Raw genomic sequence first — 72,089 nt, forward strand, 5'->3', positions numbered from 1 at the left:
TCTTTTGCTCTCTCTCCCCCTCTCTTTTGCTCTCTCTCTTTTTCTCTCTCTACCCTCTCTTTTGCTCTTTCTCTTTCCCCTCTTTTTTTGCTCTCTCTCCCTCTCTTTTGCTCTCTCTCCCTATCTCTTTTGCTGTCTGTCTCCCTCTCTTTTGCACTATCTCCCCCTCTATTTTACTTTCTCTCTCCTCTCTCTCCCCCCTCTCTTTTGCTCTCCCTCTCCCCTCTCTTTTGTTCTCTCTCTCCCCCCTTTTTTGCTCTTGCTCTCCCCCTCTCTTTTGCTCTCACTCTTCCCCCTTTCTTTTGCTCTCTCCCCCCTCTCTTTTGCTCTCTCTCTCTCCCTCCCTTTATCCCCCTCTTCTACTCTCTCTATCCCCCCTCTTTAGAGCTCTCTCATGGCCAGTCGACCACGGCATCCGACTCTGCCTGCGTTACGCATGCCCGGTCCCGCCCGCGCCATGCCGGGCCCCACCCACGCCCGCCGAGCCCCATCACACCTACCATTCCTGCAGCAGATCAGATGCCAGGTCAGTTGGATTAAAGCCAGGTGTGTTTGTTCTTGCGCGCAATCTCTACTGCGCATGACAGCTTCGGACAAACACACTTGGCCTTTATATTATAGGATATGTGTCAACTGCGCTAGTTGCCATACATTGAAAAATATTAAATGAGGTGAAATGGGAAAATAATTACATAAAATAATAAAAACATGGGTCTTAACATAAGATCTATTAATCTAAATCTTTACTGTGGAGTAGTAGGCTTAAAATTTATTAGCCAAAAGGTATATAGATAACTCAAAGGAAATATGTGGTTATATACAGAGGGAGGGGGACTTAATCATACATGAAAGGGGTGACATCTAATTCTGAGTTTAGACCTAATAGATGGAAGGTTTTCATTCTGTATATCAGTTCTGCCTCTTTCTTTAGTATTTTGTTCTCGAAATTACCACCCCTCCAGTGTGCTTTAACTTTGACTATTCCCCAGAAAGTTAGATCTTTTAGTCTGTTGTTGTGTACATCTTTAAAGTGTCGATATAGGTGGGTATCTTTATTGCCTGTTTCTATGAGCCATAGGTGCTCTCTTATTCTTTCTCTACGGGTCCTTGTCCTTTCTCCTAGGTACTGTTTCTGACAACTGCATTGGATAAAGTAGATTACCCCCTTATAATTACATCTAATCGTGTCCCTAATTGTTAATTTCTCCTTAGTATTACTAGATGAAAACTCTTTAGTTTTAGAGCTATAGTGGCAAGATCTGCAACAGTGTCAGGGGAAGAAGCCATTTACTTCATTTCCCAATAGGTCTTTTTGTACAGTGTGTGAATTTTAACTTTTGAACTCGATAGGGGCTAAGATCATTTTCAAATTGCTGGATCGTCTATAAATAAACTTGGGTCTTATAGATAATTTGTCACCTATGATAGGATCCTCTCTCATGAGATTCCAATGTTTATTTATTATCTTCTCTATTTTCCTATATTCCCCATTATAATTTGTAATGAATGGCACTATTAGATCCCCATCTTCTGAGTCTAGTACGTGGTTTCTAGATGGTTTTTCTTTGTATTGTAAAAAGCTGTCTCTCTCCTCTTGTCTAACTTGTTCAATATCTCTGGTGATAGCTATTTCATTGTAACCCCTATCAGAGAATATTTTGCTTAGAATTCTCACTTGTTCTTCATACTCAATCAACTTTATATTTTCCTTCCATTTTCCTTCCATTTCCATACTTGCATGGATGAAATTGTTCGAGTCTACTTTTTTAAAGAAAGTTTTGGTGTTAAAATTGTTAGATTCAATTTCTATATCTAAGTCCAGAAATGATATTCTTTTTTTGCTAATTTCATAGATAAATTTTAGCCCCTTGCTGTTCTGATTCATTTCACTAAAGAATTCCAACAGATTACCTTCACTGCCTTTCCAGATGATAAGTATGTCATCTACGTACCAACTATAGGTCACCAGGTGTTGCACCAAACCACACGTGCCTAGGAAATCAGACTCCCAATTTCCCATAAATAGGTTTGCGTAGATTGGTGCAAACCTGGTGCCTATAGTGGTCCCTTTAGTCTGAACATACATCTTACCATTGAATGAGAAGGTATTATTGTCGAGTATGAATCGAATACTATCCAGAATAAAAATCTTTCTGTTCTGTACTGATATCTTTATCTTGTTCAAAAGTGCTCTCTCTCTCCCTCTCTCTTTTGCTTTCTGTCTCCCTCCCCCCCTCTCTTTTGCTCTTGCTCTCCCCCCTTTCTTTTACTCTCCCCCCCTCTCTTTTGCTCTCTCTCTCCCTCTCTTTATCTCCCCTCTTCTACTCTCTCTATCCCCCCCTCTTTAGAGCTCTGTCTCTCACGGCCAGTCGGCCACTGCATCCGACCCTGCCCGCGTCATGCCCGACCGGCCCCGCCCACGCCATGCCAGGCCCCACCCACGCCACGCCCGCCCAGCCCCATCACACCTACCATTCCTGTGGCGGATCAGATGCCAGGTCAGTTAGATTAAGGCCAGGTGTGTTGGTCCTTGCACGCAGTCTCTACTGCGCATGACAGCTTCGGACAAACACACTTGGCCTTTATATTATAGGATATATAAAATAATAAAATCATAGGTCTTAACATAAGATCTATTAATCTAAATCTTTACTGTGGAGTAGTAGGCTTAAAATTTATTAGCCAAAAGGTATATAGATAACTCAAAGGAAATGAAATATGTGGTTATATACAGAGGTCTAGTACGTGGTTACTGAGTCTAGTACGTGGTTTCTAGATGGTTTCTCTTTGTATTGTAATAAGCTGTCTCTGTCCACTTGTCTAACTTGTTCAATATATTATTTCATGTGCTTTCTCTAGAAAATTACGTAGTAAAATGGTATCTACTCTAGTTGGATCTCTTTTTAATTCTTTATATGTCGTGTTATCACTGAGAAGTCTATCCGCTTTTCTGGAAAGTCATTGCATAAAGAGGCAGTAAACTGGAATGTAATTAAAATATATTTATTAATTAACAAAATCATATCTCCCAAAAGGGCACCCACCATTTGTGTATTGAGGAAGAAACATTTCTGCATGGTTTTAAATATATAATTTCTACAACATTGTCAAATAATCATAAATACACTGCTACATATTGCTAAAAAAAGTTTGTTTTTATGGGCCCCCTGACCCCACAATACAACTAGCACACTGAAGTTACAATCTGAAATTGCACATAGAAATAAAAAAACATTTACTAAGTAAGTCCTACCTCCTCTGCAAATGAAAGTAGTCTGCCGTCTGAGGGCTTGTTTCCATTGAGGTGGTAAATTGTGGAAATTGGTGAAAAAATTATTTATCTCTATCTAATGTCTATGGAGAGTTTTCAAGTTACTACCAGTTTCCTCACTTTACCACCTCAATGGAAACGAGCCCTGACTCAGGCAAACACTGTACAAACTGAAGTGCCAAGTCTGTCTCACACTGTGCATAGTGGTTTAGTGCACACTCAGAAAATCCTCTCAAATGCTAATGCTTTACTCCTTGTAATGACATTTCCCACGCTCAATAGTACTCTGCTGTAGTGCCCTCTGGTGGCTGCCAAAATTTAAGGAGTCACCCCTTTCACCCCCTGATGATGGCCCTGCTTAGTTTACAAATGATACTGGTCTGCTTATGAAATAGGAAAGTAAGTGGGTGTCGGGAGAATTTGCAGGATATGGCTTTTTCCATTTCGGTAAGTACAGCGCACCAGAAGTTGTAATACCTGTACTCAACCAATATGTATATGTTCATTCATGTCCCACTTTGCCACATGATCTGCAACAAGCACTATCGACCTCTGAAAAAAATTAACTCTACTGGTTTTCGAATACCACCTGAGTAGAAGTATTGTGCCTAAATAAAAAGAGAGAAGCACTCAACCTGAGAACAAACAATAGCATAATAGCTTGTTCTATGGCTAGTTACCACCCAAGAAGCAGCCTCTTTTTGCTCAACGTACGTTTCGGCCTATTGTGGGCCTCGTCAGTGAGGTGCAGCCATATCCCTCTAAGCACACTGAGCAACGGGTCCACGTCTGGCTTCCCGCATCACACTTAGGGAGGCCCACAATAGGCCGAAACGTACGTCTGGGGTTTTGCTATTTCTCTCGTTCAGAGAAGGATTGCCTGGTATTTCGGGGCTGGACTGTACTGTGAAGTACTTCTCTCTTTTTATTTATGCAAATTATGACACTTAGGGAAGTCTCCCTAAGTGTGATGCGGGAATCCAGACGTGGACCCGTTGCTCAGTGTGCCTAGAGGGATATGGCTGCACCTCACTGACGAGGCCCACAGAAGGCCGAAATGTTCAGCTGAGGTCGCTTCTCGGGCCTTTGGCTTGGATCAAGTGCAGTTTTCTGTGCTTGGTCTTGGTTGAAAGATTTGCTGCCTGGAGACCTGCTCCTTCGGCCTGGGGTCCTTTCCCTTTGGGGTTTGGGCTCCTGCTGCTATTGGGGGGGGGTGGCTACTCCTTAGGCGTAGAGCAACTGGGTAGTAGGGCCGTCCCCTTGGCCTTGTGGCATCGTCCCTGGAATTCAGCCACATGCTGCTTTTGGGGGGGTGCTCTGAAATCCAGTCTAAAGAGGCAAAAGAGCAAATATGGCTACCAATGTGCCAAATGTTCCCCATACACTTTGGTTGTTGATTTCTGAGGACTTTCGAAAGAAGATTGGTTTGGCTCATGTCCAGCAGGTGGTTTTGGAGGGTGTTTTGAAGATGCCAAGAGCAAGTTTGCATTGTGTTCAGTCATTCCCTTCAAGAGGGATTTTTGATGTGGCTTTCACCGATGAGCATTATTTACAGACCTGCTATCAACGGACTATTGATATGGCTGCTGCTCCAGAGTTGGTTGGCATGAAATTTGTTGCCTGTGTGCAGAGGGAGAGAAGAATCCCGGTGACAGTACATATGTACAACCCTTGGGTCACTGATGTGGAAATTCGTCTGTTTCTTTGTCGCTACTTTGATGATGCTCAAGGAGGTAGCAAGCTGAAGAATCAGTTTGGGACTTTCAATGGAAAGCGCAGGTTCTGGGTTCGGTTTGTGCCAGATGAATTAGGTATTGGTGGAAAGAAACACCCTCCACAGACTTTCGCCTTTGGTGGAAATAGAGGTTTCCTATACTTTGATGACATGCCTCTTTTTTGCCGTAGTTGCAACCTGTTTGGTCACATTGCTGAAAATTGCCCAGGTGCCAGATGTCCAAATTGCGGTGAGGAGGATCATCTTGTTGCCCACTGTAGTAAACGCCGGACCTGGGACCTGTGTGGTTCTTCAAGTCATCTGTGCAGGATGTGTCCTTTGATAATGTTGCAGGGGTTTGATAGAGTGAAGCCTTCCTATGCTGATGTTGCAAAAAAAACATCTTCAGTTGTAGTTTAGCCATCTGTGAATGAGGAGGAGGTCTCTGATGAGGCATTGATCTCTATATTACCTCTTTTGTGTAAGAAATCTGCAGTTGGGGTCCCTGCCGGGGAGGTGTCTGATGCTCCTGTGGTGGTTCCTGTGGCTGAGAAAGTGGAGGAAGCCCAATCTCATCTTCAGGAGGTGGATCTTGCTACATCTAATGTGATAGCTGCTTCAGATATTCTTGAAGCCCTGTTGCCCAATTCTGTGGATGATACTGTTGCTGTTCCTGGGACAGAGAATTTTTCCTTCACTGAGTCATCTTGTGATCCTGCTCCTGATGCTGTTCTTGGTGAAGGGGAGAACATTGATTGGTCTGCTGTTTTGTCCTCTAGTTCTGAGGAGGATATGGACACTGAAGGGAAAAAATCTGCCTCCAAGTGAAAAAAAGAATCGGATTCTGATGGATGGGAGAGTCCTGATTTGGATCTTCCAGTAGTTAAGGATGCAGATCCAGATACTACAAGTGATGCTGACTCTTTAATTTCAGAGTTTCCTTCTGTCTCTACTAAAGACGTTCCTTCTGACTCAAGCCAGTGTATAGGTGACTTTTCTGATGCCTCTTCTGTTGGTTATCTAGATAAAAGAGATGTGAACCAACCTGCTGAAGTTACTGGTTATGAGGCTGGCAAGGGGGAGCCTAGGCGGTCTGAACGTCACAGAGGCAGATTTAAAGGATCTCCTTTGAGTCCTAAGAAAAAGAAAGGAAAGAAGAAGTCCTGATGTTATTTCTTTTTTTGTTTTTCTTTAATTTATTTTTGTGATATTTCTGACCATTTCTTCCCTTAATGTCAGGTGTATGAAAACTATAGCAAGGAGAGCTGCAATTTTTAAGTTATTATCTGTATGTTCTGCTAATATTTTTTATTTGCAGGAATGTGGTCTCTCTGAACATCCTAAATGTGCTGACTGGGAATATGGTCCTAAAGTATGGTCTTGTTCTTCTGATAGGAATGGGGGGGTGGGAGTTTTGTTTAAGGGGTTTTGTTTTTCTATCCTTAATGTAGTTCATATTGTCCCAGGTCGGGTACTTTTGGTTAGTTTTAGTTTTTGTGGGACTGTTTTTTTCGTTTGTTTAATGTATATGCTTCTCCAAATAGGGTAGAACGTTTGCTTAATTTTGAAACTTTAAAGTTTTTTCTGCCAGGTCGAGAACCAACTTTTTTGGTTGGGGATTTTAATTGTATTATTAAGAATGGGGACAGAGGGGGTGGGAGTGATTGTAGGGTGGATAGCTCAGGGAAGTTTTTACTTGATTTGCTTAAATCTTTCGGTTTGAAGGATGCCTTCGGGTCTGTTTCTTTTTCAGGGGAGGGTTATACTTTCTTTAGTGATAGTGGTGGGATAAAATCTCGAATTGATTTTTGTTTTTTATATAAATTTTTATGTGTTGATGATTTTTCTTTAAGGCGGATGCCCTTTACGGATCATGCCCTTTTGATGTGTAAGGTGAATTGTGATTTGAAGGTCAAGTATGGTAAGGGTGTTTGGAAACTGAATGTGGATTTGTTAGAAGATGAGAAGACTAAGCGTCAGTTTGTTTGGATGTATGAAAGGTGGCGTGAAAGAAAATGTGATTTTAGTAATGTGCTTATGTGGTGGGAATGGTTGAAGGAGGAAATAAAGAGGTTTTTTTATTAAGAAAGGCTGTGAGAAAGCTAGAATGGAAAGGGAGTTGTATGATAAATGGTATCTGAGGTTGTTGAATTTGTATGAATTTAGAAATTGTGGTATTGATGTGCATGAGGAAATTGCTGAAGCAAGAAAGATAATTAAAAAGTGTATGTATGAAAAAGGAAAGAAAATTGTTTTTATGGCAAGATTGGAGAAAATGGAAAAGGATGAGTCTTGTAGTAAATATTTTTTTAAGAAAGCTTTTGAAGGAAAGACTGGTTTTGTTAGTGTTCTTGATAAGGTTGATTGTGAAATTAATGGTACGGATGGTGTTTTGCGTGAAGTTCATGAGTTTTACAGTGAGCTGTATAAAGAAAAGACAAGAGATGTTTTATTGGAAAAGGAGTTGTTGGAAGACATTCAGTTTAAGTTGGAAAAATATGATAATGTTTGTTAGAAAGGGATCTAAGTTTGGATGAGATTGCAGAGGTTGTTAGAAGTTTTAAGAATGGGAAGGTACCTGGTTGTGATGGTTTGCCTGTTGAATTTTATACTTGTTTTTGGAATTTAATTGGGGTGGATATGTTATATATTTGTAAGTTTGTTTTGAGAATGAATGTTTTGTCTGTTTCAATTAGGAAAGGTTTGATTGTTTTGTTATTTAAAAGGGTGATAAGAGAGATTTGAGGAATTGGAGGCCGATTACGTTGTTGAATGTTGACTATAAGGTTATTGCAAAGGTGCTGGCAAATAGAATACGTGGAGTGATTGGTAAGGTTGTGGGTGAAGAGCAAGTGTGTGCTGTTCCTGGGCGTCAGATTTCTGAAAGTTTGTTATTACTACATGATGTACTGTGGTATGTGAGGGAGAGGATGAGGTCTGTTGCTATTGTGGATTTTTAAAAAGCATATGATAGGGTAGTGCATGATTTTATGTTTCATGTTTTAGAACGTTTAGGTTTTTCTGGTAAGATTATTGGATGGTTTAAATGTTTGTATTGTGATATTGTGAGTCAAGTTCAGGTTAATGGTTTTTTGACTGAGGAATTTTGTGTTAAATCTGGAGTGCGTCAAGGATGTCCTTTGTCTCCTGTGTTATTTGTGTGTGTCATTGAGCCATTGTTAACTAGTTTGAGGAAGGATAAATTAGTTAGAGGTGTGAGTTTTCCTGGCAGTAATGGAAGGTGTTTAAAAGGGATTGGGTATATGGATGATGTGAGTGTGGTATGTGAGACGCAGGCTGGTTTGATGAGGGTGAAAACTTTGGTTGAATATTTTTGTATGGCAAGTGGTTTCAGAGTTAATTGGAATAAGTGTAAAGTTAAAGTTTTTGGTAATGATAGGGAGATTGATTCCTGTGAATAGCCTGTGACTGACGGTGCAATTGAGGTGCTGGGTGTGAAGTTTGATGTGGATTTGAAAGGCTTGGAAAGTTGGGAGAATGTTTTTGATAAAGTGAGTAGAAAACTTCAGTTTTGGTCTTTAATGACTTTATCTTTGGAAGGAAAAATGTTAGTTATTAAATCGGTTTTGATCCCTATTATGTTATATTTGGCTTTAGTTTTTCCGCCTCCTGAGAGGATTTTTCGGAGAATTTTGAGAGTGTTGTTTTCTTTTTTCTGGAGTTCTGGTATGGAGCGTTTGAAAAGAGATGTTGTTGCTAAGAGTAAGAATGTTGGTGGTAAGGGTTTTCCAAATGTGGAGAGATTTTTGGCTGTGAAATATGTTAGTAGATGTGTGGTTCTGAGTGGTAAGGATAGCTTGGCTGGTTGTATGGTAAAGTATGCTTGTGGAAATGTTTTAAGACGATATGGTTTGTTTGAAATTGATAGAAAGAAACCAGTATGTTTTGCTGTTCCGTGGTTTTATGTAAGGATGGAATGTTGGATTAAAAAATATGGTTTGGAGAATGTTAGTAGGGAGATGTGGTGTGCAAACAGAATGGTGTTGAAAATGTTGGAGAAGAAGGAAGGTCTTGAGTTGATTGGGGGTTTGAATGAGAATGAATGTGTGTTGGTATGGAAATAAGTATTTGATGAATAGGCAGAAAGATATTAGTTGGATGAGTGTGCATAAGTGTTTGCCGACAAGGGCTTTTCAGAGAGTGCGTTGTTTAGTGGCTTCAGAAGTGTGTCCTAGGGATTGTTGTTGTCAAAGTGAGAGTGTTATTCATTTGTTTTGGAATTGTGAGTATGCTAGGGATGTTTGGAGAAGTTTGAAAATGATGATTAAGGGTCTGACTGGAGTGCAGTTTTTTACTTTTAATATGATGATGTATGGTTTGTGTGGAAGTGGTGTGGAAAAGGAGAAAGCAAGATTGATATGGTTGTTGGCATGTTGTGTGAAGGAGGTGTTGTGGGATGTGCGTAATATTTTAATTTTTAAGAAAGAGGTAGTTACTGTAGGTAATTGTGTGGGTAGGATTCGTGGGAAGTTGTTTTTGTATTTTTCTTTTGATAGGAGGCGATATTGGGAATTAGATTCTGAAGGCATCTGGAAGACAAAGAAGTGGAAGGATTGGATTATTTTTTTTAATTTTTTTATTCTGTGTGACTATTTAAGTTTTATGTTTGCATTTTGTTTGTTTTTTCTGATGACAAATGTTTGGGTCAATATTTCAGTTGTTTTGTAACAAGAGATATTTTGTTTGCATTTGTTATTATGATTTTATTTTGTATATATAAATATTTGATTATTTTTCTAATAAAAGAATTACGAAACGTATGTCTGGGGTTTTGCTGTTTCTCTCGTTCGGAGAGGGATTGCCTGGTATTTCGGGGCTGGACTGTACTGTGAAGTCAGGATCAGACTGATATGCTTCAGGAAAGTTCTTCTCTGTGAAAGGCACATGTTGAGCAAAAAGAGGCTGCTTCTTGGGTGGTAACTAGCCATAGAACAAGCTATTATGCTATTGTTCGTTCCCAGGTTAAGCGCTTCTCTCTTTTTATTTATGCAAATTATGACACTTAGGGAAGTCTCCCTAAGTGTGATGCAGGAATCCAGACGTGGACCCGTTGCTCAGTGTGCCTAGAGGGATATGGCTGCACCTCACTGACGAGGCTCACAATAGGCCGAAACGTACGTCTGGGGTTTTGCTGTTTCTCTTGTTCGGAAAGGGATTGCCTGGTATTTCGGGGCTGGACTTCTAGCAGTAATTATGTGCAGCTGTGATTAAAAATCCAGGATAGAGAAGCCACTTCAGACTCTCAGCCTTTGTACTTACATTTTACAACATTCTTTTACACTTTTCCAAACCTCTTTTGCTCATTTACCATACACTTTTTTTTCCTGTGTCATCACTCACTCTCAGTTTACACTGCCTTATTTCAAACTTTTTTCTCTTCTCCCCTACCTTCTGTGCCAATTCCCTCTCCTTTAGATTGTAAGCTTGAGAGCTATATCTAACATCAGACTCCAGATTTGCAAAACAGTTTACAAGCCTCGCATCTAACATCAGACTCCAGATTTGCAAAACAGTTTACAAGCCTTGCATCTAACATCAGACTCCAGATTTGCAAAACAGTTTACAAGCCTTGCATCTAACATCAGACTCCATAAATTCAAAACCGTTTACAAGTCTCGCATCTATCATCTGACTCAAGATTTGCAAAACAGTTTTACAAGCCTCACATCCAGCATCCGACTTCAGATTTGCAAAACAGTTTACAAGCCTCACTTCTAGCATCCGACTCCAGATTTGCAAAACAGTTACAAGCCTTGCATCTAGCATCCGACTCCAGATTTGCAAAACAGTTTACAAGCCTTGCATCTAACATCAGACTCCAGATATGCAAAACAGTTTACAAGTCTTGCATCTAACATCCGACTCCAGAAATGCAAAACTGTTTACAAGCCTTGCATCTAACATCCGACTCCAGATTTACATAACAGTTTTACAAGCCTCACATACAGCATCTGACTCCAGATTTGCAAGCACTAGCCCTCCAATCCTCCCACTACCACCCACCCTAGTGTTTACCTTAATATTAACATACCTTCTAGCAGTAATTATGTGCAGCTGTGATTAATAATCCAGGATAGAGAAGCCACTTCAGACTCTCAGCCTTTGTACTTACATTTTACCACATTCTTTTACACTTTTCCAAACCTCTTTTGCTCAGTCACCATACACTTTTTTTTCCCTGTGTCATCACTCACTCTCAGTTTACACTGCCTTATTTCAGACGTATTTCTCTTCTCCCCTACCTTCTGTGCCAATTCCCTCTCCTTTAGATTGTAAGCTTGAGAGCTATATCTAACATCAGACTCCATATTTGCAAAACAGTTTACAAGCCTCACATCTAACATCAGACTCCAGATTTGCAAAACAGTTTACAAGCCTCGCATCTAACATCAGACTCCAGATTTGCAAAACAGTTTACAAGCCTTGCATCTAACATCAGACTCCAGATTTGCAAAAACAGTTTACAAGCCTTGCATCTAACATCAGACTCCAGATTTGCAAAACAGTTTACAAGCCTTGCATCTAACATCAGACTCCAGAAATTCAAAACCGTTTACAAGTCTCGCATCTATCATCTGACTCGAGATTTGCAAAACAGTTTTACAAGCCTCACATCCAGCATCCGACTTCAGATTTGCAAAACAGTTTACAAGCCTCACTTCTAGCCTTCTAGCATCCGACTCCAGATTTGCAAAACAGTTTTACAAGCCTCACATCCAGCATCCGACTTCAGATTTGCAAAACAGTTTACAAGCCTCACTTCTAGCATCCGACTCCAGATTTGCAAAACAGTTACAAGCCTTGCATCTAGCATCCGACTCCAGATTTGCAAAACAGTTTACAAGTCTTGCATCTAACATCCGACTCCAGAAATGCAAAACTGTTTACAAGCCTTGCATCTAACATCCGACTCCAGATTTACATAACAGTTTTACAAGCCTCACATACAGCATCTGACTCCAGATTTGCAAGCACTAGCCCTCCAATCCTCCCACTACCACCCACCCTAGTGTTTACCTTAATATTAACATACCTTCTAGCAGTAATTATGTGCAGCTGTGATTAATAATCCAGGATAGAGAAGCCACTTCAGACTCTCAGCCTTTGTACTTACATTTTACCACATTCTTTTACACTTTTCCAAACCTCTTTTGCTCAGTCACCATACACTTTTTTTTCCCTGTGTCATCACTCACTCTCAGTTTACACTGCCTTATTTCAGACGTATTTCTCTTCTCCCCTACCTTCTGTGCCAATTCCCTCTCCTTTAGATTGTAAGCTTGAGAGCTATATCTAACATCAGACTCCATATTTGCAAAACAGTTTACAAGCCTCACATCTAACATCAGACTCCAGATTTGCAAAACAGTTTACAAGCCTCGCATCTAACATCAGACTCCAGATTTGCAAAACAGTTTACAAGCCTTGCATCTAACATCAGACTCCAGATTTGCAAAAACAGTTTACAAGCCTTGCATCTAACATCAGACTCCAGATTTGCAAAACAGTTTACAAGCCTTGCATCTAACATCAGACTCCAGAAATTCAAAACCGTTTACAAGTCTCGTATCTATCATCTGACTCGAGATTTGCAAAACAGTTTTACAAGCCTCACATCCAGCATCCGACTTCAGATTTGCAAAACAGTTTACAAGCCTCACTTCTAGCCTTCTAGCATCCGACTCCAGATTTGCAAAACAGTTTTACAAGCCTCACATCTAGCATCCGACTCCAGATTTGCAAAACAGTTTACAAGCCTTGCATCTAGCATCCGACTCCAGATTTGCAAAACAGTTTACAAGCCTTGCATCTAACATCAGACTCCAGATATGCAAAACAGTTTACAACTCTTGCATCTAACATCCGACTCCAGAAATGCAAAACTGTTTACAAGCCTCGCATCTAACATCTGACTCCAGATTTACAAAACAGTTTTACAAGCCTCACATACAGCATCTGACTCCAGATTTGCAAGCACTAGCCCTCCAATCCTCCCACTACCACGCACCCTAGTGTTTACCTTAATATAAACATACCTTCTAGCAGTAATTATGTGCAGCTGTGATTAATAATCCAGGATAGAGAAGCCACTTCAGACTCTCAGCCTTTGTACTTACATTTTACCACATTCTTTTACACTTTTCCAAACCTCTTTTGCTCAGTCACCATACACTTTTTTTTCCTGTGTCATCACTCACTCTCAGTTTACACTGCCTTATTTCAGACGTATTTCTCTTCTCCCCTACCTTCTGTGCCAATTCCCTCTCCTTTAGATTGTAAGCTTGAGAGCTATATCTAACATCAGACTCCATATTTGCAAAACAGTTTACAAGCCTCACATCTAACATCAGACTCCAGATTTGCAAAACAGTTTACAAGCCTCGCATCTAACATCAGACTCCAGATTTGCAAAAACAGTTTACAAGCCTTGCATCTAACATCAGACTCCAGATTTGCAAAACAGTTTACAAGCCTTGCATCTAACATCAGACTCCAGAAATTCAAAACCGTTTACAAGTCTCGCATCTATCATCTGACTTGAGATTTGCAAAACAGTTTTACAAGCCTCACATCCAGCATCCGACTTCAGATTTGCAAAACAGTTTACAAGCCTCACTTCTAGCATCCAACTCCAGATTTGCAAAACAGTTTACAAGCCTCACATCTAGCATCCGACTCCAGATTTGCAAAACAGTTTACAAGCCTTGCATCTAGCATCCGACTCCAGATTTGCAAAACAGTTTACAAGCCTTGCATCTAACATCAGACTCCAGATATGCAAAACAGTTTACAAGTCTCGCATCTAACATCCGACTCCAGAAATGCAAAACTGTTTACAAGCCTCGCATCTAACATCTGACTCCAGATTTACAAAACAGTTTTACAAGCCTCACATCCAGCATCTGACTCCAGATTTGCAAGCACTAGCCCTCCAATCCTCCCACTACCACCCACCCTAGTGTTTACCTTAATATAAACATACCTTCTAGCAGTAATTATGTGCAGCTGTGATTAATAATCCAGGATAGAGAAGCCACTTCAGACTCTCAGCCTTTGTACTTACATTTTACCACTTTCTTTTACACTTTTCCAAACCTCTTTTGCTCAGTCACCATACACTTTTTTTTTCCTATGTCATCACTCACTCTCAGTTTACACTGCCTTATTTCAGACGTATTTCTCTTCTCCCCTACCTTCTGTGCCAATTCCTTCTCCTTTAGATTGTAAGCTTGAGAGCTACTCTACCTGTAGGCCACTTTGTGTTTAAAGTTAACTACTACTGATTGTGCTCAAAGGCAGGGCATTCCTCTGCTTTTGTATAACTTGATTATTGCACCTAAAACTGTTATTTACCCCTACTGTACTTGTTTGTGTATTACTGTATCCCTGTAATGTTTATATTCTTTGTATAGCGCTGCGTAATCTGCTGGTGCTTTATAAATAAATGATTATAAGAAATATAAGAAAATGTTACAGTACAATGTTGCTATAAAGATTTATGTGAGTTGAGGGAGCATCTTGTGGTTATACTTTATGGTGGTAAAATAGCTGAAATATGACATGTTAGACAAATAAACAAATAAAGATGTTGCAGGATTTTAAGGGACATGAAACCCAACATTTTTCTTTCATGCTTTAGCTAGAACATACAATTTTAAACAACTTTCCAGTTTACTTCTAGTATCAAATTTGCTTCATTATCTTGGTATCATTTGTGGAAGGAGCAGCAATGCACTACTGGTTTCTAACTGAACACATGGGTGAGCCAATGACATTCAGTATATATATATATATATATATATATGCAGCCACCAATCAATGGCTAGAACCTAGGTTCTTTGCTGCTCCTGAGCTTTCCTAGATAAACCTTTCGGCAAAGGATAACAAGAGAAAGAAGCAAATTAAAAAATAGAAGCAAATTGGAAAGTTGTTTAAAATTGTATTATCTGTCTAAATCCTGATTGTCTAATTATGACTTTACTGTCCCTTTAAATAATAGTCCTGGAGCAATAGAATACAATGCTTCTAACTTGTGATTATTATCTCCCCACTTGGTGTCACTGTTGAGCTACCCAACAAGGAAAGGGATATAAAAAACACACAAGTGTAATTTTAGATGTACTAAAAGTAAAAAAATAAACACCTTGTAATTACCATACATTTCTGTGGTGTTGCTATAGAATATACGGCAATAGGATTACCTAAAGGGGAGCGCCCACCAAATCCCATATGTTAACTAAAATGGTTTAAATAGTAAAATAATTATAATTATTTTATTTATAAAATATTTTATAAAAGAAATTATTAAATTGTCTTTGCCTATTTTATTTTAGCGCTGTCTTAGCTCTTCTCTATGTATGTAAGGGTATTATTTAATATTTGCTATAGAATAACATACCAGCAAATGTTTTTAAAAAAATAATATTCTTTTTACTGTAATTATTTTTCAATAGCCAAACTCCACCTACCATTTGCCTTATTTGGAGGATCCAACCCGCACTATAGTCTGCAGACAACAAGGTAAACAACCATTGTAAAGTTAGTATAAAATGCTTTGTTTTGCAGTTGTTAGAAGTTAAAGCCATTTAGTGATATATATGTAGCAGGGTTAGCCTTGAGAAGTCAGCAGAATTACTTTCATGACCTTGAAAACTAGAAATGGATAAAAAAATGTTTTTATTATGATTATACTCAGTAGAGTAAATCACTTTTTACTTTCATTTCAACTTGAATCTAGAATAGTAAAGCAAATCTAAAAAGGTTTTTTTAAAGTTAGAAATTGTACCAGGGGGGGCGGAGCTAACTGCAGTGCTGGTCGGACGTGTCTTGGTGCAGCTCCCGGTTCCAGGATCCTAATTTAGGGGTCTTTTCGCACACTACAGTAACCTTTTTGTGACTAGCATCTACTTGAATGGACCCATGAACTGTTAACTTGTCGTTATTAACTCTAAAGGATCCGGAGACACTGCACCAATCTACCACTACTGTCCTATACTATAGAGTCGAGAGGGCCGGCCGCCATATTAAGGAAGCTAAATTTTCCTTGCAGATCTCTAGTCATCTACCTAGCATCAAGGCAGCTGAAACTATATTCTTCCTTAAATTCTACTATCAAGCTAGTAATATGGAGATCTGGTCCTGCTTTCTAGAGGAACTGAGGCAATTGCTTGAAAACCATCATGCTACCCTGGCTGACAAGCTGTACGCAGCACCTTACAGTAATGACGTCTGTCAATCCTGGCAGCCCGATCTAGAGGAGCCCATCTTGCCTGAACGGGACGGGGGTGGTGCTATGGGGCCCCGGTGCTTACCCCCTGCCTGTAGCGTACTAACGGAAGATCGGGTTGTCACTATAACAAAGGACTCAGCTCACCTTGTTTATGCGACAGATGGAAGATTAGAGAATGCCGCCAAACTGTCAGAAGTCATGCCCCACGCTTGTACAATCGCATCAACAGCGCTCAAATCAGCCCTAGTGAGTGACCACAATGGCAGAACCCTAAAGCTACGCAGCGCATATCTACCTGCAACAATAACGAACCCACATGTTCTCCTGTACTCCTCAGAGCATGCCTCACCGACCCCATTACAAGCTTGTGCAGCTTTCTACACATTCTCTTCCCCTCTGAGAAGTTGGGATCCCGGTGGTATGTTGCGATCTCTGAACCGTTCTGGGCACGTCCCCGCTGTGATCAGAACAGGCGTAGGTTAGTTTGGTCATCGCTCCAGCGCACATATTAAGTGAAATTTTTATGGGGACAGAGACATCCTATGTGCTCGTTATATACAGTGTATTATTTCTCTATGACTGAGCAGCGAGCCTTTCCCTGCTACGGTGCTTGTACACAGCATGGCACAGTATGTGCCTATTCATTTTTACAAACATCATATATATAGCAGTATAATTAATGTTATGCTTATATGACTGCTCCTGCCTGCAGGTTTGAGGATCTTGTTTGTCAAAGTTCTCTGAATATTCATCTACATTTTATTACAGTATACTATGCTCACAAATTGCTATTTAAAGCGGGGTATATCTGTTTTCTTACATGTTATTTGTTATTAATAGTGAATAAGCTACGATAATTTGGGCTAGTAGCAATGTATGTCTAGTCATTGCTTTAAAATTTGGTTCTTCACACTTGCTAAAGTACAGCTAAACTTTCATCTCCCTATTTATCTCTGAGCTTCAGAGTTGAGTATTGACCCTTACATATGTCCCTGGGGCTTCAGTATAACTATTAGACATGGCGTGTGACTGCCTGCGGCCGGGGCGGCATGACGCCCATACTCCACAAATGTACAGCTCAGGGGAAATATTGCAGTTATAGCCTTGTACCGCAGCGCTCACCAAATTGTGCATGCAATGTTTATAATGTACTTTGCGGCAAGGCTCTAGATAAGCTATCTATGCTACATTCCGTACATATTTAATCTCACAAGCTTAAATCTGCTATGAGGCCCTTTTGTCTCCTTAACATGCTAAAAAGAAAGGGTATGTTTAATTTTGCCTTCAAATCTTTAGTTGCCAACATATAGCATACACCCTTGAGGGTTGCCCTATTTATCTACAGCTGATACCCTACAATTCAACGGTTTCCTGCACTATATATTTACTAATAGTATTCAACCCACCACCTCCCCCCCCCACTATATATAATATGCCTCCTAATTAAGGGGGATTAACTATGTGGCTTATCTTGCCCATGCCTCGCCATAAATACCTCCCTAACACTCTTCTTTACATATTACCACAGAGATGGCTCTAACCACTACATATTCTTCAGCAGGTCTGATTATCATAACTTTTCAGAAGAGTCTCTTATTCTTTGCTTCAACATGCTATTTCCATTTGGGAATAATACCTTTGTTGTGGTTATCACTTGGTATGTTAATTATCACCCTAAACTATGCTAATAGGTCTAAACATATTCATTCAATCTAATCATTTTCCTCCCTCAGAGTCTGTTGCCGTTTTGTGCGGCTCAAGTGCTGCCTACAATGTCAAGTGAGGAAATATGCTTTTTTTTTAGGCCATGTTCAAAAAAAAAAAAGTGAAAAAGGTTCCAGTCCTCGGTATTGTATTATCTATACTGTAAATTGTTTTTTGCTTGACTTATGTTATTTTACATAATTTGTATTACTCTGCACAACCTCAATAAAAGATTTTCAAAATAAAAAAAAGAAATTGTACCAGAACAATTATTTGTAAAATGGTTATGGATTTAAAAAACAAATCTATGTAGTCAGGGCCGGCTCAAGCATGGGACCAAGTGGGACCAATGGACTGCAGGCAGCACTTGACAAGCACTTCAGTGTTTGGGTCAGTTACAGTGAGACACAGACCACTCCTGTCCTCTGTCTCCATGGGGGAAGTCGCAGGCTCCCAGCAGGATAACCTCTTCATGCACAGGCACAGAACCGGTCAGGGGCAACATTTAAGGTGGGGCAAGTGCATCTCTTCCCTATTTTCCTTCCCACTTATTTCATAGTTGTAAATAAGCATTGGTTGCATGCAGGTAGGCAGGATTAGTAAGATCAGAAGCCATACTAGTAGGTTTATATGCTAATTAGTATTGTTACTATTACGGGCGTTATTTCATTCTCTGACCCAGGCAGTACAATATCTTGAGCCAGCCTTGTATGGAGTTAATTAAAGGGGTTCTAAACTCAAATTTGTTCTTTCATGATTCAGATAGAGCATCCAATTTTAAGCAACTTTGTAATTTACTCCTATTATCACGTTTTCTTCAGGAATGAAAGCTTAGGAGCCGGCCCATTTCTCTTGTAAGGTGTATCCAGTCCACGGATCATCCATTACTTGTGGGATATTCTCCTTCCCAACAGGAAGCTGCAAGAGGAACACCCACAGCAGAGCTGTCTATATAGCTCCTCCCCTAACTGCCACTACCAGTCATTCTCTTGCAGCTCTCGACAAGATAGGAAGTAGCTAGAGAGATGTGGTGAATTTATGTAGTTTATCTTCAATCAAAAGTTTATTATTTTCAAATGATACCGGAGTTGTACTGTTTTAGCCTCAGGCAGAAAGTTGAAGAAGAGTCTGCCTGTGGTTTTTGATGATCTTAGCAGGTTGTAACTAAGATCCATTGCTGTTCTCACACATAACTGAAGAGATGAGGTAACTTCAGCTGGGGGAATGGCGTGCAGGGTCTCCTGCTATGAGGTATGTGCAGTAAATGTTTTTCTAAAGAAATGAATATGCTAGAAAATGCTGTTAATACCGGATTTATTTAAGGTAAGCCTGATTACAGTGATTTAATAACGACTAGTATCATGCTTGCTGTAAAAGGTAATATTCTTATTACTTTCTCACATTACTGAAAATAAGATAACGTTTGCTGGAAGTGTTTAAACGTTTTTTTTTTCTACATATTGGTGATAAAACTTTATTGGGGCCCAGTTTTTTCCACATGGCTGGCTAGATTTTGCCTAGGGATAGTTTTTTATAGCCCTCTCACTGTGAGTACAGGTTGCGAGGGGCCTAATTTCAAGACCTCCTAGTTATGGGAGTGATCCACCCAGTTCCAAACGAGGAACAGGGGCAAGGCTTCTATTCAAATCTCTTTGTGGTTCCCAAGAAAGAGGGAACCTTCAGACCAATCTTAGATTTCAAGATCCTAAACAAATTTCTCAGGGTCCCATCTTTCAAGATGGAGACTATTCGAACCATCCTACCTATGATCCAGGAGGGTCAATACATGACTACCGTGGACTTATGCTTATCTTCACATTCCGATACACAAAGATCATCATCGGTTTCTCAGGTTCGCCTTCCTAGACAGGCATTACCAGTTTGTGGCTCTTCCCTTTGGATTAGCTATGGCACCAAGAATCTTTACGAAGGTTCTGGGGTCACTTCTGGCAGTCCTAAGGCCGCGGGGCATAGCAGTAGCCCCTTACTTAGAGGATTTACCTGACAGAGGACAGGTTGTCAAAACTTCTAAATTCCTGCCGTGTTCTTTATTATACTTCTCGCCCTACGGTGGCTCAGTGTATGGAAGTAATCTGCTTAATGGTAGCGGCAATGGACATAGTTCCGTTTGCCCGCCTACATCTCAGACCACTGCAACTCTACATGCTCAGTCAGTGGAATGGGGATTACACAGATTTGTCCCCTCTACTAAATATGGATCAAGAGACCAGGGATTCTCTTCTCTGGTGGCTATCTCGGGTCCATCTGTCCAAAGGTATGACCTTCCGCAGGCCAGATTGGACAATAGTAACAACAGATACCAGCCTTCTGGGCTGGGGTGCAGTCTGGAACTCTCTGAAGGCTCAGGGGTCGTGGACTCAGGAGGAGGCACTCCTTCCAATAAACATTCTGGAACTAAGAGCGATATTCAATGCTCTTCAGGCTTGGCCTCAGCTAGCGGCAGTGAGGTTCATCAGATTTCAGTCGGACAACATCACGACTGTAGCTTACATCAACCATCAAGGGGGAACAAGGAGTTCCCTAGCGATGTTGGAGGTTTCAAAGATAATTCAATGGGCAGAGATTCACTCTTGCCATCTATCAGCTATCCATATCCCAGGAGTAGAGAACTGGGAGGCAGATTTTCTAAGTCGTCAGACTTTTCATCCGGGGGAGTGGGAGCTCCATCCGGAGGTGTTTGCACAGTTGATTCAACGTTGGGGCAAACCAGAACTGGATCTCATGGCGTCTCGCCAGAACGCCAAGCTTCCTTGTTACGGATCCAGGGATCCCAAGGCAGTGCTGATAGATGCTCTAGCAGCGCCTTGGTCCTTCAACCTGGCTTATGTGTTTCCACCGTTTCCTCTGCTCCCTCGTCTGATTGCCAAGATCAAACAGGAGAGAGCATCGGTAATTTTGATAGCACCTGCGTGGCCACGCAGGACTTGGTATGCAGATCTGGTGGACATGTCATCCTTTCCACCATGGACTCTGCCTCTGAGGCAGGACCTTCTACTTCAGGGTCCTTTCAACCATCCAAATCTAATTTCTCTGCGGCTGACTGCTTGGAGATTGAACGCTTGATTTTATCAAATCGTGGTTTCTCCGAGTCGGTCATTGATACCTTAATACAGGCGCGAAAGCCTGTCACCAGGAAAATCTATCATAAGATATGGTGTAAATATCTTCATTGGTGTGAATCCAAGGGTTACTCATGGAGTAAGGTCAGGATTCCTAGGATATTATCTTTTCTCCAAGAAGGATTGGAGAAGGGTTTGTCAGCTAGTTCCCTAAAAGGACAGATTTCTGCTCTGTCTATTCTTTTGCACAAACGTCTGGCTGAGGTTCCAGACGTGCAGGCGTTTTGTCAGGCTTTAGTCAGAATCAAGCCTGTGTTTAAACCTGTTGCTCCGCCTTGGAGTTTAAATTTAATTCTTAAGGTTCTTCAAGGGGTTCCGTTTGAACCTTTGCATTCCATAGATATTAAGCTCTTATCCTGGAAGGTTCTGTTTTTAGTAGCTATCTCCTCGGCTCGAAGAGTTTCGGAGTTATCTGCTTTACAATGTGATTCCCCTTATCTCATTTTTCATGCAGATAAGGTAGTGTTACGTACCAAACCTGGTTTTTTACCTAAGGTGGTATCTAATAGAAATATCAATCAGGAGATTGTTGTACTGTCACTGTGTCCTAATCCTTCTTCAAAGAAGGAACGTCTTTTACACAATCTTGACGTGGTTCGTGCTTTAAAGTTTTATTTACAAGCTACTAAAGATTTTCATCAAACATCTGCATTGTTTGTTGTCTACTCTGGACAGAGGAGAGGCCAAAAGGCTTTGGCAACCTCTCTTTCTTTTTGGCTAAGGAGTATAATACGCTTAGCTTATGAGACTGCTGGCCAGCAGCCTCCTGAAAGGATTACAGCTCATTCTACTAGATCGGTAGCTTCCACATGGGCTTTTAAAAATGAGGCTTCTGTTGAACAGATTTTTAAGGCGGCGACTTGGTCTTCGCTTCATACTTTTTCAAAGTTCTATACATTTGATACTTTTGCTTCTTCGGAGGCTATTTTTGGGAGAAAGGTCTTGCAGGCAGTGGTGCCTTCCGTTTAAGCGCCTGCCTTGTCCCTCCCTTCATCCGTGTCCTATAGCTTTGGTATTTGTATCCCACAAGTAATGGATGATCCGTGGACTGGATACACCTTACAAGAGAAAACATAATTTTTGCTTACCTGATAAATTTATTTCTCTTGTGGTGTATCCAGTCCACGGCCCGCCCTGTCATTTTAAGGCAGGTGTTTTTTATTTTTAAACTACAGTCACCACTGCACCCTATAGTTTCTCCTTTCTCTTGCTTGTCTTCGGTCGAATGACTGGTAGTGGCAGTTAGGGGAGGAGCTATATAGACAGCTCTGCTGTGGGTGTTCTTGCAGCTTCCTGTTGGGAAGGAGAATATCCCACAAGTAATGGATGATCCGTGGACTGGATACACCACAAGAGAAATACATTTATCAGGTAAGCATAAATTATGTTTTTTTTGTTCAGAACCCTAGGTAGCGCTTGCTGATTGGTGGCAACATTTATGCTTAGAGATCAGTCTGCTGGGGCGACTGAGAAGTCCCAGAATACCTGTATTGTACCTGGAAGTGCTTTTCATGCTGTATGTGTGACCTAAACATTACACTCTGCTCACTCCAAACTGTACTGGGCTATGGTGGTTCCTTTTTATCTCCATACAGGAACTGACTGTGAGTGTTCTGGAAGCCCCTTAACCTATGTATCTGCTTGCCTCAATCCAGTGATCTGGACTACTGAGAAGTTCCAGCCTGCTCTGCTAGCACCATTGGGTGCATCACGTTTGTGAGTAGCCATTTGTTATACTTGCATTATTACCTGTTACTGTGGTACTAGGCCATTTTGGCGACTCTGTTTATTTCCTTTTTCAGATTACCTTCACCATCAGGATTTGACTATCCTCTGACAGAGTGCTGCCTTTCCAATTAGGATTAGGATTGATTATGGACTTATGCTTTGTTTGGGATAAATTGGTTTGCTGTGTATTTTGTATATTTGTTATCTATTGCATTGTATAGGAAGCGCCCCCTATAGGAGATTTGTACAAGTACATCTTTTCCTTTTTTTTCTACATTTATGCTTTATACCATTTGCAGGTGTCAGAGATTTTTTTTTTTTAGAAGTTTCTCTCCAGCCTTTAACCTCGAGTAACTATTGTAAATCACTATAGACCAGCTCTGACCAATCAGTAGATATAGTGCATATACTTGTCTGGATATAAAAACTGTACTGTTACCCCCCTCAATACTTAAATCAATAATGCTAAACCCGCTCTCAAATATGATCTTGAACAAGAAGTATATATACCACCAGAAGATATTATGTCACTGTATGAACTACAGAAGAAAGATACAAATATTGAAAATTGACAAAGGCTTAGCATTTTGAGGCTTAGCATTTTGAATAACAAGACAGGTATACTCATATGTAGAAGGTAGGCATGGTTGTGGGCTCCTTTTATCAAAGGTCGCACAGATGAGGTTTGCAGTCTTGAACCTTGTCCGTCCAGCCTCACAGGAAACGGCAGCAATGCCACACCCTGCTTGCATGCAGCCAATCACGCGCAAGTGGAAGCTGTCAATTATCTCGATCCAATTTGCGACATACAGTGCCGCAAATAGGTTAAGTAGCAAACGTCTTACGACTGTTGCTACTTAACTAGCGTTTCAGGTTCGCTCTGAGTGAAACTGAAATGCTGGGGCTCCAAAGCAGCTATCGCCGCTTGTTAAATGGAGCCACAAATAAAGGGAAGGCAAACCTAACCTTATAAGAAGGAGGGGCTATGGAGGCCACATAAATGAAGCCTTGTATCAAAGTTGCTCACCTACCATAAGACCCAGCTGCAAACTGCTCCTAAACTCTGATCTATCAAATAAAGTAAAAAAATATGGCTCGACAAAAATAACTTATGTGGGTAGAATGACTGCTTCAAGCAGGAGAAATAGGACCACTGCTAAACAGTTTGTACCATCTGTAGAAGTTCAAATGACAATGTATGCAGAGAGCAAACAAACGGCTAGATTTAGAGTTTGGCGTTAGCCGTCAAAATTATTTTTAAGTTAGGGGGGTGTTAGGGTTAGGGTTAGGGTTAGACTTTAGTTTAGGGGTTAATAACTTTATTATGGTAGCGGCGACGTTGCAGGCGGGAGATTAGGGGTTAATAATTGTAGGTAGGTGGCGGCGATGTTAGGGAGGGCAGATTAGGGGTTAATAAAATTTATTATAGTGTTTGCGAGGTGGGAGTGCGGCGGTTTAGGGGTTAATACATTTATTATAGTGACGGCGAGGTCCGGTCGGCAGATAAGGGGTTAATAATTGTAGGTAGGTAGCGACGACGTTGGGGGGGCAGATTAGGGGGTAATAAATATAATATAGGTGTCGGCGATGTTAGGGGCAGCAGATTAGGGGTTCATAGGGATAATGTAGGTGGCGGCGGTGTCCGGTCGGCAGATTAGCGGTTAAACTATTTTATTAGAGGGTTGGCGATGTGGGGGGGGGGGGGGGCTCGGTTTAGGGGTACATAGGTAGTTTATGGGTGTTAGTGTACTTTATAGCACAGTAGTTAGGAGCTTTATATTCCGGCGTTAGCCCATAAAGCTCTTAACTACTGACTTTTTTTGGCGGTAGGAGTCTTGTCGGTAGAGGCTGTACCACTCAGTTCTTCCAAATACCAGTGTTAGGCAAATCCCATAGAAAACATAGGATACACAAGTGACGTAAGGGGATCTGCGGTAACCTGGAGTCGCGGAAAGAAAGTGAGCGGTAGACCCTTTCCTGCCTGACTCTAAATACCTTGCAATGGTAGATGAATACAGCACTTTGTGTAAAGGTGGTGCACGGTGTGGGAGGTAGCTGCAATAGCCTCTGTGATAATTATGCACTCGTAGTAACACCAGCACCAGTATCTTGAATATCAAAAACTTTTTATTAGAGGTTACATTAAAAGCAGCAACGTTTCGTGGTGAACCCACTTAGTCATGCATGACTAAGTGGGTTCACCACGAAACGTTGCTGCTTTTAATGTAACCTCTAATAAAAAGTTTTTGATATTCAAGATACTGGTGCTGGTGTTACTACGAGTGCATGACTCTAAATACCAGCGGGATGAAGGTTCCTTTAAGGGACGTCATCCAAGATGGCGTCCCTTCAATTCCGATTGGCTGATAGGATTCTATCATCCAATCGGAATTAAGGTAGGAAAAATCTGATTGGCTGATTCAATCAGCCAATCAGATTGAAGTTCAATCCGATTGGCTGATGCAATCAGCCAATCTTATTGAGCTTGCATTCTATTGGCTGATTGGAACAGCCAATAGAATGCGAGCTCAATATGATTGGCTGATTGGATCAGCCAATTGGATTGAACTTCAATCTGATTGGCTGATTGGATCAGCCAATCAGATTTTTCCTACCTTAATTCCGATTGGCTGATAGAATCCTATCAGCCAATCGGAATGGAAGGGACGCCATCTTTGATGACGTCCCTTAAAGGAACCTTCATTCGTCGTTCAGTCGTCGGTTGAAGAGGATGGCTCCGCGTCGGCTCCTTTGAAGATGGCTCCGCTCTGGATGGATGAAGATTGAAGACGCCGCCTGGATGAAGACTTCTACCGGATGAAGGACCTCCTCTGCGCACCTTGGATGAAGATTTCGGCCCGGTTGGGTGAAGGCGACTCAAGGTAGGGAGATCTTCAGGGGGTTAGCATTAGGCTTTTTTAAGGGGGGTTTGGGTAGGGGTATGTGGGTGGGGGGTTTCAATGTTGGGGGGTTGTATTTTTTTTTTACAGGTAAAAGAGCTGATTACTTTGGGGCAATGCCCCGCAAAAAGCCCTTTTAAGGGCTGGGAAAGAGCTGATTACTTTTGTAATTTAGAATAGGGTAGGGCATTTTTTTATTTTGGGGGGATTTTTTATTTTATTAGGGGGGTTTAGATTAGGTGTAATTAGTTTAAACTTCTTGTAAATTTTTTTTATTTTTTGTAACTTAGTGTTTTTTTTTTTTGTATTTTAGAATAGTTTATTTAATTGTATTTTAGTTTAGCTAATTGTAGTTAATTTATTTAATTAATTTAATGATAGTGTAGTGTTAGGTGTATTTGTAACTTAGGTTAGGATTTATTTTACAGGTAATTTTGTACTTATTTTAACTAGGTAGCTATTAAATAGTTATTAACTATTTAATAGCTATTGTACCTAGTTAAAATAAATACAAAGTTGCCTGTAAAATAAATATAAATCCTAAAATAGCTACAATGTAATTATTAGTTATATTGTAGCTATATTAGGGTTTATTTCCTAGGTAAGTATTTAGTTTTAAATAGGAATAATTTATTTATTATAGGAATATTATTTTGTTTAATTTAAATTATATTTAAGTTAGGGGGTGTTAGGGTTAGACTTCGGTTTAGGGGTTAATAGCTTTATTATAGTAGCGGCAACGTTGCGGGCGGGAGATTAGGGGTTAATAATTGTAGGTAGGTGGCGGCAATGTTAGGGAGGGCAGATTAGGGGTTAATAAAATTTATTATAGTGTTTGTGAGGCGGGAGTGCGGCAGTTTAGGGGTTAATACATTTATTATAGTGGCGGCGATGTCCGGTCGGCAGATTAGGGGTTCATAGGGATAATGTAGGTGGCGGCGGTGTCCGGAGCGGCAGATTAGGGGTTAATAATATAATGCAGGTGTCAGCGATAGCGGGGGCGGCAGATTAGGTGTTAATAAGTGTAAGGTTAGGGGTGTTTAGACTCGGGGTTCATGTTAGGGTGTTAGGTGCAGACTTCGAGAGTGTTTCCCCATAGGAAACAATGGGGCTGCGCTAGGAGCTGAACGCTGCTTTTTTGCAGGTGTTAGTTTTTTTTCCCAGCCAGCTCAGCCCCATTGTATCCTATGGGGATATCGTGCACGAGCACGTTTTTCCAGCTTACTGCTACCGTAGGCAAAGCTGGTATTGAGAGTTGAAGGGAAAGTAAATTATGCTCAACGCTCCCTTTTCTGAGCCTAACGCAGCCACTCAGACAACTCTAAATACCAGCGTTGTCTTAAGGGTGCGCTGGAAAAAAAACAGCAGCGTTAGCTACACGGGTGTTTACCAACAAAACTCTATATCTAGGCGAAAGAGATTATATATTAAACTATTTTAGGATTTACGGCTTATATATAAAAAGGCAAGTAGCAAAAAAGCAAAAAATTACTCAGTAATAAAATAAAACATACAACAGAAGCAGGAATCTAATAAAAGTTCAGATTAATTGTCATCATATAAACAGAATTCTGAATCCGAATGTCAGAATAACCCTGTCTACATATGTCCATAAATGAGAAGTAGCTTGGCAATGAAGAAATATATAATAAAACATGATTGTCCAGCTTACATTAATTTCACAGAGTCCTCAATGCCTAGTGCGATTAACCCACTCCAGTTTTCTATGGAACAGCAAGTATGCCAGACCTATTGTAACGCTCGTGGGATACTCCACTATCAGCCCTAACTCGGCCAGTAGTCTTCTTATCCCGGCGTTGAGCCGGAATGATAGGGAATATCCCAGAGCAGAGAAAGTTTGCAAGATGAGATAAGTAGCACTCACCACAAGCAGGATAGTCTTCAGCAGCAATGGTAAAGCAGTCCAAAGGTAAACCACTAGAATGGTCAGACAGGCAGGGTTTGGCAACGGTAAAGCAGTCCAAGGGTAAACCACTAGAATGGTCCGGCAGGCAGGTTTTGGCAACAAAGAGAGGCAATCAAGAACAATAGGAGTTCAGGCAGAGTAGTCAGACAAGCAGAGTTCAGTAGCAGTATATCAATCTAGCAATTTAGGGGTTTAACAGCCAGAGTAGTCAGACGGGCAGGGTTCATCAACAATAAGGCAAATAGCAGTAACGATCTATCACACCCAGGAGCACACAAAGTAACACCTATACTTGGGCAATGATAGATTGTTTCTGTGGAACTTACATAGGTGCAGGATTCACATAGACAGAGGAGCGTGCGGCGATGACATCAGCGCCGCACGCATCCGGACCCGACACAGCCCCTGACAACGAGCAGGGAAGGAGACGCTGTGCCCCTAGCAACGGCTAGAGTGGCACGGCGTGACATAGCCCCCCTCTCAAGGGTTCCCTCTGGGAACCAGAGTCAGCTTCAAAGGATAAGCAACATGGAATCTGGAGACCAAAGATGGAGCATGTACGTCACGGGCAGGAATCCAGGAAAGATCTGCCACAGAATAACCCTTCCAATGTACAAGATACTGCAGTTGTCTGCGCCTGTATCTGGAGTCCAGGATCTTAGCAACCTTATATTCAGAGTTGCCATGGAGCGGAGGAGGAGGTGCTCTGAGTCGGGTATATCTATTCCTGATGTAAGGCTTGAGTAGAGAGATGTGGAAGACTGTGTGTATGCGTAGGGTTTTGGGCAAGGCCACTTTGTAGGCAACAGGAGATAGTGTCTTCAGGATTTTGTAAGGACCGATAAACCTAGGTCCTAATCTGTGACAGGGTTGATGTAGAGGAATATGTCGAGTAGAGACCCAAACACGTTCACCTACGGAGAAGGCACGTACAGAGGCTCTATGAAGATCAGCAAACTTCTTGTATTTAGAGACAGCTGAACATAGCTGAGAGCAAATACGTCACCAATGAGTGGTGAGTTCAGTAACATGAGGGTCTGCAGCAGGAACCCCAGTGGACTGAGCAGAAAGAGGGAAGACACAAGGTTGATACCCTGCTGCAGCTTGAAATGGAGAACATTGTAGAGAAGAGAAGGGCAGCAAGTCAGACCAATTGGCATGGAGAGAATTGACAAAGGCTCTAAGGTAGGCCTCGATATCCTGGTTTACTCTCTCAGTTAGTCCATTGGTTTGAGGATGGTTGCCAGAAGACAAGGGAACAGTGGTTCCAATCAACTTGCAAAAGGCTCTCCAAAAGGTAGAGATGAATTGTGGACCTCTGTTGGAAACAATATTCATAGGTATGCCATGAAGTCATACCACATGCAAGAGAAAAAGAGACGATAATTCTTGGGCTGATGGCAGTTTCGTTAAGGGTACAAAATGAGTCTGGAGAACCGATCCACCACAACACAGATAACTGTATGGTGGTCAGAAGGTGGGAGGTCCACAATGAAGTCCATAGTTATGTGTGTCCATGGTTGTTTGGGAATGGACAATGGTTGGAGCAAGCCAGGAGGTAAGGATCGGGGAGTCTTGTTGGCAGCATACGTTGTGCAGGCTTTCACATAATCCTGAGCGTCAGACTTCATAGTAGGCCACATACATGTTGGGAAAGATGCTTAAAGGTCCTAGTCAAACCAGGATGTCCTGAGAGTTTATTATCATGAGCCCAGGATAGCACAGGGGTGCGTAGGTTCAGAGGCACAAAGAGGATATTAGAGGCCACGGGGGCTCCAGGAGGTTTACTGGACTGGGCACATTGCAGTCTTTGCAGAAGGGTGGTATTTAGTTGAGCAACCACACAGGAGGGAGGTATGATGTGTTCAATAAGAGCTACAGAGGAATCACTTGAGTGAGGGAACTGACGGGAAAGGACGTCCACCTTCTTGTTCTTGGTCCCAGGAAGATAAGAGACCACAAATTTAAAATGGGAAACAAACAAGGCTCATCTGGCATGGCAAGGATTGAGTTGATGAGCAGTCTCTAGGTAAGTCAGATTCTTGTGGTCGGTTAGAATCTGAATGGGATTGGAGGTGCCCTCTAACCAATGACACCATTCAGTCAAAGCCATCTTAATGGCTAAGAGATCACGATTACCCACATCATAATTCCTCTCTGCAGGAGTAAAGTGTTTAGAGAAAAAGGCTACAGGGTGCGACTTGGAAGTCAAAGGATCCCTTTGGGTTAGAACTGCTCCAGCCCCTATTTCAGAGGCATCAACCTCTAAAGTGAACTGTAGGTCAGGATCAGGATGGCGGAGCACAGGAGCAGAACAGAAAGCCTTTTTCAGACAAGAGAAGGCATTTATGGCTTCAGGGGCCAATGTTTATAGTCTGTGTTTTGTAGATTCAGTGAGTGGAGCGACTGCTTAAGAAAAGTTCTTTATAAACTTGCGGTAATAATTGAAGAACCCCAAGAACCTCTGTAATTCCTTTAATGAAGTAGGTTGAGGCGATTCTAAAACTGCGGTAAGTTTAGCAGGATCCATGGCAAAACCCTCCTTCAAGATGACATAACCAAGGAATTGGATCTGAACTTGATCAAACTCACATTTTTCTAGCTTGGCTACCAAAGAATTGTCTCTGAGATGTAGACGTACCTGTCTCACATGACTATGATGTTCTTCCAAAGTGGAAGAGAAAACAAGGATGTCATCTAGATAGACGATGACAGTGCGGTTGAGGAGGTGCACGAGCACGTACGACCAGCTCACCGCTGACTTAAGCAGCGCTGGTATTGGAGTGCGGTAATGAGCAAAATTTTGCTCAACGCTCACTTCTTGTCTTTTAACGACGGGTTTCTGAAAACTCGTAATACCAGCGCTGTATGTAAGTGAGAGGTGAGGGAAAACTGCTCGTTAGCACCGCATAGCCTCTAACGCAAAACTCGTAATCTGGGCCATTGTTTCCAATATTATTTAGATAGTTATTATATGGTACTTTTATCAAAAGCCAAAAATTGGCTATCATATATCACGTGGGTTAATAAAATCTATGTGATTGTTGGTTGCAATATTGAGTTGATTCAAAAACATATACAAATCAATATGAAATTGTCTGATTTATTTTACCTTGCTTTTATAGTTTCTGAGATATAATATTTCATGCTCTCAGTTGGAATATTGCTCGAACTTGTATATACTATTGCCTAGATTTAGAGTTTTGCGGCCAAAGGGGTGCGTTAGCTACGCGTGCTTTTTTTCTCCCGCACCTTTTAAATACCGCTGGTATTTTGAGTTCACAGAATGGCTGGGTTTTCACTGCGTTAGGCACCAAAAAGGGAGCGTAGAGCATAATTTAACGCCACTGCAACTCTAGATACCAGCGGTGCTTACGGACGCGGCCAGCTTCAAAAACGTGCTCGTGCACGATATCCCCATAGAAAACAATGGGGCATTTTGAGCAGCGTTCAGCTCTTAACGCAGCCCCATTGTTGTCTATGGGGAAACACTTCCTACGTCTGCACCTAACACTCTAACATGTACCCCGAGTCTAAACACCCCTAACCTTACACTTATTAACCCCTAATCTGCCGCCCCCGCTATCGCTGGCACCTGCATATTTTTTTTAACCCCTAATCTGCCGCTCCGTAAACCGCCGCTACCTACATTATCTCTGTGTACCCCTAATCTGCTGCCCCTAACACCGCCGACCCCTATATTATATTTATTAACCCCTAATCTGCCCCCCACAATGTCGCCTCCACCTGCCTACACTTATTAACCCCTAATCTGCCGAGCGGACCGCACCGCTACTATAATAAAGTTATTAACCCCTAATCCGCCTCAATAACCCTATAATAAATAGTATTAACCCCTAATCTGCCCTCCCTAACATCGCCGACACCTAACTTCAATTATTAACCCCTAATCTGCCGACCGAATCTCGCCGCTACTGTAATAAATGGATTAACCCCTAAAGCTAAGTCTAACCCTAACACTAACACCCCCCTAAGTTAAATATAATTTAAATCTAACGAAATAAATTAACTCTTATTAAATAAATTATTCCTATTTAAAGCTAAATACTTACCTGTAAAATAAACCCTAATATGGCTACAATATAAATTATAATTATATTATAGCTATTTTAGGATTTATATTTATTTTACAGGTAACTTTCTATTTATTTTAACCAGGTACAATAGCTATTAAATAGTTAATAACTAATAGTTAATAGCTAAAATAGTTAAAATAATTACAAAATTACCTGTAAAATAAATCCTAACCTAAGTTACAATTAAACCTAACACTACACTATCAATAAATAAATTAAATAAAATACCTACAATTATCTACAATTAAACCTAACACTACACTATCAATAAATTAATTAAATACAATATCTACAAATAAATACAATTAAATAAACTAACTAAAGTACAAAAAATAAAAAAGAACGAAGTTACAAAAAATAAAAAAATATTTACAAACATTAGAAAAATATTACAACAATTTTAAAGTAATTACACCTACTCTAAGCCCCCTAATAAAATAACAAAGCCCCCCAAAATAAAAAAATGCCCTACCCTATTCTAAATTACAAAAGTTCAAAGCTCTTTCACCTTACCAGCCCTTAAAAGGGCCCTTTGCGGGGCATGCCCCAAAGAATTCAGCTCTTTTGCCTGTAAAAAAAAACATACAATACCCCCCCCAACATTACAACCCACCACCCACATACCCCTAATCTAACCCAAACCCCCCTTAAATAAACTTAACACTAAGCCCCTGAAGATCTTCCTACCTTGTCTTCACCATGCCAGGTATCACCGATCGTTCCAGGCTCCGAAATCTTCATCCAAGCCCAAGCGGGAGCTAGACATCCATCATCTGACGGCTGAAGAAGTCCAGAAGAGGCTCCAAAGTCTTCATCCTATCCGGGAAGAAGAGTAGATCCGGACCGGCAACCATCTTCTTCCAAGCGGCATCTTCTATCTTCATCCGATGAGGACCGGCTCCATCTTGAAGACCTCCACCGCGGACCCATCTTCTTCTTCCGATGACTTCCCGACGAATGACGGTTCCTTTAAGGGACGTCATCCAAGATGGCATCCCTCGAATTCCGATTGGCTGATAGGATTCTATCAGCCAATCGGAATTAAGGTAGGAAAATTCTGATTGGCTGATGGAATCAGCCAATCAGAATCAAGTTCAATCCGATTGGCTGATTCAATCAGCCAATCAGATTGAGCTCGCATTCTATTGGCTGTTCCAATCAGCCAATAGAATGCGAGCTCAATCCGATTGGCTGATCCAATCAGCCAATCGGATTGAACTTGAATCTGATTGGCTGATTCCATCAGCCAATCAGAATATTCCTACCTTAATTCCGATTGGCTGATAGAATCCTATCAGCCAATCGGAATTCGAGGGACGCCATCTTGGATGACGTCATTTAAAGGAACCGTCATTCGGCGAGTAGGCGTCGGTTGAAGAGGATGTTCCGCTTCGGCTTGGAAGAAGATGGCTCCGTTCCACTCCGGAAGAAAGAAGATTGAAGATGCGGCTTGATAGAAGACTTCATCCCGATGATGGACTTCCGACTTCAGCCCGATGATGGAGTTCTTCAGCCGCCGCTTGGATCCAGACTTCAGCCCGAGGATGGACGTCACTCTTCAGCCCCCCGCTTGGGCTTGGATCAAGACTTCGGACCCTCTTCTGGACAGATCGGGACCCGGTGAGGTGAAGACAAGGTAGGGAGATCTTCAGGGGCTTAGTGTTAGGTTTATTTAAGGGGGGTTTGGGTTAGATTAGGGGTATGTGGGTGGTGGGTTGTAATGTTGGGGGGGTATTGTATGTGTTTTTTTTTACAGGCAAAAGAGCTGAATTCTTTGGGGCATGCCCCGCAAAGGGCCCTTTTCAGGGCTGGTAAGGTAAAAGAGCTTTGAACATTTTTATTTTAGAATAGGGTAGGGCATTTTTTTATTTTGGGGGGCTTTGTTATTTTATTAGGGGGCTTAGAGTAGGTGTAATTAGTTTAAAATTGTTGTAATATTTTTCTAATGTTTGTAAATATTTTTTTATTTTTTGTAACTTAGTTCTTTTTTATTTTTTGTACTTTAGTTAGTTTATTTAATTGTATTTATTTGTAGATATTGTATTTAATTAATTTATTGATAGTGTAGTGTTAGGTTTAATTGTAACTTAGGTTAGGATTTATTTTACAGGTAATTTTGTAATTATTTTAACTATTTTAGCTATTAAATAGTTATTAACTATTTAATAGCTATTGTACCTGGTTAAAATAAATACAAAGTTGCCTGTAAAATAAATATTAATCCTAAAATAGCTACAATATAATTATAATTTATATTGTAGCTATATTCGGGTTTATTTTACAGGTAAGTATTTAGCTTTAAATAGGAATAATGTATTTAATAAGAGTTAATTTATTTCGTTAGAATAAAATTATATTTAACTTAGGGAGGTGTTAGGGTTAGGGTTAGACTTAGCTTTAGGGGTTAAAAAATTTATTAGAGTAGCGGTGAGCTCCGATCGGCAGATTAGGGGTTAATACTTGAAGTTAGGTGTCGGCGATGTTAGAGAGGGCAGATTAGGGGTTAATACTATTTATTATAGGGTTATTGAGGCGGGAGTGAGGCGAATTAGGGGTTAATAACTTTATTATAGTAGCGGTGCGGTCTGCTCGGCAGATTAGGGGTTAATAAGTGTAGACAGGTGGAGGCGACGGTGAGGGGGGCAGATTAGGGGTTAATAAATATAATATAGGGGTCGGCAGTGTTAGGCGCAGCAGATTAGGGGTACATAGCTATAATGTAGGTGGCAGCGGTGTACGGAGCGGAAGATTAGGGGTTAATAATAATATGCAGGGGTCAGCGATAGCGGGGGCGGCAGATTAGGGGTTAATAAATATAATATAGGGGTCGGCGGTGTTAGGGGCAGCAGATTAGGGGTTCATAGGGATAATGTAGGTGGCAGCGGCGTGTGGTCAGCAGATTAGGGGTTAAAACATTTTTATAGAGTGGCGGCGATGTGGGGGGACCTCGGTTTAGGGGTACATAGGTAGTTTATGGGTGTTAGTGTACTTTAGAGCACAGTAGTTAAGAGCTTTATAAACCAGCGTTAGCCCAGAAAGCTCTTAACTACTGACTTTTCTCTGCGGCTGGAGTTTTGTCGTTAGATTTCTAACTCTCACTTCAGCCACGACTCTAAATACCAGCGTTAGAAAGATCCCATTGAAAAGATAGGATATGCAAATGGCGTAGGGGGATCTGCGGTATGGAAAAGTCGCGGCTGGAAAGTGAGCGTTAGACCCTTTCCTGACTGACTCTAAATACCAGCAGTAGCCCAAAACCAGCATTAGGAGCCTCTAACGCTGGTTTTGACGGCTACCGCCCAACTCTAAATCTAGGCCTATATGAGTTGACAAAATTTATATAAGCTTGTATTAGCATCAAATAATATTCAATGGCTCTTAAGTAATTATATATAGCATTTATTCTATATATATGGTTTATTGAGTTTTTACTCCACACTTAGGGGCATATTTATCAAGCTCCGAATGGAGCTTGATGCCCCGTGTTTCTGGCGAGCCTCTAGGCTCGCCAGAAACAGCAGTTATGAAGCAGCGGTCACAAGACCGCTGCTCCATAACCTGTCCGCCTGCTCTGAGCAGGCGGACAGACATCGCCGCAATTCAACCCGATCGAGTACGAGCTGCAAGAGCTGCAGGTGCAACGCCGCCCCCTGCAGATTCGTGGCCAATCGGACGCCAGCAGGGGGTGTCAATCAACCCGATCTTACTCGATCAGGTTGAATTGTGGCAATGTCTGTCCGCCTGCTCAGAGCAGATGGACAGGTTATGGAGCAGCGGTCTTTAGACCACTGCTTCATAACTGGTGTTTCTGGCAAGCCTGCAGGCTCACCAGAAACACGGGCCCTCAAGCTTCATCCGGAGCTTGATAAATGGGCCCCAATGTCTTTTCTGCAGAAGAGGCAAGCCAGCTTGAATCATAAAACAGTGATCCAGAAAGTTTCCTACTGCCCCTGAATCAATGAAGGCTTGAGTGTGGACAGTATTCTGAAGGAAGGTGAGGGTAACAGGTACCAGAATCCGAGAGGAGTGAGGGGATTTAGTAGAGATCATGCTTAGAGGTACCCCAGTGATATCCCCTAAGCATTGGCTTTTCCCGGACGAATGTCACTGTTCTTTAGTTGGGGGAGTTAGAACCGCAATAAAAGCATAGTCTCAATCTCTGTCTTTCAGACTCTGAGGGTTTGAAGGAGGAAAGATCAATGGGTTCCTCTACTGGGGTGGCTGGAGAAGTTGAAGAGGTAGAGGATACTGCAGAAACCGGACGAATAGAAGGACAGGAGGGAAGGACTCTCAGAGTTCTGTCTCTTTCGGGTTGTCTCTCCTGAAAGCGAGTCTAGACTGCTGCAAAGTGTTATAAAGTAATCCAAAGAAGAGGGACTATCAGAATAAGTGAGTTAATCTTTGATGCGTTCATGCAGTCCCCTCCTAAAGGCTGCCTTGAGGGCACTGCCATCCCAACTGGTCTCTAGTGCCAAGGTGTGAAACTCGATGGCAAATTGTGCCACAGTTCTATTGCCCTGGCGGAGATCTAGGAGAGACAATTCTGCAGCAGAAGTACGGCCAGAAGTCCCAAACACAGAAGTAAGTGCAGAAATGAACACATCAGCGTCATTCAGGAGTGGAGCGTTCTGTTCCAAAAGGGGAGAGACCCAGTCTAGGGCCTTGTCTTTCAGTAAGGAAATGATAAAGGTGACCCTTGACTGGTGAGACTCAAAGGTGTGAGGATTATTGCAAAAGTGCAGCCTGCATTGGTTAAGAAAACCCCTGCAATCAGTAATACCTTCATACTTGTCAGGCAATGGTATCCAGGGTATACTGCTAGAAGCAGAGGAAGAAGCTGCAGTACCAGGAGCAGAGACTGGCAGTACAACAACAGGAGTGGTATTCCACGCTGTAACTAGTAAAGAGAGTTGAGCGGTTATAGCCTCTAGCTTGGAATCCATATTCTGCAACTGTGTGGTATGCGTTCCCAACATCTGTCCCTGAAGATAAACTGCTCGTGCCACTTCATCTGGCTCCATGGCCCAAGTATAATGTAATGCTCGTGGGGTACTCCACTATCAGACTGAACTCGGCCAGTAGTCTTCTTATCCTGGCGTTGAGCCGGAATGATAGGGAATATCCCAGAGCAGAGAAAGTTTGCAAGATGATATAAGTAGCACTGACCACAGGCAGGATAGTCTTCAGCAACGGTAAAGCAGCCCAAAGGTAAACCACTAGAATTGTCAGGCAGGCAGGGTTTGGCAACGGTAAAGCAGTCCAAAGGTAAACCACTAGAATTGCCAGACAGGCATTGTTTGGCAACGGTAAAGCAGTCCAAGGGTAAACCACTAGAATGGTCAGACAGGCAGAGTTTGGCAACAGTATAGAAGTCCAAGGGTAAACCACTAGAATGGTCAGGCAGGCAGGTTTTGGCAACAGAGAGGTAAACCAGAACAATAGGAGTTAATCAGGCAGAGTAGTCAGACAAGCAGAGTTCAGTAACAGTATTTCAATCCAGCAATTTAGGGGTTAATCAGGCAGAGTAGTCAGACAAGCAGAGTTCAGTAGCAGTATATCAATCCAGCAATTTAGGGGTTTAGCAGGCAGAGCAGTCAGACGGGCAGGGTTCATCAACAATAAGGCAAATAGCAGTAACGATCTATCACACCCAGGAGCACACAAAGTAACACCTATACTTGGGCAGTGATAGATAGTTTCTGTGGAACTTACATAGGGGCAGGATTTACGCCACAGGAATCCGGACCTGCATAGACAGAGGAGCGTGCGGCGATGACGTCAGCGCCGTATGCATCCGGACCCGACACAGCCCCTAGCAACAGCTAGAGCGTTGCGGTGTGACAACTATGCAGTTAAGTGTATCTAAAAGAAATCACATGGAGTTTGAAGCCATCAACCTGTCTTTATCTGTCCCAGCAAATGTATTTACTGTAGCGCTATACAGCTGGCTGTCGGCTTGCCTGAAAACATGCCAAAGTTCTTCTATAAAGGTACAAGAACCCAGCGGCATCATAGCGGCAGCTGACCCAGTGGGAAATCTCTCCTTCTGCATTACCAGTATAAGCTGGTCAGCAAGGACTTCCTACAAGATAAAAAACTTTGCCCCTCATCATTCACTTGTTGACCCTCAGCCCGGCCATGCAAAAGATACCTATCCCACTCCAGGAGACCAACTGCATCTCCTGTAGCAGGAACAGGTGCAAAGCAGATAACACTCTCTATCAAATTTGAGCATGGTAGGGGGCCATCAGCACCACTCTCTCCATATTTTAGATCTGCATGGCTCATCAACAGATAAAATAGTTTCTTGTCCTGTACTGTAGACACCTTACTGGAATCTTACTTTAGTTCCATAGGCTCTATCATCAGCAAAAGGTGATCAACTCTTTTAGTTATTGTTTTTTCAAAATCCTCCATAAAGGCTTGTATAGCTCTGTATATGTCCCCATGGCATTTCGTGTAGGAGTTAGGGTTTGCTGTTATAGCAGTCTAGTTGTGATTGCCTGAATCGTGTTACCGGGGGGGGGGGGGGTTGAGGCATCAATGTTAGGCCGCCGCTTGAAGTTTTAACAGTCTGGATCTAGGCTGGGAACAAACTAGAACATGCCAGCATATACCATTAACTGGGTTATGTATAGAGGATATCAGGCCCAGATGGAATACACCCAAGGGTGTTAAGGGAATTTAGCACTGTTATAGACAAACCTCTACTCTTCATTTTCAAGACTCATTATCCTCAGGAATGGTACCCCAGGATTGGCGTAAAGCTGATGTGGTGCCACTCTTCAAAAAGGGAAGCAGGGATGATCCAGGAAGCTATAGACCAGTTAGTCTAACATCAATAGTGGGGAAGATATTTGAAGGGATTATAAGGGATTATATTGATGAGCACATTCGTGTAAACAAGATTATGAGTTCAAATCAGCATGGTTTTATGAGAAATAGATCATGTTAAACTAATCTAATTAGATTCTATGAGGAAGTAAGTAAAAATATAGATAGAGGGGAGTCAGTTGATGTGATATACTTAGATTTTGCAAAGGCATTTGATACAGTGCCACATGAGAGATTAATGCACAAAATTAAGGGACTGGGAATATCTGAAAATGTTAGCTCATGGATAAATAACTGGATAAAAGATAGAGAGCAACGAGTAGTAGTGAATGGATCATACTCAGATTGGACAAAGGTAATCAGTGGAGTCCCCCAGCCCCAGGGATCAGTACTGGGCCCTGTCCTTTTTAATATTTTTATAAATGACTTGGAGCAAGGATTAAATAGCAACATCTTTGCAGATGATACTAAGTAAAGTAAGGTCATTAGGTCAGAGCAGGATGAACTTTTGTTATAAATGGATCTGCAAAAATTAGAAGTATGGGCAGGTTAATGGAAAATGAGATTTAAAACGGGAAAATGCAAGTAACAATAAGCAGGCAACGTAATATTTAAATGGTACAATACATAGCCAAACAGAGGAGAAAAAGGATTTGGGAGTAGTAATAGATAACAAGCTAAAGATGGGTGAACAATGCAGGGCAGTGGCTACAAAGGCTAATAAGATACTAGCATGTATTAAAAAAGGCATTGATTCAAGGGAGGAAAGCATAATTCTGTCAATATATAAATCCCTGGTAAGACCTCACCTTGAGTATGGAGTGCAGTTCTGGGGACCGATCGCAAAAAAAGATATTGCAGAAATAGAAAAAGTTCAGAAAAGGGCCACAAAGCTAATAAGGGGAATGGAGAATAAGCTATGAGGAGAGGTTAGCCAAACTGGGTCTGTTTTCTTTAGAAAAAAGGTGCTTGAGAGGTGACATTATTACTTTATATAAATATATTCAAGGCTCATATACAGAGATGGCAGAAGCTTTGTTTATTCCAAGAAAATTGTTTGTGACAAGAGGTCACAATTTAAGGTTGGAAGAAAGGAGATATGGAGGCCCATTTATCAAGCTCCGTATGGAGTTTGTGGGCCCATGTTTCTGGGGAGTCTTCAGACTCGCCAGATACAGCAGTTATGAAGTAGCGGTCTAAAGACTGCTGCTCCATAACCCTGTCCGCCTGCTCTGAGCAGGCGGACAGGAATCACCACAATTCAACCCGATCGAGTACAATCGGGTTGATTGACACCTCGCTGCTGGCGGCTGATTGGCCGCGAGTCTGCAAGGAGCGGCGTTGCACCAGCAACTCTTGTGAGCTGCTGGTGCAATGCTAAATATGGAGAGCGTATTGCTCTCCGCATTCAGTGAGGTCTTGCGGACCTGATCCGCACTGTCGGATCAGGTCCGCAAGACTTTTGATAAATAGGCCTCTTAATCTCCTGCAATGGAAACGTTTTTTCACTGTAAGAGCAATAAAATTGTGGAACTCATTACCAAAGGAAGTAGTGAATGCCAATACCCTAGATACATTTAAAAATTGTTTGGATACATTTCTGTCTAGAAACAAAATTCATGGATATGATTGCTAGTATTAAATTGGTCACCTTGTGGGATTATTTAAGATTAACTGGAGCTTTTTGTAAGTATTTTAAACTTGTATAGGTTGAACTCGGACTTCAGTCTTTTTTCAATCTCATCTACTATGTTACTATGTTATGTTATTATGTATATTCTGTGAATTCTTGCACATGCTCAGTAGGAGCTGGTGAGGCGACTCAAAGAGTCTAAATATAAAAATTAAAAAGCACATTTTGCTGATGGAAGTAAATTGGAAATTTGTTTAAAATTTTCTGTTCTATCTGAATCCTGAAAGTTTATTTTCGAATTGAGTGTCCCTTTAAGCAATAACCACATACAATACAATATTATGACAATTATTAGAAGCACTCAATAAGAAGTTAATCCATCCAATTGTGTATACTGTTGACACTCCAAAAGCCAAACATATTATATGATTATCCAGACAATTGGTTATCTGAACTGTTGCAGACAAATTACAAACTACACACATGACTAATGTCATAGCACAAATATGTTGCTGTATTTGAATGATTCAACCATGAACAACAATAACTGGCTGGCCCTTAACCAATAACCACATACAATACAATATTATGACAATTATTTGAGGCTCACATTAAGCACAAATTAACAAATTGTTTAGGTATATATACAGCTAGAACAACATAACATGATGATGAGCATATTTTACTTTTATATCCTTTTCTTTTTTACAATAGTCATCAATCATAATCATTAGCTCATGTTGTTCATATATGATTGAATCATATGATATGAAATGAACATCATGAGGAATAGAATATGACTGTCAGACTGTCTGTGACAGTCGAGGGGTGCTTCAGTCCAGTTAAGTGACTCATGCACTCACTACACAGCCCAGGAGCTATCCAATAGTACTCTGCTTTCAGGTACTACATAGCTGGGTGTCACAGCTTTACACCTGAGGAGCTTTACCTATGTGTTTAACATGATTCACAAAAAAGTTGGCTAAGGAATTTAGGGCAATGAGGCACAGGATAGTTCTTATCTAGCAGACTCATCCGCAGCTCAATTTACCATTTTTACCTCAAAAAACGTATTTATACATTTTTTCTACAAATGAGTACTATATCTTTAATAGTCAGTAACTGCCTTGTGCAATTATCAGTTTAATCTCTCAAAGTGCAGTTATCAGTTAAATCTCACACAGGAGATTAGGAGAGGTGTTTTTATTTCTTTCCTAAGATATGGAGAGTCCACAACATCATTTAATTACTAATGGGTATATCACTCCTGGTCAGCAGGAGGAGGCAAAGACCACCATAGCAAAGCTGTTAATTGTCACTCCCCTACCCATAATCCCCAGTCATTCTCTTTGCCTCTGTCAATGGAGGAGGTGAAGTTTGGTGTCGGAAGAAATTCCTTTTTCGGGTACTTTTCCCCGCAAGCAAAGATTTGGGTTTAGCTGAGTCCACGTCAAAGTCTAATACCAGTTTGTGATCAAAATTTTCTTTTTAATAGTGTAACCCCCATCTGTCCACAGTTTTGTGTGTTGAGCAGCAAATGTAACCCCCTTTTAACCCACTAAGGGGCACTTTAATGCCATTTTATCAGTGCTGCAAATCTTGTATTACCACAACTTGGTTTATTTTAATGCAGCAAGCTGATTAAACTGCCTTACGCCTAGATTTAGAGTTCTGCGTTAGCCGTCAAAACCCGCGTTAGGGGGTCCTAACGCTGGTTTTGGCTGCCCGCTGGTATTTAGAGTCAGTCAAGAAAGGGTCTAACACTCACTTTCCAGCCGCGACTTTTCCATACCGCAGATCCCCCTACGCCAATTGCGTAGCCTATCTTTTCAATGGGATCTTTCTAACACCGGTATTTAGAGTCTTGGCTGAAGTGAACGTTAGAAATCTAACGACAAAACTCCAGCCGCAGAGAAAAGCCAGGAGTTAAGAGCTTTCTGGGCTAACGCCGGTTCATAAAGCTCTTAACTACTGTGCTCTAAAGTACACTAACACCCATAAACTACCTATGTACCCCTAAACCAGGCATGCCCCGCAAAAGGCCCTTTTAAGGGCTGGTAAGGTAAAAGAGCTTTTCAATTTTATTTTAGAATAGGGTAGGGCATTTTTTTATTTTGGGGGGCTTTGTTATTTTATTAGGGGTCTTAGAGTAGGTGTAATTAACTTAAAATTGTTGTAATATTTTTATAATGTTTGTAAATTATTTTTTTATTTTTTGTAACTTAGTTCTTTTTTTATTTTTTGTACTTTAGTTAGTGTATTTATTTGTAGGTATTTGTATTTAATTTATTTATTGATAGTGTAGTGTTAGGTTTAATTGTAGATAATTGTAGGTAGTTTATTTAATTAATTTATTGATAGTGTAGTGTTAGGTTTAATTGTAACTTAGGTTAGGATTTATTTTACAGGTACTTTTGTAATGATTTTAACTAGGTAGCTATTAAATAGTTATTAACTATTTAATAGCTATTGTACCGGGTTAAAATAAATACAAAGTTGCCTGTAAAACAAATATTAATCCTAAAATAGCTACAATATAATTATTATTTATATTGTAGCTATATTAGGGTTTATTTTGCAGGTAAGTATTTAGCTTTAAATAGGATTAATTTATTTAATAAGATTTATTTTATTTCGTTAGATAGAAATTATATTTAACTTAGGGGGGTGTTAGGGTTAGGGTTAGACTTAGCTTTAGGGGTTAGTACATTTATTAGAGTAGCGGTGAGGTCCAGTCGGCAGATTAGGGGTTAATAATTGTAGGTAGGTAGCGGCGACGTTGGGGGGGGGGCAGATTAGGGGTAATAAATATAATATAGGGGTCGGCGGGGGTTAGGGGCAGCAGATTAGGGGTTCATAGGGATAACGTAGGTTGCGGCGGTGTACGGAGCGGCAGATTAGGGGTTAATAGTATAATGCAGGGGTCAGCGATAGCGGGAGGGGGGGCAGATTAGGGGTTAATAAGTGTAAGGTTAGGGGTGTTTAGACTCGGGGTTCATGTTAGGGTGTTAGGTGCAGACTTAGGAAGTGTTTCCCCATAGAAACAATGGGGCTGCGTTAGGAGCTGAACGCTGCTTTTTTGCAGGTGTTAGATAAAAATTATATTTAATTTAGGGGGGTGTTAGGGTTAGGGTTAGACTTAGCTTTAGGGGTTAATACATTTATTAGAGTAGCGGTGAGGTCCGGTCGGCAGATTAGGGGTTAATATGTGTAGGTAGGTAGAGGCGACGTTGGGGGGGGGCAGATTAGGGGGTAATAAATATAATATAGGGGTCGGCGGGGGTTAGGGGCAGCAGATTAGGGGTTCATAGGGATAACGTAGGTTGCGGCGGTGTACGGATCGGCAGATTAGGGGTTAATAGTATAATTCAGGAGTCAGCGATAGCGGGGTCGGCAGATTAGGGGTTAATAAGTGTAAGGTTAGGGGTGTTTAGACTCGGGGTTCATGTTAGGGTGTTAGGTGCAGACTTAGGAAGTGTTTCCCCATAGGAAACAATGGGGCTGCGTTAGGAGCTGAAAGCTGCTGTTTTTTTTCAGCTCAAACGTCCCCATTGTTTCCTATGGGGGAATCGTGCACGAGCACGTTTTTGAAGCTGGCCACGTCCGTAAGCACTGCTGGTATTGAGAGTTGCAGTGGCAGTAAATATGCCTGTACACTCCCTTTTTGGAGCCTAACGCAGCCCTTCTGTGAACTCTAAATACCAGCGGTATTTAAAAGGTGCGGGGGGAAAAAAGCATGCGTAGCTAACGCACCTCTTTGGCCGCAGAACTCTAAATCTAGCCATTAGTTTGTATAATGTATGTTATGGGTGCATGACTGTTTACAGGGTGATGTACAAATCTGTCACATGCTTGTTTCTGAAAACCATATGTATTGCAGGGGGTTTTGTCAAGCTCATACCATATTTCAATTCCTGCATATCTAATTATAATATATATATATAAACTCTAAAACAGCACAGTATTATTCTGCAGAGGGTTAATAACTTGTTTTACATAAATTATTATACTTTTCTATATAGATAGGTGTACTTTATTTGTCCATAAGTGAGTGTATTTATAATTGGTTGTATAACCAGTTTATATCAGCAATATATGTTTTATATGCTCTATCCTGTATAGACTCACATATATTAAAGCCCCAAGTATATCTTCAACAAGGTACTTGGTATTCTAATGTAATATATATATATATAGAAGTAACTGCATAGTCTAACATATCAACTTATCAACTGAATTTGTGACTTTTACATGCCTGGGTACATACCTTTATACCTTCTGTACAGCCGATTTGTGTACAAATGATGATCCTGTATTAGTTCTTAGAGGCTACACAGTGTTTCCCCTGTAATTATATGCATATTTTATACAGCTGCAGCTGAGAAAAAAAGTGTAGACTTTAACCTGGGAATCTCACTAATTGTTATCGACATGTAGATACCCTTTGATTTCTACACAATCAATTTATTTTTCAGATACAATAATATACTCAAAACAATGGTTTACTCATATGTTCTTGCACTGACAGCAGTCTTCTCAGTCATTCAGAGTTAACGGGACATTAAACCCAATTTTTTTCTTTCATGATTCAGATAGAGAATACCATTTTAAACAACTTTCTAAATTACTACTATTATCTAATTTGCTGCATTCTCTTGATATTGTTGCCTGTAAAGCATATCTAGATAGGCTTAGTGGTTGGCTCACCCATGTGTTTTACTTTTTCTTAAACAAAGAAAATCTAAAGAATGAAGCAAATTAGATAATAGAAGTAAAATGGAATGTTGTTTAAAATTGTATTCTCTATCTGAATCATGAAAGAAAAAAAAAAGGGTTTTATGTCCCTTTAATGGAAGTTGCTGTATATATGGGTTTCATCTATATAATAGTAATATAATATATAAATACATTTTTGGTGCCTGAATGGTATTGTACTTTAACATAGTCAATATTCAAATTTAGATAACTACATTGGGGCATGCACATATGTACCAAATCTGCAAATGTAATCATTATTCAGACACATTTTCTATTGTTTTATATAGTTTTGTATTACCAGTACAAATGTTTCTACCTCAGCGTATTTTTTATTTTTCTTTCTCTATAATTTTCCTGTTTTGATAGAACATGATACTTTTATGTACAACATTTACCAGTACATATACTTTTTCATATATGCTTTGTGGTTACTACTGACCTCATTAATATGTACTTTGACTAATCTCATTATTGTGAGTAGTGTAGAGTCTGTTTTTGACAGACCAAGTTAATTTCATTTTTCTCAGATACTAACTTGTGTGTTCAGCTACATGCAAACATGGATCTATGAAAATATTTTAGTACTTGCTTCAGCACGCATTGCTAGTCTCATTACAAACTATCTATTTCAAGCTTAGTGTTAACATACCTAGTTCACAAATAAGGAATCTATTATATGTGTGTTTTAACATGTTTTTTGTTGTGCAGGGGGTGTCTGATTCAAGTTTTTCCTCAGCCCTCCTGTGCTTCAAGGACAAAGCAGAGGCTGCAAACCAGGAATCACAGACTCATTCCCAGGTGCAGGTGTGACAAGGTGCTATGCTCTGTATTTCACTTAGATTTCATGAGTCTACCTAGCAAATGTAGAAGGTAAGCCCCAATGCTCATGCAGCTTTTAAAGTGTCTTACCAGGTTCCTATTTTCCTTATGGCTATCTCAAAGGTACTTTGGTTTCCTTGCTCTATAGCATTTATGAATCCTTTTTTGCTTTCCTTTCTTTGTTTTCAGTGCTCTCATCGGCACTCGCCTGGGCCAGGGGAACATCTAGAGGTCTCGAGGGATGCAAGGAGTTAGGTTTCCTCTGGAGGCGAGGTTACCATTCAACATTATAGAACTCCAAGCATTTCTTAGAGCTCTTAAGGCCATAGCCCATTCTCAGTCAAGTCTCATCTCCATTTCTGAAAATACATCTTTACAGTGGTTGCTTAAATCAACTATCTAGGAGGGACTTGCATCTCCCTCACCATGCAAGAAATGTCTCTTTTTGTTATGAATAGAGAAGTAAAGCAGTTCTCTATCAACTTCATATTCAAGGAGTGAACAATTGGGAAGCAGCCTACTTTCTTTAATCTGGTCAGTCAGGAGAATGGGTTCTTCATTAAGACATACTCGACCAATTTATTCTAAATTGGGTTTTACCATTTATAGATCTAATGGTGTACAAGCTGAATCAGAGCTTCAAGCATATTGTGCCAGATATAGAGACTCCAAAGCTCTGATTGATGCCTTAGTTTGTCCCTGAATATTTAATTTAATGTTCCTGTTTTCCCAATTTGCTCTTCTTTCAAGAGCCATTGCAAGAATTGAATAGAATTCAGCTTCAGTAATTTGCATAGCTTTGGCGCTGGCCTGCAGTATGCTATGTGGACCTAATTCATATTTCTTTTCTTCATACATGGACTCAATCCCTGAGGAAGGCTCTTCTGTCTCAAGGAATTGTGTTTCACTCAGATCTCAGTTTGCTGAATTTGACAGTGTGGAGGTTAAACGCTTAGAGCTCAAGATCAGTGGTTTCTCTAACTCTGATATCTATACTTTGCTTTATGCAAGTAAGTCAGTTAAGCAGACAATTTTTCAGAACATATGGAAAGTTTTCTTTCTTTTGTGTCCTTCTTGCGTTTTTTTCTTGGAAAACCTTTAAAATTCCCAGAATACTTCAGTTCCTTCAGGATGGACTAAATAAGAGCCTATCGGCTAGCTCTCTAAAGGGTTAGATATCGAATTATCTGTTTTGTTTCACAAAAGAGTTTGCTAAGTTGCCAGATGTTCAAACTTTTGTTCAAGCCCTGGTGAGAATTTGTCCTGTTGATAGACCAATGTCTGCTCTTTGGAACTTGAACTTTGTTCTCTCTGTTCTGCAAGCTTCTCCTTTTGAACCTATGCATATTTCAGACTTTAAAATGTTGTCCTAGATGGTTATTTCATTCCTGTGGACCAAATATGATTTTTTTCCAAAGGTTGCATCTTCAGAAATTATTAATCAGGAAATAGTTGTTCCTTTTTAGTGAACAAAGCCTTCTAATCCAAAAGGAAATATTAAAACTGACAACATCTAGGTTGTGAAGTTAAGTTCTATATTCAGGCTACTAAAGTCATTAGACAAACTTCCAGTTTTTTTGTCCACTACTCTGGTCCTAGGAAGGGTCAGAAAGCTACTGTGGTGGCCCTGGCATTCAGGTTCAAGCATAATTGTAAGGCTTACTCTGTTGCAGTATCAACTCTACCACCAAAGAGATTAACTGGTCACTCCACGAGATAAGTTTCTACTTCCTGGGCTTTCAAGGAAGATACCTCCTTGGAACAGATTTGTAAGGAGGCAACTTGGTCTCCCCTTCACACGTTTTCCATTTTTTGTCATTTAACATTCATGCTTCTCCTGGTGTGGTTTTTGGCAGGAAGTTCTTCAGGCCACAGTGTCTGGCAAATAGGAACTGCCTACTGTTTGTCCCACCCATTAACATGGGCTCTCAGCTTGGGTATTGTATCCCACATGTTATGAAGCTATAGACTCTCATCAGCTAAGAAAGAAAACAGAATTTATACTTTCTGATAAATTATTTCCTTCGGGCTGATGAGAGTCCATAGCCCACACCCTATTTTGGTATATGGGTGACAGTTTTCATTTGCTCCTTGGAGTCGTAACCCTGCTTTCTGTCTTCCCTACCTTTTTTCTGTCTCTCTCCTCTGCTCGGCTATACATAAACTGCAGTGGGAGAGGAGGTGGGAGGGGCTAAAGCTCTGTGAGGGTTATTGACCTCCTCCTGATAGGCTGGAATATATCCCACATGTTATGAAGCTATGGACTCTCATCAGCCCAAAGGAAATACATTTATCAGTAAGTATAAATTCTGTTTTTCATTTGAACAGCCTTTAAGATTTTAACAGTTCTCATCCTATTGGCTGAAATTTTCAGCCAATAGGAATGCAAGGTACCCCAATATAAGACGTACCTTGCATTCAAGCTTCAGTGTGCGGTGGACGATCGCATGAAGAGGAGCCTCCACGTAGGATGACTGTGCCGCCATTGAAGGTTAATGTTAAGTTTTGGGCTTTTTTTGGGTGGTTTTATTTTTTAGAGAATTTTTAATGGGCAGCAAAAAAGCTGATTGCCTTTTTAGGGTAATGCCCATACAAATGCCCCTTTAGGGGAAATGGGTAGATTAGATGTTTATAGAGTTAGGTCTTTTTTATTTTGGGGGTGGGTGGGGGGGGTTACTGTTAGGGGTTCATTTGTATTTCTTTTTAGGTAAAAGAGCTTATTGCTTCAGTGCAATGCCATACAAAATGCCCTTTTAAGGGCTATTGGTAGTTTAGTCTTAGATTAGGGGGTGTTTTTATTTTGGGGTGGCTTTTTTGTTTTTATAGGGTATTAGATTAGGTTTAATTTTTTGTATTTTGGATAATTTCATTTATTTTTTTATGTAATCTTAGATTTTTTTATTTTATGTAATCTTAGATTTTGTATTTAAATTAAATCTTAGGTTTTACTAATTTATTTTTAATTTAAAATTTTTATTGAGGAGTTACACATTACAGTTAACAGGTTTACAAAGGAATATACCGCTAATTAAAATATACAGGAATAATATAGGCACAATCTAGTACATCCCAGATAGCTGTCCTCATTTTTGTCCCGTTTTATAACAATGTGGACCACTCTTGGATCCATCGTATTAGTGTAAAGTATAGAGATAGGCAATAAGTTGAAGTAAAACAAAAAAGGAAAACACAATTATGTTATGAAATATGCTAACTAGGAACCGCAACTATTCTTTTCAATTTCAATATATCAATGAGCAGGACCGTCTTTAACACAGGGCAAAAGGGGCAGCTGCCCTGGGCCCAGTTTCTGTTGAGGGGCCCAAGAATTAAAAAAAAAAAAATTTTTTTTTTTAATGGTTCATACCAGACTGCTGATTTGACATGGGGAACACACACATTCTGTCCTAATACTGTCACAGTCAAAAGTACTCTGCTTATATATATATATATATATATATTTTTTTAAACTGTGCCAGACCGTGCCAGTGTCATGTGACATGCCAAGCTATTGCCATGTGCTGTTTTAGATGTGCACTGTGCAGCACTGAATGCAAAGCCCTAACTCGGCATCCAGCCATTCCCACTGCATCATAAAAGGTCCTACTGGGGTTACCACTGTTATTAGGTAACTGCTCTGGTGGTAGGGATTGTTTCTGGGTAGGACTGACTGTAGGTGCATGCAGCAGAAAGCTGGAGCGGAAAGCACGTGAGGATTTGAGCATCTGTGCAGCTGCATACACTGCTCTCTTCAATCTTGAGGCTGTGTGACTCATCTCACAATGTATCCATGCAGCCTTGGAAGGACAGCATCCAGTCTGCTGGTCCACCTTAGCACTGCTCTTTCTGATGTGGCCCTAAGATCAACTAACTGAAGTTTGTTAGGGGAACAGTGCTTTGTAGAAAGGTGTTAGTGGGAAGAATAAGTGAGTGCACACACACCCCTCCCCATGCAGCATTGTCTAGTGCAAGGTGAGAGGGAACTTGTTCCTAGCAAAAAAGTGACATGTGCTGCTGTGGCTGATGTATAGTGTCATGCTGATACTTCACACATTAATGTAAGGTTTATTTTTATAGTTTTTGTTTTCTCTCTGTCTCAGATTTTATAGCTTCCCATAGTAGTTCTGCTGTTCCAGTCAGTAAACTTATACTGCACCTCCATGCTTCCTCCTCAGTCTTTACCTTGCTTTGCTCCTGTTGGCTGCCCTAAATCTCTTTAACCAGCTAACCTCACACCAGAATCACATTCAAAAGAATATTAAATGAATCCACAGTGGAGAAATTTATATATTTATTTACTTATGTCCAGTTTCACATATTGCAATTTATTTCATTTTTTAAATGATTAGCACAGAAGTGGATAATCCACTGCTGGGCTAATAATTAAAAAAAAAATAGATTTAGTTGTTTTTTGGGATGTTGGGGTGGAGAGCGAAATTGCATGGGGGGGGGGCCCAAGAAAATTTTCGCCCAGGGTCCAGTCAATATTAAAGACGGCCCTGTCAATGAGAATAAAAAATAACCTGCTCAGACTTATGTCATTTTGGAAGGGGAGGGGTATTATCAATGGATAATTGATGTATAAGGGCACTTGTTGCTTTGTTGTGTGGATAAAGAAGTACCCCAGGGAGAGAGTTAAACATATTGGGTGGACTCTAGGGGCATAAGTAAAGATGCAGCCTTCATGTAGTTGTGAACGGTTTAATAAACTCCAGATATTGAATTATTAGGGACTGCTAGTTATATAAGATATAGCCTCACTAACCTCCCTATGGCCCCGGCCACAGAGAGTAGCTGCTGTCACCCTAGTCCCATTTGATAGCATGTTGGAAATATATTGGAGAATGTGCAACATAGTCATCATAAAATAAGTTTGAATAAATGTGCCCCCAAGTCTTAGACTAATTAGTGATAATAGTGGATAGAACTATAATAAGAAAACAAACATTTCTAGTAGATAAAAGCTTAACGAACAAATTATACAAAAACATGCCCCACACTTTGGTTTGTAGGAAAGGATAGTTCCCTCTTTGAATCAAGCTCCTGGAACATGTCATGAAGAGGCAGAGTCGTAAAGCAAGTTCGTGTGTTATCTCTTTATGATTGTCCATTAATATTGCACTGCCGTGAGTATGAGACCTCAGTTCGACCGTAGGTTTCCTTATGGGCATCAGGAGCAGTAGTGATCTCGGATAGGGAGTGTTTCTGTATTTCAGTCGTGACTACGCAGGAGCCCCCCACATACTCCCGCAAGGTGTATTGATCTGTTGCACCGTATCTGGTCTAGTGGGGTTTTTTTGGCGATGTTGCAGGAGAGCCCTTTGGTAGTCTCTCAGTATGCGATGAACACTACTGTAAGGTAAAGACTGTCTCTGTGTAAGGAGGACCTTTTTGCTTGCAATCTGTTGCAAAGAGTATAGTTTCCAACTGTTCACCTGGATCTGTAGTTGTCACTTGAGTAGCGTGGAATTTGCTCATTAGGAAGTCTAAAGGGGCATTATCTATGAGTATCTGGCAGAGTACTTCAAATTTGTGCCAGTGGGCCTTGATGTTGTCTTGGAGCTTTATGTGTCCCGTGGCAGCCATCTTAGTAGCAAGGTGATGGCGTTGTTTCTTAACAATTACTCTTATCTGAGCTTAGGTTTCTTCTTCTCTGTTATGGACCCCTTACTTTGTGAATAGAGTTGAGATTATCTTTGCAGGATTGCTGATGTTTTTAGTTGCGGTTAAGTACCTCGGGTTACCGAGGGGGAAAGCACCGCCTATGATGGGCCGCCACCCTAGACCTCTGTTGTGTGCTTCAGGGCTCCAGTTTCAAGAATGCAGCTGACTTTGATGTATTTGTAAAGCCCCTACGTAGTGAAGTGCTTTAAAAAGGTGGAGGATTGGTTTTCGCTGTAGTATTACTCCTCTGAACAGCAGTTTAGTGGAATTTCAGCAGAAGCTCTGAAGAGTGTGACCGTTCAGAATCGCTGTGCAGACACACCCCCAGGTTTTATTTTTTATGTAATGTTAGGATTTTTTATTTTAATTTTAGATTAGGATTTTTAATTTTGGCATTTTAATTAATTTATTAATTTAATAGTCTTTTTTTTATTTTTTGTAATGGGGGTTAACTTAGGGGGTGTTAGGTTAGGGGGCTTAGTGATTAGATTAATACTTTGCGTTGTTGGGGATAGCGGATTAGGGGTTAATAGTTTAAATAGGTAGATCGCATTGTGGGGGGATGGCGGATTAGTGGTTAATAGTTTATATATGTACTTTGGGATGGGGGATGGCGGTTTAGGGGTTAATAGTGTAATTAGATACTTTGCGTTGTTGGTGGGTGGCAGATTAGGGGTTAATAACTTTAATAGATACTTTGCGATATGGAGGTTGGCGGATTAGGGGTTAAAACATTTATTAGTTATTGCGGTGGGGGCATGGTGGTTGAGAGGTAGATATTTCGCATGCGTTAGGTTTTTGCTTTTATCATAAGAGCGAGCTGCGGGTAAAATATATGCGCCGCACTTGTATGCAGCACCATATATGTGATCGAGTCCCATAGTGTAAGGTCGGGTTACCATAGTAACCAATTAATTTTCAAGAAATCCGGCATCTGATGGAAGTGTTAACAGAACGCTAACTTACACATACACAAAAAGGGCGACTGCACGCAATGCGCTCTATAATTCAATGGAAACCTGGTACTAAAACGGAGCCATAAATTACTTTTAGCTGCTGGCAACTTCGGTAGATTACAGCTCAATGGCAACGAGCCCTCAAGTGCTGTGAGTGTATATACCACCACTTTACTCAAGTAAAATAATCTGCCTGCCCTTTCCAATTTAAACATGAAGGCATAGTGGACTGATGGAAAAAAAAAGAACATTCTATGGGGGCCTATTTATCAAGCTCCGTATGGAGCTTGATGCCCCGTGTTTCTGGTGAGACTTCAGGCTCGCCAGAAACACAAGTTATGAAGCAGCGGTCTAAAGACGGCTGCTCAATAACCTGTCGTCTGCTCTGAGGCGGCAGACAGACATCGCAGGAAATCAACCCGATTGAATACGATTGGGTTGATTGACACCCCCTGCTGGCTGCCAATTGGCCGCAAATCTGCAGGGGGCGGCATTGCACCAGTAGTTCACCAAAACTGCTGGAGCAATTATAAATGCCAAGAGCGTATACTGTCGGCATTTATCGATGTGCAGCAGACATGATCCGCAATATCGGATCATGTCCGCTCGCACAATGCTAAATCGGCCCCTATAAGATTTAGTTAACTGTAACATAACCGAAAAATGTAAACATATGAAAGTTCCTTACACCAACTGTATTTTTTTGACACCTGCACATTCTCAAGTAAGTTTCCTTTTTTTCCTCTAGATATTAGGTTGTAGAACATACATGTCCCATATTGTACTGAATATTAAGGATTGCCCTAATGTATATATATATATATATATATATGCCACGTGTCTTTATGGCTTCATTAATTAACTAATACAGTAATATGACTTATTTTAAACAAAGTTGCAATGTTTGCTAATTTATTTGTCTGTGTGGAATTATAAGATATATATCCAGAAGACCAATATCTTAAAAAAATCATAGCACAGTACATAAAAAACCTTAATAGTGTTTATTATAAAATCTGTATGGTAAGCAACATCCTAAGGTTATACCTAAGCAGCCCTTACAGCTTTCCAATCTTCAAGTGAGAGCGAAGGATTCCATAATGGCAGCCACCATCTCCCTGCTGGCTCCCGGTAGTACCCCGCTCGCTGCTTAACCTGCCCAGAGAACACAAGTATACTGGTGGCTCCCCCAGTGAGTATATAGATTATATATTGCTACATGGTAGCATGTATCACACAATTGGACCATGATAGGGCTGTATACTTTCACACCTTAAGTGCTCCTTCAACAGTTACCTTCAATATTCCTTACACATCCGTCCTGTCTTCTCTGTAAAAGGCTATGCGCTGTTGCACTCATTGTACTGTGCGCTGGCTTTTAGAGAGAGGATAGGGCAATTGTGGAAAGAGTTGTGGCAAGGAATAAAAATGTTAAATAAATAAATAAACATTGGTACTTTTAACAGTAAGGCCTGCTGGTCACACACTGCACCTCACTGCACCTGCAGCACTAGCCTTAGCGGGGCCCTGTACTACTCACTCAGGTGAAAGAAAGTTGCACAGTAAAGAAAAAACTAAACATATTTCTGCTCCCAGGCCTCCCCTTAACTGCTCTAGCTCCCCCCTGGGGAGGCACGCCCCACAGTTTGAAAACCGACAGTATATGACAAGGTGTTTGACTGGGAAGTGCTCAAAGGTGTATATGTTTGTATTCAGTTTAAATGTGTGTGTGTGTATATATAACCAGGTCAGTCCAGCCCCAAAATACCAGACAGTTCTCCTCTGAACAAGAGAAATGGCAACCCCAGGCAATCGTTTCAGCCTCATTTAGGCCTCGTCAGTGAGGTTCAGTTATGTTCTTCTAAGCTCAAACTGGCATTGAACAAGTTATTGAGCTGTTCTTCTTTCCCGAGAGAGTGTTTCATTATATTTATATATATGTGTGTGTATATATATATATATATATATATATATATATTATGTCTAAATATGTGTATCTGTGTGTATATATATATATATATACATATATATATTTATATATATACGTATATATATATATATACACACACACATATTTTTTATATATATATATATATATATATATATATATATATATATATATATATATATATATATATACTATATATACACTTTCAATCCCTTTCCAGTCAAATACCTTGAAACATGAAATATATGTGTTTATATGTATAAATATGTATTGAAACATGAAATATATGTGTTTATATGTGTAATTATGTGTTTATACATATAAAAACACATATATACACACACTTTCATGCCCTTTCCATTTAAATACCTTGAAACATTAAAATTTAATATTTTTTTTTCAGTTTTAATATTTATAATTATTGTGGTTTGAATTGAAATGCATTCCGGTGTTCTTCACTTAGAAGAAAATGTTCTTTTTATTTTCAAATACATATTTCTATATATATCTATATCTATACCTGTATATATTGGGATCCTGCTCTCCCCCTCCTGCACTTATCAGTACCTACCTCCAATCCCATCTCTCTCCTTCTCCTCCTTTGAAGTCCACTGTATTCGCCTGTTCTCCCCCCTCTCCCTCAAAGTCATAGTCATCTATCGCCCTCCTGGACCGACCTCCCAATTCCTTGACAACTTTGCCGCCTGGCTTCCTCACTTTCTCTCAACAAATATACCAACCCTAATTCTTGGGGTCTTCAACATTCCCATTGACAACCCATCTGCCCCTGCTGCCTCTAAACTTCTTTCACTGACATCCTCCTTCGGTCTCTCACAATCCACCCTATTCCCCACTCACCGTGATGGACACTCCATCGACCTGGTATTTTCCTACCTCTGTTCTATATCTGACCTCACCTATCACCCTTTTCCCATTTCAGACCATCACCTGGTCACCTATAATATTAATGCAACATCTAAACCTACTTCTCCATTCCGCCCCCGCACCTGTAGAAATATACATGCTGTGGATCCGCTCGAATTTTAAAAAAATCATTAAAGATCTCCTCCCTTACACTTCCACTATAACCTGCCCTGATCTCACTACAGCCAACTATAACAAAACTCTCTCCTCTGCATTAGACACACTTGCCCCTCCCCAATTGCACAAAACATTGCGCTGTCAGTTACAGCCCAGTGTCTAGAGGAAAACTCACTCTGAACCTGATTTCATACACTATAAGTTTATTCTTTGTTCACACACTTCTGCCTTTCACTTAGCCAAGCAAACCTACTTCTCTTCTCTCATATCTACTCTTTTCTCAAACCCTAAACAACTCTTCTCCAACTTTAACTCTCTCCTCTACCCACCTACTCCACCCCCTGTCTGTCTTTAGTGCTCAAGACCTGGCAGACTACTTTTTAAACAAAACATGTACTATCCAAAGCAGCATCCCAACACCAACCTGCAATATTCCAACAACAGGCCCAGTTACTCCCTCTGCCACCCTCTGCATCTTCCATCCAGCTACTGAGAATAAAGTTTCTTCTTTACTATCTTCCTCACGCCTCACTACCTGCCCGCTCGACCCCATCCCTTTCCATCTAATACCCTCCCTGTCTTCCACCCTCACTCCTGCTCTTACTCAAATCTTCAACCTATCTCTCTCTACCGGCTCAATGCCATCTTCTTTTAAAGACGCAAAAATCACTCCCATATTCAAAAAAACCTCCCTCGACCCTAATTCTCCTGAAAGCTACCGCCCCATATCACTGCTTCCACCAACATCAAAACTCCTTGAAAAACTAGTTTACAATCGCCTAACCCACTTCCTGTACTCCAACTCTTTGCTTGACTCCCTGCAATCTGGATTCCGCCCCAAATACTCAACTGAGTCTGCCCTTACCAAGGTTACTAACGATTTTCTCTCTGCTAAAAATATTGGCCACTACTCTATACTAATCTTACTTGACCTTTCAGCTGCCTTCAACACAGTTGACCACCCCCTCCTCCTACACACCCTTAGTTCTTTTGGCCTCTGTGACACTGCTCTTTCCTGGATTTACTCCTATCTTTCTCACAGGTCTTTTTCTGTGTCATTTACCGGTGACTCTTCCTCTCCAATGCCTCTGTCTGTTGGAGTACCTCAAGGATCTGTTCTGGGTCCTCTACTCTTCTCAATTTATACTTCTTCGCTGGATAAACTTATCAACAGTTATGGCTTCAAATATCACCTCTATGCTTATGACAGCCAGATCTACCTTTCCACCCCTGCTCTCTCCCTTTGTCCTTTTTTATGTCAGCGACCGCTTATCTGGTATTTCTTCCTGGGTGGCCTCTCACCACCTAAAGATTAACATGTCCAAGACTGAGCTCCTTCTTATCCCCCCTTCAAGCTCTACGCCGACTATCCCTGTTGACAGCATCACCATTTCCCCATCGCCCCAAGTCCACTGCCTTGGAGTTACACTTGACTCAAATCTATCCTTCGTCCCCCATATACAATCGCTTTCTACATCCTGCCGCAACCATCTACGCAATATTTCCAAGATTCGCCCTTTTCTTAACGCTAACACCACAAAGCAAATAATCCACTCCCTTGTTATTTCCCAACTTGACTACTGCAATAACATACTAACTGGCCTTCCTCTTTCCCTCCTCTCCCCCCTTCAATCAATCCTAAATGCCTCTGCCAGGCTGATCCACCTTTCCCGTCACTCTGTATCTGCTGCACCTCTCTGCGAGTCCCTTCATTGGCTCCCCATTTACAGCAGAATTAAATTCAGAATTCTCACTCTTACATACAAAGCTCTCACCAACGCCGCTCCCCTCTACCTATCCTCTCTAATAAACAAGTATACTCCAGCCCGCCCACTAAGATCCAACAATGACCTGCTCCTTGCATCCGCAACTATCACCTCTTCTCCTGCTAGACTGCAGGAATTCTGTCGTGCAGCACCTACCCTCTGGAATGCTCTCCCTCATGCTGTCAGGCTTTGCCCTAATCTTTCTTCCTTTAAATGCTCCCTGGAGACTTTTCTGTCCAGGGAAGCCTACCACCCAAGTCAATAATGAATTATTTTCACTTACCTAACATTTCCCTCATCTAACTCTGCATTAACATCTTTCTCAATCTTGCAGACCTCAACTCCTGTTTCTCAACCTCCTACCCTTCTAGATTGTAAATTCCCACGGGAATAGGGCCCTCATTTCCTCCTGTATGTGTTTGTAAATTTTGTCATGTCTCCCACAAGTCTTATATCACTGTTTAATTTAAATGAAGTGTACCCATGGACAGCGCTGCGGAATACGTTGGCGCTTCATAAATAAAGTATAATAATATTGATAGATATAGATATATAGCTATAGATATATGTTTTATAAAAAAATATTTTTTATATATATTAAAAAATGCAAGTGCAATCTATTCTTATAGTAACTGTGCATACTTTGTGCATAGGGGCACAGTCATGCTGGATGAAGAAAGGGCCTTCCCAAAACTGATACCAAAAACTTAGAAGCACCTAATTGTTTAAAATATATTTGTATCCTGTAATAATAAGATTACACTTCACTGAAACTAAGCAGCCTAGCTCAAACACTGAAAAACAGCCCCAGACCATTATTCCTTCTCCATCAAGCTTTACAATAGGCATTATGCATTCCAATAGGAAGCATTCTCTTGGCATCCACCACATCCAGATTCTTCCATCAGACTTCACAATAGGGGTTAATAGGTTTATTATAGTGGCGACGATGTCGGGGAGCGGCGAAATAGGGGTTAATACATTTTAATAGTGGCGGCGATATCCGTAGCGGCAGATTAGGGGTTAATAAATTTATTATAGTGTTTGCGATGTGGGAGGGCAGCAGTTTAGGGGTTAATATGTTTATTATAGTGGCGACGATATCGGGGAGCGGCGGAATAGTGGTTAATACATTTTAATAGTGGCGGTGATGTCCAGAGCGGCAGATTAGGGGTTAATAAATGTATTATAGTGTTTGCGATGTGGGAGGGCCTCGGTTTAGGGGTTAATAGGTAGTTTATGGATGTTAGTGTACTTTTTAACACTTTAGTTATGAGTTTTATAGTACAGTTTTGTAACGTAAAACTTATAACTACTGACTTTAGAGGGCGGTATGGATCTTGTGGTTATAGAGTGTACCGCTCACTTTTTGTCCTCCCAGGCAAACTTGTAATACTGGCGCTATGGGAGTCCCATTGAAAAAGGACTTTTTTTAAAAGTACTGTACTGATGTTGTGTGACAGGCTAAAAGGTGTACCACTATACCTACAAGACTTGTAATAGCAGTGTTTTTCAATCATAACGCCAAACTTGTAATCTATCTGATAGTGTATTATTTGATGATGATGATGATGATGATATTGATGATACGCCCAATATTAATATACCTATTTCCAGAGTAAGTAAGAGAATGATCTTTTCTATGTTAGATGCTGGTTTGTTTACATTTAAATTAAACAAAAAATGGTTATTAATCATAAATGTACATATTTGTTTCAATGAGATATTAATAATCTGTTATTATCATATATGTGCTCTTTTATTTAAAGCAACAGCATCTGATATGAAGACTTAGATTGTGTCTAACTCTCTTTATAAAATGTCTCATTGGCTTGCTGACATTTAACTATCATCTAAAGCTACAGCAGATATATTAAAATGCAGTGCAAAAAACATGGTAGTAGCAAATATGGCTAAAAAAAGCTATAAGGCTAAAGCAATAGATGACAGTTCCAAAGTTAATGAACTGTATGTGGACACCATTTTGGTAGATTGGAGAAGCTACTGATTAAGATGATCCACATAGAATATCAATTTCCTAGAATTATGTTGAAAGTAATTTTACTTATGATTAATGAGACATTTGATCAAAACATGCACAAATTTCTTAGGATTCAAAAACGAAAAACAAATAAGTAATGTCCTTAAGTTTTCTATTATCACAAAGAAAGTTACAAAAAACATTTAACAATGGGAGAAAACATTAATCTACAAGTGTTAAAAACCAAAGAGAATTACCATTTAGTAGCTATCATTTGATCCCCTAGAACAGTGATAGGTAACCTTGGCACTCCTTATGTTTCAGAACTACATTTCCCATGATGCTCAACTACACTGCAGAGTGCCTAAGATCATGGGAAATGTAGTTTCAAAACATATGGTGTGCCAAAGTTAGCCATCACTGCCCTAGAGGGTATTAGCACTGATAGCAGAACATTCATTGTTCAGTTAGAGACCAGGACAGCAGTAGACTTCACAAACATCTGAATTTACAAACATTGAAAACCAGGGGTCTAGGAGCAAGTAGATCAAAAACGATACACCGTGAAATATGTAAATAATGTGCACAAAAAGGGTAAGACAGAAGTTCTATAATTAATTTACTGCAATGTACAAGCTACATCACAGAGGCAAAACCATACACATTTATCAGGGTCTAATCAGAACTATTAGGACTATTGTGATTTACATAATTTAATCACATGGCAAAGATTATATTTTGTCTATCAGATACTGAAGCACAAGTTACAATTGCCAGAATTTCCCCTTTAAATATAAAAGTCTCTTTTATCCAATACAAATGAATGGACATAACATTGATCAATTTCCATCAACAATAGACAGTTAACTAAACAGTTATTCCTATATTTTGTATTCTCACATGTATCTTTTAATCCTGACATTACCAGTGGATTATTTTAATAAAGCCCATGTTACATATGAAAAACATGGATTTACGACCGCAAGTAAATTTAAAGAGGAACTGAGATCACTTCTGGATGATGCATAAAACAGTAGTTTTATGAATGAAAAATAAAAAATATATCTTGGTTGAAATCTATTGTTTGGACCTCAAAGTTCTTAATTTGTTAAATAGCCCACTAGGTAGACCAGTTGTGGTGGGCACTCTGTCACCATACAAAAGAGTAAGTGGTTGATGCTCTTCTTCAATTAGTAGCATGCTTGCTTCCAAGACACATCATAGCTACAAAATATCTAATTCAGATTTGGTACAGCATACCTTTTTGATAAATGAAGGAAAAAAAGTAAATGAATGTTTCTGAGAACTGAATTTCACCATTTAAACAGCAGCTGAGAAATTATGTCCTAAGAAAACAATGGACAATATTTTTTCTATAGTTCAGCAACCTATTACGAACTGACAACAATGACAACAATGATACTGTGCTGTCTTGAACGCAAACTCTAAGAAAATTAGTTTGCTGGGTCAAAAGGAGGATGCAACATAGCCAACATGATTTTTGGATTTATTTCCATGTACCATGCCTTATCATGGTGGACAAGTGCACAGAAATAAAAGAAAGAGCATGCTAGCAGAGTTTTATTATGAGATCATCACTGCGGATTCCACTAGTCTGGGATGAAATGCTACAATAAGAAACCAGTCTTGGTTGCCTATCAACTAAGAGCTATTCGACTAGCAATGATCCAGTTTCAGCATCAGAATTAACATTTGCTAGCAAAGTTATTCAGATATTAATGCTGCCATATCTTACATAAAATACAAAAGTGATTGAGAAGTATAAATAAACTTACTTTTACAGCTATTCATCTCAGATCAGTGTTCATGAAGACTATCTGAGCAGGAATCAATTACTTCGAGGAAGTTGAACCTCAACAGAGATGGCTCAAATAATCTTATGGTCTCAAAAACAAACCATTAAGGTTCTTCTTCATGACAGTCATAGACCTATTCCTGGAACAAATGCAGTAGATGCCTTTGGGTGCAGCTGAAACAAGGGGCGAGATTACATATACGGCGCAGGCTTCAGCTTAACTGCTGTGACCCGCGTTGCCCAGTAACTTCCCCTCGCATATATGGGAATCACATAAACCCAGCTGGCAGTTTATAAAGTGCCGTAAGTCGGATAAACTAGCGATGTCTAGAAATGTGCGTAAACACAAATTTTTGGAGTCGCCAGTGACTTACGGCGCGTTAGAAACTGCTGGCGCCTAAGAAAATAAAAAAAAAGTTAATTCTCCCATAAAAGTCTAACACGTCTCCCAAAAATAAACCTGACACGTAAAAATCCCCTATATCCGCAATCCCCCCCACATTGCAACTAAAAATAAAAGTATTAATCCCTAAACCAACAACCCCCACAACGCCAATATGCCTAATTAAACTATTAACCCCTAACCCGCCATTCACCCACATCACAATTAACCTAATAAATAGATTAATCCCTAAACCTCAATTAACCCACATTGCAATTTATGTAATCTTCAAATTCAAATTAGCCAATAGGATGAGAGCTACTGAAATCCCATTGGCTGATTTGAACAGCCAATAGGATTTCAGTAGCTCTCTTTACTATTGGCTGATTTGAATTTGAAGATTTAACTAAGCCAACAGGAATGCAAGTTACGCCATATTTAAACGCGTAACTTGCATTCAATATTCAGTTTACGGCGGTCTTCAGTTCCGCGGGCATCTCAGCTCCGCTCCAGCTTGGTCCTGGATGAAGATGGAAGATGTCGCCAGTTCCAAGAAGACTACACCGCCACCTAGGTTAGGGGGCTTAGTAATTAAATTAGGTTTATTGCGATGTGGGGGTTTGGCGGTTTAGGGGTTAATAGATTAATTAGGTTTATTGCGATGTGGGTGAATGGTGGATAGGGGTTAATACTTTTATTAGGTTTATTGCGATATGGGTTAATGACGGATTAGGGGTTAATATACTTTATTAGTTATTGCGGTGGGGGTTGGCGGTTGACAGGTAGATAGATATTACGCATGCGTTAGGTGTTAGTTAATATTTTCAGCCAGTTACGGGAGTTACAGTACTTCATACTCAGTGAAAGGCTTGCTGCGCCTGCCTATGTGTAAAAAAAAAAATTTTTGCAATTTTCGCCACGTAAATCCTTGCGCTGAATATGTGATACCGATTTGCGATCCAGTTCTATGTTAGCTTATAGGAGTAAAAATTGTTGGCGACGGGTGAAATATATGCTCCGCCGTATATGTGATACCAAAACCGCGTAAAAACCGGTGTCACCAGCTTTTGCGGGCGACGCCGCATATGTAATCTTGCCCAAGATCTTATCAGTTGTTTTACAGAAATGATTAACTATTTTTGTACATTATTATTGAATACACTTCCACCATTCTTTTTTTAAATTGCTGATTTTTATTAAATGTATGTATGACTGAATAATCTTAAAGGGACAGTCAACACCAGATTTTTTGTTGTTTAAAAAGATAGATAATCCCTTTATTACCCATTTCCCAGTTTTGCATAACCAACACTATTATATTAATATACTTTTTACCTCTGTAATTACCTTGTATCTAAGCATCTTCTGACAGCCCCCTGATCACATGACATTTTATTTATTATCTATTGACTGTCATTTTAGCTAATTAGTGCAGTGTCTGCCTTGGGCCTGCAGGCATCAGAGTAGAAATCAAGGGCTCCCTTCTCTGAGTAGGCCCGGCGTTCCTGGCAAAAGGCACATTTTGACACGTGGCTTGCAATGTCGGAACTGATCCCAGGCCACCATACAGCCGTAGCTGCCCTTTCTCTGCACTTTGTAATGCCAAAGTGGCCATTATGAATCCTGCTTAACATCTCCTGCCGCATGCTAACAGGAATAACAATGCGGTCCTGGAACAGCACCAACCCTTCCAGCTCCGTGAGCTGTCACCTCCCTTACTGTTAAGAACTTAAAGATATCCAGGCTGCCCGGCTTTCGGGCCAACCTTCTTTTATGTACTTAATAACTTCTTGATGGTCTGTATCTAAAAGTGTCTCTTATTTGTTCTAGCTTCCCTGACGAAATGGATTTGGATGCCAGAACTGAATCCACATACACTTTCACATCAGCAGCAGATTCTTCAGCAGCAGCCAGTAGGAGCCTAGAAAGTGTATCTGCCACTACCAGTTGTTTCCCGGCACATGCACTGCCTGAACGTTGAACCTGAGCAGCCTCATCAGAAGTCTCTGTTTATGGTCAGTCTCCAGACTAAATTTTTCTAAACGTACTAAATAACGCTCACAGGCCCAAACTGCAGTCAGGCACTCTTTTTCAATTTGGGCTTATTTCGACTCAGCAGCCATCAGTGTACGGGAACAGTTGGCGATGGGCTGTAGTTTGTTCTCATTCAGCTGCAGGAGGGCGGCCCCTAGCCCATAACTGCTCGCATCAGCACTAACCACAGTCTTTTTAGAAGGGTCGTAGAACCCTAACACTGGGGCAGACCCCAGCAAGGACTTGACCTGTACAAAAGCTTCTTCCTGTGAAGGACCCCAGACCCAGGCAGTATCTTTCCTTAACAACTCTGTGATAGCGTGTAGTACTGTGGATAAATCTGGAAGGAACCTGCCCACATAATTCACAAGGCCCAATATTTGTCTCAGCTCGTGTACATCAGAAGGACTTTTTATCTGTTCAATAGCAAGCATCTTATCAGGGTCCGGCTTGATGCCATCTCCATTGATGATATGCCCAAAGTAACATAACTCAGATTTTCTAAAATGGCATTTCTCAGCCTGGACTCTCTAATGGTCTGCAGCACACAACTCAATCGCTGGTCATGTTCTTCCAATGTGAACCCATATACTAAAATGTTGTCCATTGACGACTGCCACACCCTTGTAGTCCCTTAGGAGGGAACTCATCTCTCTTTGAAAGATTTCAGGAGCAGAGGATATCCCAAAGGGGAGTCTGCAGAAGCAAAACCAACCTACCGGTATAATAAAGGTAGTCAGTTTGCTGCACTGTGGATCTAGAGGTATCTGTCAGAAGCTGCTGGAAGCATCCAGTGTAGAGAAGAACTTCGCCCCAGCCAGTTTCAGAGCTATGTCTTCAAGCGTCAGCAGCACATCTCTCTCTCTCTTTACCACCTCATTCAGCCTTTTCAAGTCTGCGCAGATGCGTACCTTCCCGTTTTTCTTCGCAAAACAGACACAATGGGGGCACACCAGTCACTTGCTTCAACAACCTCTTCAATAACTCCCATATTCTTCATACGCAGAAGTTCCTTCTCTACTTGAGGCATGAGTGGGAATGGAATTCTACGAAGAGTGGTATTGCTGTATGGGACTGCATCACTTTTAAGGGATATATGGACTGGGTTGAAATTCAGTAGGCCCAATTCACAGAACATGTCTTCCGAAATCTCATTCACCCTGGCGACAAGGCCCAAAACACAGGCTGCTTTCCTGCTCAATAGGTTGTTAACACACTGACCTCTAATTACATGTACCCACATGGTGAATTTCCTCTGCTTGTACTCGCAGCTGGCAAGAAATTTCCCTGCACAATCGATGCGGCCACTAGAACTATGAATTTTCGTTGTAACTTTCACCAGCTGAGGCTGTCGAGGCAGTTTTATGGCAGTTTTATGAATGCTGCAAGGGACATAACAGTGATGTCTGCTCCTGTGTCAATCTTGAAGGCAACCTTGACTCCCATTACAGTAAGGGTAACCCGCCAATCTTTGTCTGAACCAGACCGTTCAACAACAGACCCTACAAAGGACACTTCTTTACCCTCCTGGTCACTATCCACCTGCATCTCCTTAATGTATTCAGTTTTACACGCCACTTCAAAATGACCGATTCGGTTACACTTTCTAAATCTTTTATCTTTAGCAGGGCATTTGACATTCTGATTATGTGTACGGTTACACCGCGTGCAGGGAGCCAGCTGCGCCCATCCACTTCTGGGCCTATCTGTTGCCCTTGGTCTACCGCTCACACTGTGCCTTTCACCTGCAGCTCTCCTGAACTGCTGCACTTCATCCACAATACTCTCAGACTTCAGATCAGCACTTTGCTCTTTCACCAGTTAACTCTGGCAGCCATCCTAATAGCCCCATCTAATGTTAATTCAGCCTCTAACTGTAGCTTCAGTGAGACCTCAGCATCTGCAATTCCTATGACTATTCTGTCTGATTTGCTCTTCTTTAGCAACACCAAACTCACAGAATTCAGCTAGTTCATACAGGCTGAACACAAATGACTCCACAGATTCTGCCACACGCTGAGCACGTTTGTGAAAACAAGCCCTCTCATGAATCACATTTCTTTTGGGCACAAAATGAGCACTGAGTTTCAAAGTCAAATTCTTCCCCTTCTTGGAAAGTAAAGGCATTGCACAATGGCTCCACATCTTTCCCCATAGAGTATAAAAGGGAATTAACTTGTACTTCACCACTCTCCTTGTCCAGGTGGGGTTAACTTCGACATCGTCATTACTCAGGAAACAGAAGCGCAGGCAAGTACTTCTGACACCATGTCATGAGATACAGGACACAGCATAGAAGGTACAACACTATTTTATTGCAGAGCATAGAAATATACAGCTTGTACAACACATCTAACTTGGTAACTGCTACATAGACAAAAATGGCTATAAGCCACGCCCCCATCCAGTGACATCACCTCCCACTCTCATCACAGGTTTAGCTTTCAACTAAGAATACCAAGAGAACAAAATTGGTGATAAAAGTAAATTGGAAAGTTGTTTAAAATTACATGAAACATGAAAGTTTTTTTTGGGACTTGACTCTACCTTTAAACTTTTTTTGGATTTTGTAGTGATAGAGAAGCCACTGATGACAAGATAAAGTATTTAGTTTGGATTGGTGTTGCTTAACTTCAAGGTTTCAATTCCCATTTGGATTTCTCTATACAGTATGGGGCCTATCTATCAAGCTCCGAATGGAGCTTGATGCCCCGTGTTTCTGGCGAGCCTGCAGGCTCACCAGAAACAGCACAAAGACCGCTCCATAACCTGTCCGGACAGACATCGCCACAATTCAACCCGATCGAGTACGATTGATTGACACCCCCTGCTGGCGGCTGATTGGCCGCGAGTCTGCAGGGTGCGGCGTTGCACCAGCAGCTCTTGTGAGCTGCTGGTGCAATGCTAAATACGGAGAGTGTATTGCTCTCCGTATTCAGCGAAGTCTGGCGGACCTGATCCGCACTGTCGGATCAGGTCCGCCAGACTTTGGTAAATAGAGGCCAAAATGTTCAGAAGAACAGATGCAGTTTATTTATCTCTTTTCCTTTACCTGTGACTAGACTGTCAATGATAACTAAAAATACATCTAGTCAGTAGACCCAGCTGATGCAAAGAAAATGTAGTATATATCAATTACTTCAATTTAGTTTAACAATAACACGTTAAAATTGCCCATAAACCTTCATTTCAGCCTTGAATGGGTGTTTTTTAATGCTTGTTTTATCCCTTTAAGACTGCAATTACACTTTGTGAATTACTATTTATTTCTTTTGGCAGAACCAACTGTGTTAGGATTTTCCCCCCCTTTCTGATCATCAACAAGTCATATGGTTTTTGACCACCAGGCAATTTTTTTCTTCTTAATCTAATAAGAGTTGATTTGATCAGATGCCTCTCTGTGGCATCCGGAAATTTGCAGTCAGCAGGATAAACATAAATCAGATTCATTGCTGTGCTCAAATCTTGTAAGATTATTCATTCACAAACTGCACTAATTAGCGAGATAACAGAGTTTTGATATTTAATAAACTGAAAAAATATCTGCAGTTATAAACAGAACAGTAAAAAGTAAAAAAAAAAGGTTGATGGAATTTTATGAAGGGTTCTTTTTATGTAGATAATTTATTTTGGAAACCAGAGCTAACATTTTAGAAATTTGTACTTATCAATAACAGTCATCCCTTGATGCATATAGCTAATTTTACTCTATTTTAAAAAAATTGTATTATTTGAACTAGCTAGAAATGAAATAACATTATCCTATTTTGTTCCAATGCATTCTTCCAATTGTTTTGCATTGCTAATTTCCTTCAGCGACTTGTACTGTAAATTAGTGTTTCTCAACTCCAGTTCTCAAATTGCCCTATCACCAGGCCAGGATATCTTAACTAGAATACAGGTGAAATAATTGACTGATCAGTAACCATAGTTACAGAGACGGTTCTTGAATTAGTGAGGCCTTAGGCAAGACTCAAATTTGAGGCCCCTCAACACAAAACAAAATGCTACAATTAAAGGGACATAAAACAGTATGAACTAACATAAGTTTCTAAATATATAATGCAGCCAAAGCTTACCTGCAAAACGGTTTATTTTTTAATCCCCATTAACCCCTTTAATTCTGGCATTTCCCTTCTCCCATATATGGAAGGTGCTATACAGGCTATAGCTACGGCAGAATGCACTAGTGCACATGCACAGTAGGGGGCATAGTCACATGACACCTGACTAAAGCAGTGAACAATATAATGCTGAAGCTTTCACAAAGCATGTGACATCTCCATGGAAATGAGCAAGCCTCTTGGGGGGGTAGTTATCAAGCCGTCAACCTCAAATACGCTGGAATTCCGCAGCGTATTTGTGGCGAGGCTGATTCACCTTAGTTATCAAAGGCTAGAGACCGGCAAAAGTAGAATTTTGTGACGTAAACTTCGATCCGCCGGACTCAGTCCGACACAGATCGATTCTTACGTCACTCCAGATGTTCCGCACACAAGTGCGGCACAATCTGACTACTTTTGCTAGTTATCAAAAAACTAGCAGGTACGCTCGGCACTTTTACGGCCCAGCGTACCTGGTTTTCAAACCGCCACCCTGGAGGCAGCGGATCCCATAGGAATCAATGGGAGTCTGACCATAGCGATAGTACAAGTTCGCTGCTGCCAGACATCCCATTCATTCCTATGGGAGCTGTCTACACCTAACACCCTAACATGTACCCCGAGTCTAAACACCTCTAAGCTTTCCCCCCTACACCGCCGCAACTAAATAAAATGATTAACCCCTAAACCGCCGCTCACGGAGCCCACCGCAAGCTACTCTATACATATTAACCCCTAAACCGCCGCTCCCGGAGCCCACCGCCACCTACATGATACCTAGTAACCCCTTATCCTGACCCCCCTATACCGCCGCCCTCTATAATAAAGTTATTAACCCCTATCCTGCCGATCCCGCACCTCGCCACAAATAAATAAATAGTTTAACCCATAAACCGCCGCTCCCTGACCCTGCCGCAACCAATATTAAATTTATTAACCCCTAATCTGCCCCCCTACACTGTCGCCACCTATAATACATTTATTAACCCCTATCCTGCCCCCCACTACACCGCCGCCACTGTAATAAAATTATTAACCCCTAAACCTAAGTCTAACACTAACCCTAACACCCCCCTAACTTAAATATGAATTAAATAAATCTAAATCATATTTCTATTATGAACTAAATTAATCCTATTTAAAACTAAATACTTACCTTTAAAATAAACCCTAATATAGCTACAATATAAATAATAATTATATTGTAGCTATCTTAGGATTTATTTTTATTTTACAGGTACCTTTCAATTTATTTTAACTAGGTACAATAGCTATTAAATAGTTATTAACTATTTAATAGCTTACCTATCTAAAATAAAGAGAAATGTACCTGTAAACTAAAAACTAACCTAAGTTACAATTACACCTAACACTACACTATACTTTAATAAATTATTCCTATTTAAAACTAAATACTTACCTGTAAAATAAACCCTAAGATAGCTACAATATAATTAATAATTACATTGTAGCTATCTTAGGATTTATATTTATTTTACAGGTAACTTTGTATTTATTTTAGCTAGTTAAAATAGTTATTAAATAGTTATTAACTATTTAATAACTACCTAGCTAAAAGAAATACAAAATTACCTGTAAAATAAATCCTAACCTAAGTTACAATTAAACCTAACACTACACTATCATTAAATAAATTAAATAAATTAACTACAAATAACTACAATTAAATACAATTACATAAACTAACTAAAGTACAAAAAATAAAAAAAGCTAAGTTACAAAAAAAAAAGTTACAAACATTTAAAAAAATATTACAACAATTTTAAGCTACTTACACCTAATCTAAGCCCCCTAATAAAATAACAAACCCCCCAAAATAAAAAAATGCCATACCCTATTCTACATTAAAAAAGTTCAAAGCTCTTTTACCTTACCAGCCCTTAAAAGGGCCTTTTGTGGGGGCATGCCCCAAAGAATTCAGCTCTTTTGCTTGTAAAAGAAAAATACAACCCCCCCAACATTAAAACCCACCACCCACATACCCCTAATCTAACCCAAACCCCCCTTAAAATAACCTAACACTAATCCCCTGAAGATCATCCTACCTTGAGTCGTCTTCACTCAACCGAGCAGCGATGGAACCGAAGAGGACATCCGGAGCGGCAGAAGTGATCATCCAAGGGGCGCTGAAGAAATCTTCCATCCGATGAAGTGATCCTCCAAGCGGCGCTGAAGAAATCTTCCATCCGGGAGATGTCATCTTCCAAGAGGCGCTGAAGAAGTCTTCTATCCGGGCGAGGTCATCTTCGAAGCCGGGTCTTGAATCTTCATCCCGCCGACGCGGAACATCCTTCTTTCCCGACGGACTACAGACGAATGAAGGCTCCTTTAAGTGATGTCATCCAAGATGGCGTCCCTTCAATTCCGATTGGCTGATAGGATTCTATCAGCCAATCGGAATTAAGGTAGGAAAAATCTGATTGGCTGATTGAATCAGCCAATCAGATTCAAGTTCAATCCAATTGGCTGATCCAGTCAGCCAATCAGATTGAGCTTGCATTCTATTGGCTGATCGGAACAGCCAATAGAATGCGAGCTCAATCTGATTGGCTGACTGGATCAGCCAATCGGATTGAACTTGAATCTGATTGGCTGATTCAATCAGCCAATCAGATTTTTCCTACCTTAATTCCGATCGGAATTGAAGGGACGCCATCTGGGATGACGTCCCTTAAAGGAGCCTTCATTCGTCGGTAGTCCGTCGGGAAAGAAGGATGTTCCGCATCGGCGGGATGAAGATTCAAGACCCGGCTTGGAAGATGACCTCGCCCGGATAGAAGACTTCTTCAGCGCCTCTTGGAAGATGACCTCGCCCAGATGGAAGATTTCTTCAGCGCCCCTTGGATGATCACTTCTGCCGCTCCGGATGTCCTCTTCGGTTCCATCGCTGCTTGGTTGAGTGAAGACGACTCAAGGTAGGATGATCTTCAGGGGATTAGTGTTAGGTTATTTTAATGGGGGTTTGGGTTAGATTAGGGGTATGTGGGTGGTGGGTTTTAATGTGGGGGGGTTGTATTTTTCTTTTACAGGCAAAAGAGCTGAATTCTTTGGGGCATGCCCCCACAAAAGGCCCTTTTAAGGGCTGGTAAGGTAAAAGAGCTTTGAACTTTTTTAATGTAGAATAGGGTAGGGCATTTTTTTATTTGGGGGGGGGGTTGTTATTTTATTAGGGGGCATAGATTAGGTGTAAGTAGCTTAAAATTGTTGTAATATTTTTTAAAATGTTTGTAACTTATTTTTTTTATTTTTTGTAACTTAGCTTTTTTTATTTTTTGTACTTTAGTTAGTTTATGTAATTGTATTTAATTGTAGTTATTTGTAGTTAATTTATTTAATTAATGTAATGATAGTGTAGTGTTAGGTTTAATTGTAACTTAGGTTAGGATTTATTTTACAGGTAATTTTGTATTTATTTTAGCTAGGTAGTTATTAAATAGTTAATAACTATTTAATAACTATTCTAATTAGCTAAAATAAATACAAAGTTACCTGTAAAATAAATATAAATCCTAAGATAGCTACAATGTAATTATTAATTACATTGTAGCTATCTTAGGGTTTATTTTACAGGTAAGTATTTAGTTTTAAATAGGAATAATTTATTAAAGTATAGTGTAGTGTTAGGTGTAATTGTAACTTAGGTTAGTTTTTAGTTTACAGCTACATTTCTCTTTATTTTAGCTAGGTAAGCTATTAAATAGTTAATAACTATTTAATAGCTATTGTACCTAGTTAAAATAAATTGAAATTTGCCTGAAAAATAAAAATAAATCCTAAGATAGCTACAATATAATTATTATTTATATTGTAACTATATTAGGGTTTATTTTATAGGTAAGTATTTAGTTTTAAATAGGATTAACTTACGGCTAGATTTGGAGTTTTGTCGGTAAGGACCTGCGTAGCTAACGCCGGCTTTTTTCTGGCCGCACCATAAAAATAACTCTGGTATTGAGAGTCCACATAAAGGCTGCGTTAGGCTCCAAAAAAGGAGCGTAGATCATTTTTAACGCAACTTCAACTCTCGATACCAGAGTTGCTTACGGACCCGGCCAGCCTCAAAAACGTGCTTGTGCACGATTCCCCCATAGGAAACAATGGGGCTGTTTGAGCTGAAAAAAAAACCTAACACCTGCAAAAAAGCCGCGTTCAGCTCTTAACGCAGCCCCATTGTTTGCTATGCGTAAACACTTCCTACGTCTGCACCTAACACCCTAACATGTACCCCGAGTCTAAACACCCCTAACCTTACACTTATTAACCCCTATTCTGCCGCCCCCGCTATCGCTGACCCCTGCATATTTTTTTAACCCCTAATCTGCCGCTCCGTAAACCGCCGCTACTTACATTATCCCTATGTACCCCTAATCTGCTGCCCCTAACACCGCCGACCCTTATATTATATTTATTAACCCCTAATCTGCTCCCCACAACGTCGCCTCCACCTGCCTACACTTATTAACCCCTAATCTGCCGACCGGACCGCACCGCTACTATAATAAAGTTATTACCCCTAATCCGCCTCACTAACCCTATAATAAATAGTATTAACCCCTAATCTGCCCTCCCTAACATCGCCGACACCTAACTTCAATTATTAA

This window comes from Bombina bombina, chromosome 2 (genome assembly GCF_027579735.1).
Source record: "Bombina bombina isolate aBomBom1 chromosome 2, aBomBom1.pri, whole genome shotgun sequence".
Classification (NCBI taxonomy): domain Eukaryota; kingdom Metazoa; phylum Chordata; class Amphibia; order Anura; family Bombinatoridae; genus Bombina; species Bombina bombina.